Below are 72089 nucleotides of genomic sequence, written 5' to 3' on the forward strand. Positions count from 1 at the left end.
CAAAGTATTTCGGATTCACTTACGGTTTGGCCGAGGGCTTGTCCCCTTGTTGGAGCTATTCAACAGCGCCGCTTTCCAAACCCAAGCCGCTCAACGGTGGCATCTTGCCCCTTTTGGGGGATCGCCCCTCCCAACCTTCGGAGGCGGCCCTTTTCCTCCTATTCGGAGAAGGGACGTTGGCTCCTCTTTCGCCTCTATCTTCAGGCGAGGAAAGGTCGATTTCTCCGGACTCAGTATTCGACTTACTTCCGGAACAAAGGTCATCCCGGGTCTTTTCGCTCTCCTCTTTGCCCTCCCTTGCCGGCGCCTGATATGGTGCCGAGGCCAGCATCCTCGTTAGCACAGGATTAGCTGAGTCTTCGGGGAGGGGAGCCGGACACCTAATCCGTTCCATCTTCTTTATCCAGCCCTGAAAAAGGATGATTCGGTCAGTATCTTGCCACTTGGTATCTGATTATGAGGTATTCGGCAAACGGGAACTTACCCGGGTATCCAGATGATTACAGTCTAGGCCGACATCTTCGATGGTGTCCGGCCATTGCCTTCGTTTCCCAAAGAATAATCTCCACATTCCTTCGTGCGTAGTGCCGAAGAAGTGCTGAAGAGTCCGCGACCCTTCTGGATTGAACTCCCACAGGAGGAGAGGCCGTCGCTGGCATGGCAGGGTCCGACGAACTAGCATTACTTGAACAACGTTGACGATATTGATGTTCCTCTCAATGAGGCTTCGAATGCGACTTTGCAGAGTTCACACCTCGTCCGTTGATCCCCAGTCCAACCCCTTATTAATCCACGATGCAAGCTGAATTGGAGGGCTGGATCAAAATGCGGGCGTAGCTGCCCACTTGGAGCCGCGGGGCTAGGTGATATAGAACCACCCTTGCTGCCGTAAATCGGAAGATTTAGCTAAGGATCCTTTCAGCCAAACAACGCTACCAAGCTTGCTCACTGTAGCACCACCGCACTTAGCTTGCTCCCCCTCTATCACTTGCGGCTTCACATCGAAGGTCTTGAGCCACAAGCCGAAGTGTCGAGGAGTTCGGAGGAAGGCTTCGCACGTGACGATAAATGCCGAAATAAGAAGAATAGAGTCCGGGGCTAGATCGTGAAAATCTAGCCCGTAATAGAACATGAGCCCTCGAACGAAGGGGTTAAGTGCAAACCCTAACCCGCGGAGGAAGTGGGACACGAACACGACCCTCTCGCCGGATCTGGGGGTGGGAATAACCTGCCCCTCGATAGGAAGCCGATGATGGATTTTTGCGGTCAGATACCTCGCCGCGCGAAGCTTTGCAATATCTCCCTCCGTGACAGAAGAAGCTACCCACTGGACTTGACGGCTGGATCCGGACATGATTGGGGCTTGTGGTAACTGAAACCCGGGTGTTGGAACTCGGGGTAGCAAGGGTTGAGGAAGAAGCAAGCGTGAAAGAAAAAGACGGGTCTGTACCCCTATATATGAAGGCTGCGAATATCAAACGTCTCCTCCTGGGCCTCAAAACTTGCCTATTCCCAAGGAGTTGTACCTGAGCGACGGTTGGGTTACCCACGTCCGAGTTGGCAAGAATCCCCTAAAAAAGGGGAGCCACGATCTCCGCTTGGATAAGACATGCCAATAAAACCGCTTCTCGAGACATGGGACGACGGGCCAGCTAACGGTTCGAAGATAATGGCCGAGCAGGCGTGATGTCATATTACCAAAAGGTTGTCAGCGGATTGAACTCGTGAAATATCATATCCTCTGCAGTTGTGTATACAGGGACGGATACAATCATTACATCTGAAGACTATCTTGGAGTTCGGAAGGGAGAACCCGCCTTGCAATGCCGAAGACAATCTGCGCGCCGGACTCCTTGTCATTGAAGCCAGGTTCAGGGGCAACTGAGGGAGTCCTGGACTAAGGGGTCCTCGGGCGTCCGACCTGTTATCCATGGGCCGTACTGATGGGCTGTGAAGACACGAAGGCTGAAGACTGCACCCGTGTCCGAATTGGACTCTCCTTGGCATGGAAGGCAAGCTTGGCGACCAACAATGAAGATTCCTTCTTATGTAACCGACTCTATGTAACCCTAGATCCCTCCGGTGTCTATATAAACCGGAGGGCGTAGTCCGGATAGGACACTCATGACCATAGTCATACAGGCTAGACTTCTAGGGTTTAGCCATTACGATCTCATGGTAGATCAACTCTTGTAATACTCATATTCATCAAGATCAATCAAGCAGGAAGTAGGGTATTACCTCCATATAGAGGGCCCGAACCTGGGTAAACATCGTGTCCCCTGTCTCCTGCAACCATCGACCTTAGACGCACAGTTTGGGACCCCCTATCCGAGATCCGCCGGTTTTGACACCGACACTCGGGCCCTAGTGACAAGCATTAAGCATAGCAAAGTCATAGAAACATCAATCTCAGAACATAGTGGATACTAGGGATCAAACCCTAACAAAACTAACTCGATTACATGATAAATCTCATCCTACCCATCACCGTCCAGCAAGCCTATGATGGAATTACTCACGCGCGGCGGTGAGCATCATGAAATTGGTGATGGAGGAAGGTTGATGATGACAACGGCGACGGATTCACCTCTCTGGAGCCCCGAACGGAGTCCAGATCAGCCCTCCCGAGAGAGTTTAGGGCTTGGCGGCGGCTCCGTATAGTAAAACGCGATGAATCCTTCTCTCTGATTTTTTTCTCCCTGAACATGAATATATGGAGTTGGAGTTGAGGTCGGTGGAGCACAAGGGGGCCCACGAGGCAGGGGGCACGCCCAGGGGGGTAGGCGCGCCCCCACCCTCGTGGACAGGGTGTGGGCCCCCTGGCCTTGATTCTTTCGCCAGTATTTTTTATTAATTCCAAAAAAATTCTCCGTGAAGGTTCAGGTCGTTCCGAGAACTTTTATTTCTGCACAAAAATAACACCATGGCAATTCTGCTGAAAACAACGTCAGTCCGGGTTAGTTCCATTCAAATCATGCAAATTAGAGTCGTATCTACTTTTCCAAACTCTTTTGCCCTTGTTTTGGACACTAATTTGCATGATTTGAATGGAACTAACCCGGACCGACGCTGTTTTCAGCAGAATTACCATGGTGTTATTTTTGTGCAGAAATAAAAGTTCTCAGATTGACCTGAAAATTCACGGAGAATATTTTTGGAATGTATAAAAAATATTGGCGAAAGAATCAACCGGAGGGGACGCACCGGCTGTCCACAAGGGTGGAGGGTGCGCCCCCCTAGGGCGCGCTCCCCTGCCTTGTGGGTCCCCTGGACCTCCACCGACCTCAACTCAAACTCCATATATTCACGTTCGGGGAGGGAAAAAATCAGAGAGAAGAGTTCGGCCAGATCTGGAGTCTGTTTTGGGCTCCGGAGAGGGGAAATCGACTCCGCCTTCTTCATGAACCATCCTCCATCACCAATTTCATGATGCTCACTGCTGTGCATGAGCAATTCCATCGTACACTTGTTGGACGGTGATGGGTTGGATGAGAATTATCATGTAATCGAGTTAGTTTTGTTAGGGTTTGATCCCTAGTATCCATTATGTTCTGAGATCGATGTTGCTATGACTTTGCTATGCTTAATGCTTGTCACTAGGGCCCGAGTGCCATGAACTCAGATCTGAACCTATTATGTTTTCATGAATATATTTGTGTTCTTGATCCGATCTTGCAAGTTGTAGACACCTATTACGAGTTATGATCCGCATACCCCAAGGTGACAATAATTGGGATTCTTTCTGGTGATTACTGTAGTTTGAGGAGTTCATGTATTCACTAAGTGCTAATGCTTTGTTCCGGTTCTTTATTAAAAGGAGGCCTCAATATCCCTTAGTTTCCATTAGGACCCCGCTGCCATGGGAGGGTAGGACAAAAGATGTCATGCAAGTTCTTTTCCATAAGCACGTATGACTATATTCGGAATACATGCCTACATTATATTGATGAATTGGAGCTAGTTCTGTGGCACCCTAGGATATAACTGTTGCATGATGAATGCCATCCGACATAATTATCCATCATCGATCCATTGCCTACGAGCATTTCACATATTGATCTTTGCTACGTTACTTTGCCGTTGCCACTGTTACAATTGCTACAAAACTGCTACTGTTACTTTTGCCACCGTTACCATTGCTTCCATACTACTTTGCTGCAGATATTAAGTCTTTCAGGTGTGGTTGAATTGACAACCCAGCTGCTAATACTTGAGAATATTCTTTGGCTCCCCTTGTGTCAAATCAATAAATTTGGATTGAATACTCTAATCTCGAAAACTGTTGCGATCCCCTATACTTGTGGGTTATCAAGACCTTTTTCTGGTGCTGTTGCCGAGGAGCATAGCTCTATTCTGTGAGTCACTTGGGATTTATATCTCTTGATCACTATGAAGAATCTGAAAGATCAGAGAACCAAGATCTATCCCTCTACTACGAGGGGAAGTAAGGAACTGCCATCTAGCTCTGTGACGATGACATGCACCTAGGGTAGGGTCGTGGGCCTGACCTATATGCCCTACCCTATGACAATGCACAAGAAGCCAAGACCTACGAAGATAGAAAGAAGATACCGACTAGAATCATCACAGAGTGCAACTCACTCGACAGAAGATCCACTCGGATACCCCAATTCCACTCGACCGTCATCATTCACTCGGAGTACAAGAATCCACTCAAAGGACATAAGACCTAGAGTCACCTCTGAATGGCAACGGTCAGACATTCACTCCGTAGCCTTAAAGATCATTAAACACGGGCGTTACCAGTAACGTTCCTAACATCATTCTCTCATTAAACCCTTGCGTAACTGAGGACTGCGAGGGGTCGGCGCACTCTATATAAGTCACCCCTTTCCTCTGGCTCAAGGGTTCGCACCCCCTGTAACTCAACACTCCAATCAACAGAGCCTCGGCGGCGCCGACACGTAGGGCTATTACCTCCTCCGAGAGGGGCCTGAACTCGTAAATCCGAGTGTACAACCTCGCCGTAGCTAGGCACTGCCTCCTCTTACGTACCCCCCATCTGTACTATCAGATCCGTTCCCACGACAGCTAGCGCCCACCGTGGGGCAGGCGTCTAAGTGACTTGTGACGAGGTTGCAATCTTCGATCTCCTTCGATATGGTTTCTGGCGGTGGCTTGTCTTTTGGCCACGAGATCCATCTCGGCGCGCTCACCTTCATCGCCGACGAGTTGGCCTGGCTCGAGGAGGCCCCCCTCGACGTCGAGACGCACCCCATTCGCGGGGCGGCGCAATTCCACGCGAGTGCCTGCGGCGTCCTCTTGCGGCAGTCGTCGACTCTGTATCATTCGGCTTCGGGAGCGTCTTCCCTCCCCATTGCTCGCTGTCGCAAGCGATCTAGTCGCTCGAGGCTTCAGCGGTGGGTGAAGCACGCGGTGGCTCGCCAGTCATCCTCACCTCAGATCGTTGCCATCGAGCCCGACGAGTCGCTTTATGGCTTGTTCAACCTGTCGACTGGCCATCCAGATATGCTTTCCGAGTGCGAAAGCAATGATCCTCCGGTGGAAGTCCTCATGGTCGGCTCCCAGCGGAGCTCGCCAGGATTTCCCCCATGATGGACGCGAAGACGGCGGTCCGTCACATGACAACGACAAGTATTACCCGCAGGCCCTCACTGCGTTGCAAAGAGAAGAGTTGCAGCGTCCGAACGAGCAACTCCTCCAGACCCCCATCACAGGGGAGACTGCCGAGGCTCAGGCCTTGGAAGCCGCATGCGTAGCCAATTTGCAGAGCGTGCGCGTTTGCAAGATCTTTGGAGATCACTCGTCGACCGTGCTCACCGGCAGGCTCCGAATCCCAATCGACGTCAACGTCAACTATTTCCGACTGGTTCCACTCGGGATGAGTTCCGAGTATTCCGCACTCCGATCCAGAATGTTGCAGCAGTAGCACGAATTGCAGATTCGATTCAGCCGTCCCGTTTCGAGGCTGGTAGAGGTCTAGAGCAGATTCAGACATTGCTTAGGGCAGCTGGAGAGCAGAATTCGACTGTATCTCAGTCGTGCAACAAGATTCACAGTAGGTCTGTTAGGGCATACACAGTTCAGTCTGCACACAGCCCAAGATCGCTTCCGCGGCGTGATGATCGTGGTTATCGCCAGGACTAGTACCTGGATCGTGGCCACGGATAGTTTGATCCTCGATATCACCGCGACGACCGCCATCGAGTGCCTACACCCCCTCCGAGGGGTGATTCGTACGAGCCCCAGCGGTATGATGCTAGGCGCCAGTTTGGTGATGAGCGGAGGATTCCAGTCGACCCCCAAGAGCCTGGGTTTGATGCAAGATCAGTCCTCGTGCAAGGCCTGGTTGACAGAGGCAGGGCTAACCGAGAAGGTTTGAACAGATATCAACCGAGTGGAAGCAGTGCGTTCGTCTCCGGGCCCGAATGTTTCAGCAGAGCCATTCGAGTTGCTGATGTCTACTACACAACTTTATTCTTGTAGACTCGTGTTGGGCCTCCAAGCGCAGAGTTTTCTAGGACAGTAGCAATTTTCCCTCAAGTGGATGACCTAAGGTTTATCAATCCTTGGGAGGCGTAGGATGAAGATAGTCTCTCTCAAACAACCCTGCAACCAGATAACAAAAAGTCTCTTGTGTCCCCAACACACCCAATACAATGGAAAATTGTATAGGTGCACTAGTTCGGCGAAGAGATGGTGATAAAAGTGTAATATGTATAGTAGATATTGGTTTTTGTAATAAGAACAATAAAAAAATAGCAAGGTAGCAAGTAACAAAAGTGAGCACAAACGGTATTGCAATGCTTGAAAATGAGGCCTAGGGTTCGTACTTTCGCTAGTGCCATCTCTCAACAATGCTAATCTAATTGGATCACATAACCATCCCTCAACGTGCGACGAAGAATCACTCCAAAGTTCTTATCTAGCGGAGAACATAAGAAGAAATTGTTTGTAGGCTACGAAACCACCTCAAAGTTATTCTTTCCGTTCGACCTATTCAAGAGTTCACACTAAAATAACACAAAGTTATTCTTTCCGTTCGATCTATCAAGAGTTCGTACTAAAATAACACCAAAGAAAATTCAGATTCGTAATACTCAATCCAACACAAAGAACCTCAAGGAGTGCCCCAAGATTTCTACCGGAGAAACAAAGACGAGAACGTGCATCAACCCCTATGCATAGATTACCCCAATGTCACCTCGGGAATCCGCGAGTTGAGTGCCAAAACACATATCAAGTGAATCAATATAATACCCCATTGTCACCACGGGTATTCATAGCAAGACATACATCAAGTGCTCTCTAATCCATAAAATTATTCAATCCGATAAAACAAAATCTCAAATGGAAACTCAATTCATCACAACAAGATAGAGAGGGGAAAACATCATATGATCCAACTATATTAACAAAGCCCGCGATACATCAAGATCGTGCCATCTCAGGAACACGAGAGAGAGAGAGAGAGATTAAACACATAGCTACTGGTACAAACCCTCAGCCCCGAGGGTGGACTACTCCCTCCTCATCACGGTGATCGCCAGGATGATGAAGATGGCCACCAGTGATGATTTCCCCCTACGGCAGGGTGCCGGAACGGGGTCGAGATTGGTTTTCATGGCTACAGAAGCTTGCGCCGGCGGAACTTCTAATCTAGGGTTATCTTCGGGGGTTTTGGAATATTTGGGAATTTATAGGGCGAGGAGGCGGTGCGGGAGGCCACCGAGGTAGGCACAACCCACCAGGGCGCGCCTGGGCCCCCAGGCACGCCCAGGTGGGTTGTGCCCCCTCAGGGCACCCCTCTGGTACTTCTTTGGCCCACTGGATGTCTTCTAGTCCAAAACAAATCTCCAAAAAGTATTGCTGCGTTTGGACTCCGTTTGATATTGATTTTCTGCGAAGTAAAAAAACAAGCAAAAAACAGCAACTAGCACTGGGCACTATATCAATAGGTTAGTCCCAAAAAATGATATAAAGTTGCTATAAAATGATTGTAAAACATCCAAGGATGATAATATAACAACATGGAACAATAAAAAATTATCGATACGTTGGAGACGTATCAGCATCCCCAAGCTTAATTCCTGCTCGTCCTTGAGTAGGTAAATGATAAGAACAAATTTTTTGATGTGGAATGCTGACTAACATGTTCGTCACACATTCTTTTCTTTGTAGCATGGACATTTGGAATTTTATATGGTTCAAAGCAATAGTCTAGTTTTGACATGAGGACTTTAATACTCAAGCATATCAACAAGCAACCATGTCTTTCAAAATATCATTGATCCATTCATGAAACACACTCGCATATTAGCTACTCCCAATGCTCAAGTACGATCATAGTGCCCCTTAGTTGGTGTTTTATAAGAGAATATGGAGACTCAAGTAAAATAAAATTTGCATAAAGTAAATAGAAGGCGCTTCGCGGAGGGAAGTAGGGATTTGTAGAGGTGCCAGAGCTCAAAGCGAAAAAATAGAGATAAAACATTTCGGGTGGCATGCTTTTTCCTGTCAACGAAAACGATCGAGTAGTTCCCAATACTTTCCAGGCTAGATATATCATAGGCGGTTCCCAAACAGAAAATAAAGTTTATTCCCTTTTCCACCATACTTTCACTTTCTATGGCTAACCGTATCCACGGGTGCCTTCCATACCAACACTTTCCAAGGAATTTATTATTTGACAACATAAAGTAAATTCATTTTTCATTTCAGGACTGGGCATCCCTAATACCTTTGCCGTACTCTCGTGGAATGACAAGTGAATAAACACTCATCTTGAGAATAACACATCTAGCCTGGAAATATATTAGCCACCCCCTACTGTTTCATGAGCGGTAAGAGCACACAAAAGAGAAATTTATTTTGAAAATTAGAGATGGCACATACAAATTTGCTTAGAACGGCAAAAGAATACCGCATATAGGTAGGTATAGTGGACTCATGTGGACAAAACTGGATTAAAGGATTTTGGATGCACAAGTAGTGATCATACTTAGTGCAAATGAAGGTTAGCAAAAGATTGAGAAGCATCCAACCAAGAAATGAAAAATCTCATAAGTGAGCATTAATCATAACTAACACCAAATAATGCACCACAAGTAGGATGTGATTTCATTGCATAACTATTGACTTTCGTGCTTGCATAGGGAATCACAAACCTTAACACCAATATTCTTACTAAAGCATAATTACTCATCAACATGACTCACATATCACTATCATCATATCTCAAAACTATTACAAAGAATCAAGTTTAATTTGTCCAATGATCTTCATGAAAGTTTTTATTATGTCCCTCATGAATATCTATCACTTTGGTACTAATTTCACATGTTGCTTTTGATTACCTCAAACAAATTTAAGTGATGAACATGAGCATAAAATTTTTCGTCTCTCAAAATAATATAAGTGAAGCATGAGAGAATTTCTTCAAAAATTTACTAACTCTCAAATAAATCTAAGTGAAGCATGAGAGCATTTCTTCAAAATTATTAAAGCACACCATGCTCACACCATGCTCAAAAAGATATAAGTGAAGCACTAGAGCAATTCCATAGAAAAGAGCTTCGTTGACGGGATGTGAGTGCCGCTTACCTAGCCTCTCTGGCAACTATTTGAGGACTCGATAATTGTGGAAGAAGAAAGGTGGGATGCGTGCGTCGCCTGATAGTCTACGGTGACTCGGATTTGGTGGTCAATCAGGTGATGAAGGAGTGGGACGTCAGAAACCCTGGCATGACTGGATACTGCAATGCGGTAAGGAAGGTTGAGAAAAAGTTCGAGGGTTTGGAGCTTCACCACATTCCCGGAATCAAAAATCAAGCAGCTGATGACCTGGCAAATATCGGTTCCACTCGGAAGCCTATTTTGAGCAATGAGTTTCTTGAGCATCTCCATTCCCCGTAGGTGCAAGAAGATCCTTTCACTGAAGAACCTCGCCAAGCGATAAGTCCTACTGATCCGACTGAAATCGAGGTCCCAGCAGTCATTGACCTAGTGATGGAGATTTTAGTAATCACCCCCGACCGAACAGTGCCGTACATTGCATATTTTCTCAGGCAGGAACTTCCAGAAGATGAAGTTGAAGCGCGACAGATTGTCCGCAGATCCAAAGCTTTCACAGTGATAAATGGACAGCTTTATAGAGAGAGTGTTACTGGTGTTGCTCAACGATGCATCTCCACAGAAGAGGGTCGACTAATTTTGAATGAGATCCACTCGGGGACCTGTGGTCACCATGCGTCCTCTCGGACAATCGTGGCCAAAGCATACCAAGATGGATTTTACTAGCCGCAGGCCAATGAAGCTACAAAGGAGATCGTTCAGTGATGTGAAGGATGTCAGTTTTATGCGAACATGTCCCACAAACCTGGATCTGCCCTGAAGACCATCCCACTCGTCTGGCCATTTGCTGTGTGGGGTTTGGACTTGATTGGGCCACTCAGAAGTGGCTTCACTCACCTGCTGGTGGCAGTTGAAAAATTCACAAAGTGGATCGAAGCCAAGCCTATTAAGAAGCTAGATTCGAAGACATCCATCAGGTTCGTAAAAGAGTTGGTATTCAGATACGGAGTCCCACACAACATTATCACGGACAATGGCTCGAACTTCGGTTCAGAAGAGTTCAGAAACTTTTGCGCCTCCCAAGGCACGCGGGTTGACTACGCATGTGTTGCGCACCCGAAGTTGAATGGTCAAGCTGAGAGGGCGAATTGCCTTATCCTCCAAGGATTGAAGCCCCGACTCGTGCGCAACCTTGAGCATGCAGCTGGAGCTTGGGTAACTGAACTGCCATATGTTCTATGGGGTTTAAGGACGACCCTGAACCGGTCTACTGACCGCACTCCTTTCTTCATGGTGTACGGAGCTGAAGCAGTGTTGCCTAGTGATATCTTCCATAACGCGCCTCGAGTGGAACTCTACCCAGTGGCTGACGCAGAACAAGCACGGTAGGGAGCTGTTGATTTTTTGGAAGAAGAACGCGAGATGGCCCTGATGTGGTTGACTGTTTATCAGCAGGATCTTCATTGATTCCATGCCAGGAATGTCAAAGGTCAAGTGTTTCAAGAAGGAGATCTTGTGCTCCGAGTGGACCAGCAGCGACCTCACAAGCTTGCCCCCGCGTGGGAAGGCCCCTTCATCGTCACCAAGGTGTTGCACAACGGGGCCTACCACCTATACAACCTTGCGAAGAAGATCGACGAGCCACACGCTTGGAATGCAGATCTTCTCTTTTGATTTTATACCTAACACTCGGGATGATGTAATAAGAATACCATTTTGTTTGTCAAGACATGACTCCCGCAGTCTCTTAATGATTGATTCTTGCACAAGCATGTGTTCAAATCCCCCAGTGGGTGACTTAGCTGCGGAACCTTTCTGCCTAAGTTAAAAATCCACTCCGAGTGAGAGCATCCCTCCCACTCGGAGGCTTAGCCGCTAGGCTATCCTCGCATAAGTTAAAAACTACTCCGAGTGGAGAGCAACTCTCCCACTCGGGGGCTTAGCCGCGAACCAGTTTTGCCTAGGTTAAAAATCTACTCCGAGTGAGAGCATCCCTCCCACTCGGGGACTTAGACGCGAGCCCATTCTCACCTAAGTTAAAAACTACTCCGAGTGGGGAGCAACCCTCCCACTCGGGGGCTTAGCCACGAACCAGTTTCGCCTAAGTTAAAAATCTACACCGAGTGGTGAGCAACCCTCCCACTCGGGGCTTAGCCGCGATCCAAATTTGCCTAAGTTAAAGTCCTAATCCGAGTGAGAGCATCCCTCCCACTCGGGGGCTTAGATGCGAGCCCGTCCTCGCCTAAGTTAAAATCTACTCCGAGTGAGAGCATCGCTCCCACTAGGGGGCTTAGACGTGATCCCGTCCTCGCCTAAGTTAAAACTACCCCAAGTGGGGAGCAACCCTCCCACTCGGGGGATTAGCCGTGAACCAGTTTCGCCTAAGTTAAAATCTACTCTGAGTGAGAGCATCCCTCCCACTCGGGGGCTTAACGCGAGCTTGTCCTCACCTAAGTTAAGAACTACTCCGAGTGGAGAGCAACCCTCCCACTCGGGGGTTTAGCCACGAGCCCGTCCTCGCCGAAGTTGAAAACTACTCCGAGTGGAGAGCAACACTCCCACTCGGGGGCTTAGCCGCGAACCAGTTTCGCCTAAGTTAAAAATCTACTCCGAGTGAGAGCATCCCTCCCACTCGGGGGCTTATCCGCGAGCCCGTCATTGCCTAAGTTTAAATCTACTCCGAATGGGGAGCATCCCTCCCACTCGGGGGCATAGCCGCGAACCAGTTTCACCTAGGTTAAAAATCCACGCCTAGTGAGAGCACCCCTCCCACTCGGGGGCTTAGACGCGAGCCCGTCCTCACCTAAGTTAAAAACTACTCCAAGTGGGGAGCAACCCTCCCACTCGGGGGCTTAGCCGCGAACCAGTTTCGCCTAAGTTAAAAATCTACTCCGAGTAAGAGTATCCCTCCCACTCGGGGGCTTAGACGCGAGCCCGTCCTCGTATAAGTTAAAAACTACTCTGAGTGGGGTGCAACCCTCCCACTCGGGGGCTTAGCCGCGAATCAGTTTCGCCTAAGTTACAAATCTACTCTGAGTGAGAGCATCCTTCCCACCGGGCGGCTTAGACGCGAGCCCGTCCTCACCTAAGTTAAAATCTACTCCGAGTGAGAGCATCCCTACCACTCGGGGCTTAGACGCGAGCCCGTCCTTGCCAAAGTTAAAAACTACTCTGAGTGGGGAGCAACCCTCCCACTCGGGGGCTTAGCGGCGAACCAGTTTTGCCTAAGTTAAAAATCTACTCCGAGTGAGAGCATCCCTCCCACTCGGGGGCTTAGACGCGAGCTCGTCCTCGCCTAAGTTAGAAACTACTCCGAGTGGAGAGCAACCCTCCCACTCAGGGGTTTAGCCGCGAGCCCGTCGTTGCCTAAGTTAGAAACTCCTCCAAGTGGAGAGCAACCCTCCCACTCGGGGGCTTAGCCGCAAACAAGTTTTGCCTAAGTTAAAAATCTACTCCGAGTGAGAGCATCCCTCCCACTCGGGGGCTTACCCGCGAGCCCACCATTGCCTAAGTTGAAATCTACTCCGAATGGGGAGCATCCCTCCCACTCGGGGACTTGGCGGCGAACCAGTTTATCCTAAGTTAAAAAAAGAATCCATTCGCTCGAAGCATGCGATAAACAGGAAAGCAAATATTCGGATAAATCCAGGTTCAGAAAGGCAAGCAAAAGTACTCAGGCGTCAAGCCGGAATGAGTTTAACGGTAACAAGATCACTCGGCATTCCGAGGCAAATAAATTCAAATCATAAAGTTTTTTCTTCACTCGGAAGGAGGAGGACTCGCTGGCTCGACAAAGGTGTACACGTCAATGCCGTCGGCTATGCGAGTGGCTGCCTCCATAAAAGTCTGCATGAAGGATTCAAACTGGAGCTTCTTCGTGTTTGCCACCCGTAGGGCCAGTTTTTCTTCTTTGGCATATTTGCAATGGACTCAGATGAGTAAGAGAGCCACGTTAGCTCCACAGTGAGTAGCTAGTTGATTTCTTCCACGCTTGCACTTGACTAGGGATTTCATTGAGCCGAGTCATCAGTGACTTGAGGTCGTTCTAAAGTACATCCTTCGGCCACAGCTCCTTTTCTATCCATGTCAGTGCGACCTTAAGTCGAGCAATGTACCCCAAGACGCTATCAAGACGAGCTTCAAGTCGCAGTACATTCATTGCAGCTTCGTCTTTGACGAGTGACTTTGTCGGGTCCAGGCCTGGCTCAATTCGTTCAGTTTACTGCTCAAAGTTCTGACATAACTCTGTGCAAATAGGAATAGTATGAGTCAGCAATAATGTTATGTTGGAGTTTTTTGGATTCACTCGGATGAAGAAGGATACCTTCAAGCATGATGTACATCTTCTTTGCAAGGCCCCCCAAGTATACTTCCAGCTCGTCCCTCTTCCGAGTGAGTTGGTCCACCTTGTCAGTCAAGAAAACTTTCTCCTCCCTCAGTTGAGCTACTTTCTTCTTCCCCTCATCAATAGCAGTGTTCAGGATCGCACTCTCCTCTTCAAGTTTACCGACTGAAGCTAGCTTCTTCTCACCTGCCTCAATTTTCTCTCGAGCCACCTTCTGTGCCCCCGCGAGTTCATTGTCTTTCTTCTCCAGCGCTTGCTTCATAGTGTCTAAATAAATAACATTCTTCAGTCATTCTTGGAGTTGGCGGTTTTTGCTACGCACATCTGTTTGAGTGGAGTCATTCGGTTTAAAGGACGAAAAAGGAAGAAATGAAAAAGCGCACAGTCAGCAAAGTGTTACCTCCCATGGTCTTCACTTCAGCCTGAGCATCCTTCAATTTCTTCTTGGCAACTTCTGGATCCAGTTGGAGTTGGATCTTCTCCTTCTCGAGGGCAACGTATTGAGTCCCAAGTTCACAAGATTTCTGAGGTCAACAAAAAGATAATTCAGTCAACGAAGAGAAGGACTCTCAAAAGTGTTTCCTCTACTTCCGAGTGGAGAAGGGCAAATCCAGATGTTATTATCAAAAGTATTCTAAGACCACTGCGGAATCGAACATTCGACGACGGTCTCGGGGACTACACCTAGTGGGTGACTCAACGTTCCCCCACTGGATCAATTTCCCACTTGGTACGACCTGCCCGGCCCGAGTGGAAGAGACAAAAAAAGAGAGAAAGCAACTTGATCTCAGACCCCCGCCGAATCAAACATTCGACGGCGGTCTCGGGGACTACACCCAGTGGGTGCACTCAGCGTGCCCCCACTGGATCAATTTTATGGTCTGACCGATTCGAGTGAAGAGCATCAAGCAAAAGAAATATTCTAAGACCCCCGCCGAATCAAACATTTGACAGTGGTCTCGGGGACTACACCAAGTGGATGCACTCAGCATGCCCCCACTGGATCGATTCCCCACTCGGTGCGGCCTGACCGTTTGGAGTGGATGGAATGCAGAACGAAAAAGAAAACACCCAGTGGGTGTACAATTTCAACACTACAAGAAATATGTCAACTTGTGACCTTCTGTCAGTGACCCTGGAAGAATTGGTCGTAAATCTATGACCATTTGAGACCAATTGGTCAAAAGCCGTTCGGGGGGCTCCAAACCCTAAACTATATCGACCATTTTGGTCAGAAAGGTCGTAATTTTCTTACACGAAATGGTCATAAAGCAGACAGCACTGGTCCGCTGCCTTATTTCTAGCTGATGACAACCAATATAGATGGTCATGACCTTGTAAATTGTGGTGGATTGCTATGACTAGGCGCCACCTCATCAGTTTTGCCTATGTGTCAATTTTTGCCCTAGGTTGTGAAGCAACCTATATTTCTGTCATTCCCAAAATTCCCCAAAAAATCTCATAAATTCTTTGGGTCATATCTTCACCAAATATGTAAAAATCCTTCCTTGCCTAGTTTAAAAATAATTGAACAATACTCATTTTCCTATTATGTTCACAACAACACTTTGTGAAGGAAGTGCTATTTATATATTCTTGATTGCCCTCAAAAATTTTGGGCACTCTTTCCTATCCAAAACATTGCCTCATGACAAATTTTTTAGCTCCATTTGCCCAGTAAATCTTACTCGGCAAATTTCCAAAGTTTTTGTCCACCTAGAAGCATTGTGAAGGAAGTACCATTTTTATATATCCAAATGACATGAAATTTATACAGTTCCTTCATATGCCCAAATTATCACCCTCCTCCAAATTGCAGCTCAGTCAAATCATCTATGTGAGCCCAGGTTCAATTTATTTTTATGGCCAGATTGGCACATTGCAAAGCAAGTGTTATCCAGATCCCTCCTATTGCCCTCAAACTTTTTGGGCACTCTTCCATACCCAAATCATTGCCACATGATAATATTCTGCTCCATTCTCCTGGTAAATCTTTCTTAGGAAATTTCCGAAGTTTCTATCTTGAGAGAAGCTTTGTGAAGTAAGTACTAGCTAGGCTTACCCAAATGATGTGAAAATTTACCAGGGCATGACCATACCTATGTAACTTACCTACACCAAATTTGAGCTCATTTCATTTATCCAATTTCTCTTGCTAATTTTCCCAAGTTTCTGTCCAGGGAATAGCATTGTGAAGGAAGTACCACTTTGGCATGTCCAAATTGTATCAATTTTCTACAGTGCTTTCCTATGCCCAAATAACCATCCCCCACCAAATTTCAGCTCAATCCTTTCATTATTTTGAGCCCAGCTTCAACATTCATATTTCTGTCCAGTGTTGTACTTTGCAAAGCAAGTACCACCTAGGCTCCTCCTTTTGAGCTGAAAAATTGTGAAGACAGTCTTCTTAGTAGATGATCATCCTCAGCCAAAACTCACGCCCATTGGCCACGTGCATTTCCCGTACCGCTAATCAAACACTTGGCTGCTAATTCATGTTTGAGCATAGTTCAGTCTCCTCGTGAGAATCTTATGTTGTAATTTTCTTCCTAGCACCTACCTGGGGAGTACCCAACCCCCTAGACATGCCTAGACCGCCCAGAACACATGGCAACGCCACGGTCATGCGGTGACCACGCGGCGGGCATGTGAGTTTACGCGCTCTGGAGTTGGGGCCCTCGTCCACCATCCAAACCTCGATGTATCGGCACCAAACCATGTATTTCTGATTAAATAGATACTTATATACCTAGAAATGACTTTTGTAAAAAATAAAGAGCAAACTATAAGGCAGATGTAGTTCAAAATTGACCCGCTTCCTACTGAATCGACAGAAATTTGTCTTTTTCACAAGAGGTGGATCAAAACTTTTGACACCCAACCATTTTGTCAATTGTGCATTAAATATGTCCTAATATTTTAGAAAAATTATTTGGTCCAATTTTGCAACAAATATATGGTAGCTCCTTCACAAAAAAAAACTCATTTTGGGCATTCAAAAAATGGAAAATGAATTTTTCATCCAAAGAAAATGAAAACTTCCTTAGCCAACATTGTTTTTCATTCCAAGATGCACCTTCGTACACAATATGAGATCATTGAACAAACTATGCCATGAATGTGGTTATAAGATTGACCATTTGGCTTGAAAGCCATGAATCTTCACACATGATAGCTAATTTCTCGGAACACTTTTTTAAAATAATCACCGTATTAAAAGTTTATTATTTTTTATGGTAAGTTGGTCACATGTAATGACACAATGCGAAGGTTTTCCATTTTTTTGATTTTTTTTGAATTTTTTATGCCTGTTTCAAAATGCGGTCAAAACGGCAGGCATGACCGTTCCTAGCTAGTGCTTGAATCTTTGAAAACTTTTGGTGTTTCTCTGATTAAATAGATACTTTCGTACCTAAAGATGATTTTTTGGAAAAATAAAGAGCAAACTATGAGGCAGCTGCAGTTCAAATTTGACCTGCTTCCAACTAAATCGACAGAAATTTGTCTTTTTCACGAGAGGTGGATCAGAACTCGTGACACCCAACCATTTGGTCAATTGTGAATTAAATATGGCCTAGTGTTTTAGAAAATTTATTTGGTCCAATTTTGCAACAATTATTTGGTAGGTCCTTCACAAAAAAACTCATTTTGGGCACTCAGAAAATGGAAAATGATTTTTTCGTCCAAAGAAAATGAAAACTTCCTTAGGCAACATTGTTTGCCATTCTAATATGCACCCTTGTGCACAATATGAGATCATTTGAACAAACTATGCCATGAATGTGGCCATAAGATTGATCATTTGGCTTGAAAGCCATTGATCTCCACAAATGATAGCTCGTTTCTGAGAACACTTTTTTAAAATAATTATCGTATTACAAGTTTATTTTTTTCTGGTAACTTGGTCACATGTAATGACACAATGCGAAGGTTTTCCATTTTTTTGATTTTTTTGAATTTTTATGCTCGTTTCAAAATGCGGTCAAAACGGCGGGCTTGACCGTTCCTAGCTAGTGATTGAATCTTGGATTTTTTTTTGTGTTTCTATGATTAAATAGATACTTATGTACCTATAAATTATTTTTAGAAAAAATAAAGAGCAAACTATGAGGCAGCTGCAGTTCAAAATTAACCCGCTTCCACCTGAATCGGTGGAAATTTGTCTTTTTCATGAGAGGTGGATCAAAAAATTTCATACTCAACCATTTGGTCAATTGTATATTAAATATGGCCTAGTATTTTATAAAATTGATTTCGTCCAATTTTGTAACAAATATATGGTAGGTCCTTCACAAAAAAACCCTTATTTCAAGCACTCAAAAAATGGAAAATGAATTTTCCGTGCAAAGAAAATGAAAACTCCCTTAGGCAACATTGTTTGGAATTCCAAGATGCACCCTTGTGCACAATATGAGATCATTTGAACAAGCTATGGCATGAACGTGGCCATAAGATTGATCATTTGGCTTGAAAGCCATGAATCTTCATGCATGATAGCTCATTTCCGAGAACACTTTTTTAAAATAATTGCTGTATTGCAAGTTTATTATTTCTCCTGGAAACTTGGTCACATATGATGACACAATGCTAAGGTTTTCCAATTTTTTTGATTTTTTATGCCCGTTTCAAAATGCGGTCAATACGGCGGGCTTGACCGTTCCTAGCTAGTGGTTGAATCTTGGAAAACTTGTGATGTTTCTCTGATTAAATAGATACTTAAGTACCTAGAAATGATTTAAAGAGCAAACTATGAGTCAGCTGCAGTTCAAATTTGACCCGCTTCCTACTGAATCGGCGGGAATTTGTCTTTTTCACCAAAGGTGGATCAAATCTTTTGACACCCAACCATTTGCTCAATTGTGCATTAAATATGGCCTAGTATTTTAGAAAGTTGATTTGATCCAATTTTTCAACTAATATATGGTAGGTCCTTCACAAAAAAACTTATTTTGGGCACTCAAAAAAATGGAAAATTGATTTTTTGTGCAAAAGAAAATAAAAAATCCCTTTGTCGATATTGTTTACCAATCCAAGATGTAAGCCTTTGGAAAGTATGATATCATTTGAACAAATATTTGGTAGGTCTTTTACAAAAAAAGAGTCATTTTGAGCACTGAAAAATGGAAAATGATTTTTGACCTATTTAGATGATCATAAAGTCTTCAAATTGTTTGTTGCGTTCTGATTGGTTCATAGACATAACACGCGGATCATGCATCAGACACCGTCGGATGCTCCCGGATCCAACTGCGGACCTCATCCCCTCACCCTCTCACCCACGTAGCCCTCTCACCCCCTCACCCCTCACCCACGCAGACCCCACGCCCCCACTCCCCACCGTTCCAATCCCTTCTCTCCCGCACCCGCACCCGCTCGCCAAACCCTAGCCGCCGCCCCCGCCCCCGGCCCCGCACCATGGCCATCGACGGCGAGGAGCCCGAATCACCACGCCTCCCTGTCCCCCGCCACGGCCACAGCGGGCCTTCCGGATCCGCGCCATCGACGAGCTGGATCCGCGCCTGCTCGCGCCGCCGCCGTCTCCCCGATCCAAATCGACGCCACCACCCTCTCATCCTCATGCGCCGAGCGCCGCCACCACCCTCTTGTTGCCGCCACCTCCTCCTTCCTCCAGCACCACCTCTCCAACCCCAGCAACGAGTTCGTGCTCATCTCCGACCCCGCCACCGGCCTCCATTGCTTTCACTCGAAGGAGGTCGTCGGAACCACGACGACCGGCCGGCCCGTGTGTGAGGAGACGAGTGCAACACATGATCCCACCGGAACAAGGCCAGATCGCCAGCGCCTCCCCGCTCGATCCCCTGGCCCCTCCCCTCCGGACACGCCAGCGCCCGGTCGCCGGCCCCGGCCATGGATCCCTACAAGGTACGTACCCCCTTCTTCCCCCTGACCCGGCTCCGCCAGCGTCTGTCTCTATCGCCCCATGGTCCAGCGATCTGATGCTCTGTTTTCTTGATTTCTTGTGTTGTTTGCAGGACCGGCCGACGAGCGAGGCAAACTCTGGCTACTGGACCACCAACTCCGGTGCGCCCGTCTGGAACAACAACAACGCCCTCACCGTCGGACAGTGAGGTCGGTCAGCCACCCCATCCCACCCACCCCACCTGCCCGATCTGCTCTACTTGCTGCTCCCGTCCATTTTGAGGCTGTACCTATGCCCTATGCTTAGCTTAGATTGCTTCTCCCGTGGTGAAAACAATTGAAATTTGGGGGCATAGGTTGGTTTTCCTTTCAGCTGCATAAATAGAATTGAAAGCATAGGCTCGTTTTTCATTCAGCCACGAATCAATCAGTTCAGAGATAGATACAGGTGCTAGTCCACCATTACAGACATTGTTGATTTGTTATTTGCATTACTAGCTTTTTTGGGGACAGGATTTGTATTATTAGCTGTTCATAGTCCAGTAAACTGCAATAATTCTTAATTAAAATCAACTTTTAAGCATCTGTACAGTTAACCATATGCTAGAGGATTTGAGCTGCTACAACATATGCATTTGAAGTCCCAGTCCAATGGGTGCCATCCATGACTTCAACCTGAACCAAGCATGTGCATTTTTAACTCCTCATCCATAATTATCTGATGTGCTGACACTCTCCCAGGTCGGTCTCCATTGTCTATACCATGATTGGGGACGTCTGCCTGTACATTGTTGGCAATGATGAATATGGTGAGCTTGCTCGTGAGTGATATTGAGATTCAGACATTGCTCTTGTTAAGCGTATTCTCTGTCAAACCTTCACTATCTCACCTCACTTTCACCTTATGCTTGGCACTACTAATACACTGGCTGTGCATTTGTAGGGTCAGAAGGGCAGAGCGATTGAGCAGATAGGGAGGCAGCCGTGCTGCGATAAGGTGGGGCTGAAGAAGGGGCCGTGGACAGAGGAGGAGGACCAGAAGCTCGTCGTCTTCCTCCTCACCCTGTTGATCCTGCTATGTGTATGGATGTGTTTATGTGGATTTGGTCTAATCTGTCTCCTCCTGTTGATCTACTGGTCCATGCTCTAGTTCTAATTCATGCCTATGAACTGGTTACTATGGATTTGGTGCTGCTCTAGATTCTTTCTGCACTTATAGTTATGCTATTGCACTGTATACATGTGTAGTCAGTAATTAGTGCTACTGCTTGAACTCAAAATTTCTTTTACAAAGAATAAAAATGATGAGCATTTCTCCAGCCAATGTCTGCAGTAGTTGCTGTTGTGTAGTCATCGGCTGGACCTATGCATTTCATCAAAAATTGCAATGATGTTTGTTGCCTAAGAAACTAGCGAATTATAGAGGCCTGAGATTCTTCTTTTGTTGTACTTGTACATGTACCAGTGTTCTTGGCACTGTGACCTGAAGCAATTAGTTGGCCAATTGGAGTCTTGGCATGCTCTGTTGCTCTCCTAGTTGTTAACCTATGTGCAGTAGTACGTAGGAATAGAGGTATGCTAAATCTAGCATTTTCAAGTATGTTGTGTTGCTGTGACTGCCCTCAGTTTAATAAGTCTGGCATAAGATGTATTTATTTAGACGAAGTATCCGCTTTCCCTGACATAATATGTTCATGTTCACGACAGGCTACCTGCAAAATTGCTGGACGCAACATCAATGTAGCTCTGATCCAGAACCTGGTTCTTGGATGCAACATGCATTGTCCTGGACAGGTATAGCCCCGGTCATACCATAATATGTTAGTGTTCAGTCATGTATACATCTCCATGTTGCAAGCCTACCGTACTTGATAGGATCAGTACTTATTAACTACTCATATGTGCTTGTAGAGAAGAATACAATTATTATGTAACTAGTCCAGATTTTTAACATTTGATGTGCTTCCAAGGGACACTCGTCTCTACTCTTCTATAGAATCCACACTTTGTTCTGGAAGCAAGTCAGTTGTACCATGCTGTTACATCACAACAAGGTGTCATTTTATGTACTGTTGTTGATGCTCCCTAAAGTCTAGATGTAGATGTACTGCTGTTGTTGATGCTCTAGCTGTAGCCTGTACAACTGATGTTTTGCTAATGTAGTGTTACTTTCGCTGCTGCTAGCTGTTGGCTGCTACTAGTTAGTACTTAGTAGTTACTGCTAGCAGTGCTAGTAGCTGCTGCTGCTTCTATTGCTTGTGCAATTGTGCTAGTAGCCAGTAGATGTTCATTGCATGACCTGCACTAGTAGCTAGTAGATGTGCTCGTACACGTACGCTAGTATTGTTGGTGTGTTGAATGTCTTAGTAGAACATCATCAGGTTGATGTGTTGTAGTCAAGTTTTGGAAGTTTTCCCATGCCATGCTTAGTGTTTACTGAACTGAAGTATTTGGGCATTTATGTGCACTGTTCAAGAACTCGGCCGAGTTACCATTTAAATGCCCATTTAATCGCTACTCAGTGCCTAACTGAGGCGAATAGCACATACTCGGTTCATTAAATGGTCAAGCTGATTAACTGGTATTTAATCGGTTGTCAGACGATTAACTGGTTGTCAAACCGATTAATCGGTGATGGGTCAAGTAACTGAAGCGGCATCCATAAAAAAGGGGGTAACCGAAGCGGCAATCCAAGCGACCAGGCCATTATTTGGCCCCGTAACCTCCGGCGCTGCATCCTCCCTCTCCCACATCGCAGCTCTCCTTCCTCTCCTTCCTCTCCTGACTCCTCATGAGTCACGACCATGGCTTCTCCTCGCCGACCCTAGCCACCGCCGGCGATCGCCCTGCTCCCGTTGTCGGCCCTAGCCTCCTTCTCTGACCCCCATCCCCTCCCATCCTCTTCTCCCTGTCTCTCCTCCAGCCCCTACCTGCAGGCAGCAGCAGCGGTGAGCCGGCGACATAGGACAGGCAGCAGCAGCGACCTAGGCCAGGCAGCAGTGCCGGTGACCTAGGCCAAGCAGCAGCGCCGTCAACCCCTCGAACCAGGTCCCCATGGCTTCACCAACCAACAAGGTACATGTCTGCTAAGATTCATCTCAAGGTTTTTAATCTCTGCTATGATCTCCATCTAGTTTGGCAACAAAATTTGCAGGGGTCTATGGTAGGTTCCACCGCTGCAAGTTCTCAAACTCTCAAGACAAATTCAGATAACATGGGTTGGGAGTTCGCAACCTTGATTTATCCTCTAGATTTATCGCGAGTGAAGTGCAAGTTGTGTGGAAAAGAGATGTTTGGAGGGATCAATAGGATGAAGCAACATATTGCTCAGATTAGGGGGCAAGTCACACCCTGCACGGTGGCCAACGCGGATCAGCAAAAGAGGTGTAGGGAAGCTTCTGAGGCATCATGACCAAACCGTCCAGGTAACAATTCTACCTCTTGTCCATGCTTTTTATATGCCTACGAGCTACGGCATTATATGTTAGTATAAATGTATAATACGTAGCTGTGAGCATTGGATTATGTGGGGTACAATATGTGAAAGACTAGTTACATGTTGCCAATATATTCTCATGTGCAGCCGATTAATGATCGACCGATTAATTCAGTTAAACGGCCGATTAACCGATTAATCGCTAATCAGTAATCGACCGAGCAGTTACCAGTTACCGGATTCCCGAACAATGTTTATGTGTAATTTTTATTCTCTAGAATGGATATTTTTTTATTGGCAATCATTTAACTTCCACTATATCTACTAATAATTTATGCAGATCAGTATCTAACGTTGTTGAGGTGGCTGCTGCTGTGACCGAAGATCAGAAGAAGCCTGGAGATGTGCACAATAGTTTTAGTTGATGTTGCCACCATGTTTTGGTGCATGTGTATTTCTTTTTGATTGTTTGCACCCTTGATGGATCGTGCAAACGTGTATGTGCTGTTGTGAGTTTCATTGAGTGATTTCTGGATTTGATCATTTAATTGAGAGAATTATTGATTGTTAGCTGTCGAAATGTGTAAAAGAAATATGTGAATGAAAAGGCTGAATGTTCTATTGGATCGAATAATATTTGGGCTCTAAAAAGGCTATGGCCCAAACAATAGTGGACTGGAATATTGCACATTTATGAAAAAGGGTATAAAAAGGCTTAATTAAATGGACTATGAAATGGATGAGGCCTAGAAATAAAAAGGTCGAATTGTTGAGCTTGGCCCATGAAGCCGATAAAAAATTGATAGAAAAAATATAATAAAAAGGCTGAATTAGTGGGCTCGGCCCATGTAAAGCGTCGAATTGGACCGGGCTGAATCTTATCAATGACCTTTTCAATTGGTCGCAATTTTGCCATGTCAGATTGCCACGTCGGATCCGACGTGGCCTGGGCAGACAGCTAGCGACCAAAACAGAAGGTCATAGAATCAATGACCTTTTGTTTTGGTCGTTGCCTTCCATGACCTTCTCAAAGAGAAGGTCGTCAATTTCAGTTTACGACCACAGCTTTTGACCATCTGTTTTTGGTCACAAAAAGGTCACCAACGAAAAACAATGACCTTTCAGTGACCAATAGTGATGGTCACAAGTTGACATATTTATTGTAGTGCAACAAAATCAAGATAGAGAAAATCCAATCGGAAATCAACTTACTATCGCACTTACTCGGACATTGGCTTGAAGAGTTGTGCTGGCGTCAAAAGCTAGCTTGCTGGAGTCATACACCTCCTTCAGTCGCTCCATCATCAGGCCAGCTTGGATCATAGCCTCCTTGGCTGCTCCTGTTTGGTCCTCCGGGACATGATGCAGAGTGAACACACTTGACGCAAGAGTTGGTGGTGCAGCTGGAGGGATCAGCACTTACGGTTGCTCGGTTGGACCCGAAGCTTGAACAGTCGACACGTGAAGCCGACCAGTCGACAGTGGTACGGAGGAGGAAACACTAGTTCCAGACAAACCACCCGTCCCTTGAGGATCATATTCAGGCACCATATGAGGCGCCTGACTTGAAGGCACTTTCTTGGTGAGGCTTCGTGAAGTGGTAGAAGTCCTGCCCCATCCTCCAGAGCTTCTTGGAGGCTCCTCTTCATCGTCGTCTGGAAGTTGGATGACATCTCTTGGTACTACAGTCACTCGACAGTAAGATTTCAGTCGACCGCCAGAACAATCAGCAAGGCGAGAGTTGATCATACGTGCCCGACAAGTGGCTGCGTCCGTAGTCTCCGTGTCAGCCTGTTCGTCGTCGATCTCCATGTGCGATGTTCCGGAAGTAGCAGCCCTGTAGTTCAGAATTCCACTCGGTCAAACAAAATATCAAGGTCTGCAATAGCAATAAAGGAGGAAAAGCAGAAGCCTTCATGTTGAAGCAATAGGCACGGTGACCTTTATCCTGGGTAGGGCCTTCCGCGGCTTGGGCAGGGCAACCTTGGCCTGCTTGGCAGTTTTCTCCGACGGGTCGGGAGTTGGCGTCTGAGTGCGTTTCTGGGTCCTAGCACTCGACATCACAGCCTTGCCCTGGCCAGCTGCTAGGTCTTGGGTCTGCTTCGATCGGCGCTCAGAACGTGGAGGCGACTCGACTTCCTCGCTATCTTCAGAGTCGGTGCTGTCATCTTCACTATTGTCGGCATAATCGAAGTCAGTACTCCCGCCCTCACTCTCCGCTCCTCCAGCAAAGTGTTCCCCGTTCGGCACGGGCGAGTACATCTTCGTGAATACCTGCAAGACACAGATTATAAAGATCAGTCGGATTCCAATACAATTGCATATTAAAAAGTAAAAGATAAAACACTCGACAAGTTACGTCTCACCTCTCCTGGAGGGTGCTTAGCGTCGAATGGCAAGATCCGTTTTGCTCCACGCGGATTGTCCTTGTTTCCAGTGATGCTCTGAAGCCCCTGTGCCACTGTCTCTTCTTTGACATCCTCCAGGTGGGTCCGAGAGGTGTCATCTGCGCCTGAGTACAGCCACATGGAGTGGTTGCGACCTTGCAAGGGCTGGATGCGTCGACTGAGGAATGACTCCAACAAGTCCATGCCTGTCACTCCGCCTTGGACCAGTGCAACGAAGGCATCAACCAAGATCGCAACATCACCCTTCTCCGCCTCTTCTATGGTCAATGAAAGAGTGGCGTGAATTCTCTCCAGAGAGAAAGGGGGAAGACCACTCGACGCCCCCGGAGTCGGGACGTCTTTGCAATAAAACCAGGTCGACTGCCACCCTCTAACTGACTCAGGAAAAGTCATGGGAGGGAAAGAACCCCTACCCCTCATTTGGACACCCAAACCCCCACACATCTGGATCACGTGGGTCCTCTCATCAGTTGGATTGGCTTTCTTAACTGGCTGAGATCGACATGTAAAGCTGTGCTTGAACAGGCCCCAATGAGGATGGCACCCGAGGAAGTTTTCGCACATTGAAACAAATGCAGCAAGGTATGAGATGGTGTTTGGAGGAAAGTGATGAATCTAAGCACCAAAGAAATTCAAGAATCCGCGAAAGAATGGATGCGGAGGCAGGGATAAAGCTCTTTCCACGTGAGTCGTGAGGAGGAGCCGCTCGTCGTCGCGCGGCGCAGGCTTGGTCTCCCCTTCCGGTAGCTTCCTGGATCCAGGCGCTATCACGTCGTCGACAGCGAGCCCCTCCAGATCCTCCTCCGAGACCGACAAGGGGATCCAATCCCCTTGGATCTAGCCCGGCGACAGAGCGGACCGCGAGGTCGACCCCTTAGCCGTCTTCTTGCCCTTGGTCGTCGTCTTCTTCGTGCGTTCCAGAGCCTTCGTCTAGTCGTTCGCCATCCCTGTGGTGGTCAACAAGGAAGAGCGGAGCGGTGCTACAATGGAAGGGGCGAGACAAAGAGGTGGAGGAGAAAGGGGACAATGGTGGGCATTGTTGCACGCATCGGCCGCGTCGCCCTATATACCTGCGCGTCCGAGTTACTGACTCCTGGGCCCGTGCAATCTCAGCACATCCCGCAACTCGCGCCAGGCGGATACGTGGCGAAAAAGGTGGTGCAAGGATCGAGGAGTCCCTCCCCACTGGCCCCGCTTACCACGCTGCGCCCGGCCCGCGCGCTTCTCCAAAATTCGAATCCCGTGAAATCCGGGCGCAGCAGATCAGTCGATCACGTCAAAGATATCCAAATCCAACCTGCTCGATACTATGTTACATATTTCATTCGGGAATTCTAGAAGCCAGAATCGATCGAGGCGACTGACGAAGGGTTAAACTACCAACAACTGTCAAACCTCCATGAAGGTGTCTCAGGGACATTGAGTTAGCTCGAAGTCAATTTCAAACCTTCCTCACTCGGTCCTCAATCCATTCGGGGGCTAATGAGGATGACATGTACCTATGGTAGGGTCGTGGGCTTGACCTATATGCCCTACCCAAGGACACTACATAAGAAGCCAAGGCCTACGAAGATAGAAAGAAGATACCGACTGGAATCATCAAAGAGTGCAACTCACTCGACAGAAGATCCAGTCGGATACCCGAATTCCACTCGACCGTCATCATTCACTCAGAGTACAAGAATCCACTCGAAGGACATAAGACCTAGAGTCACCTGTGAATGGCAACGGTCAGACATTCACTCTGTAGCCTTAAAGATCATTAAACACGGGCGTTACCAGTAACGTTCGTAACATCATTCTCTCATTAAACCCTTGCGTAACCGAGGACTGCGAGGGGTCGGCGCGCTCTATATAAGCCACCCCTCCCCTCTGGCACAAGGGTTCACACCCCCTGTAACTCAACACTCCAATCAACAGAGCCTCCGCGGCCCCGAGACGTAGGGCTATTACCTCCTTCGAGAGGGGCCTGAACTCGTAAATCCGAGTGTATAACCTCGCCGTAGCTAGGCACTGCCTCCTCTTACGTACCCCGCATCTCTACTGTCAGATCCGTTCCCATGACACTCTGCACTGGATTCACCTTCTGTTTTGAGTAAGCTTGCGACACCTATACCTGCAATTGATTCTGATATGTCGCATGTTATTGATGATGCTACTTCTACTATGAATGATGCTTATGATGCTACTACTTTGCTTTGATAAAAATGTGCCACTGGGTGAATTACTTGATGAACATCTTGCTTGAGTTAGAACTATTGATTATGCTGAAGATGATGGTATTTCTGAAACTGATGAAATTATTGAAACTGAAAACTTTGAAACACCTATTAGACCTAGCTCTCCTAGATATGAACTTCCTGTTATGCCTGAGGGTTATGTTATGGAAGGAGAGGTAGCTCGGGACTTTTTTGCTTATAAGGATAGCGACGATCTTAAGAAATTATTATGCAAGTGGAAAGAAAAATCTTTGAATGCTAGAATGCAATATGATCCTAAGTTTTCTACTTCACCTATCTTTGTTATTGATAAGGATTATGAATTCTCTGTCGATCCAGAGTTAATTACTTTGGTTGAATCTGATCCTTTCTATGGTTATGAATCTGAAACTGTTGTGGCACATGTTACTAAATTGAATGATATAGCCACCCTATTTGCTCATGAGGAAAAAATTCGCTACTATTATATTCTTAAATTGTTTCCTTTCTCATTAAAGGGTGATGCTAAGTTATGGTTTAATTCTCTTGCTCCTGGTTGTGTGCGTAGTCCCAAGGATATGATATATTACTTCTCTGAAAAATATTTTCCTGCTCATAAGAAACAAGTTGCCTTATAGGAAATATTTAATTTTGTGCAATCTGAAGAAGAGAGTCTCCCACAAGCTTGGGGAGGCTTCTCCAATTACTTAATGCTTTGCCTAATCATCCTCTCAAGAAAAATGAAATACTTGATATCTTTTTATAATGGACTAACCGATGCTTCTACGGACCACCTAGATAGTTGTGCTGGTTGTGTTTTCAGGGAACGAACTGTTGAGCAAGCTGAATTGCTATTGAATAATATACTGAGTAATGATAATGATTGGACACTTCCTGAACCAACTCCTAAGCCAAGTCCGAAGAAAAGAGGTCTTCTATTTCCCAGTCCTGAAGATATCCAAGAGGCAAAGAAATCTATGAAAGAAAATGGTATTAAAACTGAAGATGTTAAGAATTTACCACCTATTGAAGAAATGCATGGTCTTGATATCCCGACACAGGTAGTAGAGGTGAATTCTCTCTATAGATTTGACAAAGGTGATATTTCTCATAATAAGTCTGCTAGTCAATGCTTGGATGAGTTTGATAATTTTATTGTTAAACAAGAAAATTGCAATGCTTACGTTAGTAGACAATTGAAACGTAATGCTTACATGCTTAACTGCTTGGTGATACGTCTCCAATGTATCTATAATTTTTGATTGTTCCATGCTATTATATTATCTGTTTTGGATGTTTTATATGCATTAATATGCTATTTTATATTATTTTTGTGACTAACCTATTAACCTAGAGCCCAGTGCCAGCTCCTATTTTTTCCTTGCTTTTGATTTTCGCAGAAAAGGAATACCAAACGGAAGAAAACCTTTGCAATGATTTTTCTTGGACCAGAAGACACCCAGGGGACTTGGAGTGCAAGTTAGAAGAGCCACGAGGCGACCATAAGGACAGAGCGCGCGCCCCCCACCCTTGTGGGCCCCCCGTGACCCTCCTGACCTAATTCTTTCGCCTATATGTACCCATATATCCCCAAACCACCAAAAGCATCCACGAAAAGACTTTTCCACAGCCGCAACCTTCTGTACCCTTGAGATCCCATCTAGGGACCTTTTTGGACGCCCTGTCGGAGGGGGATTTGATCACAGAGGGCTTCTACATCAACTCTATTGCCCTTCCGATGAAGCGTGAGTAGTTTACCACAGACCTATGGGTCCATAGCTAGTAGCTAGATAGCTTCTTCTCTCTCTTTGATTCTCATTACCATGTTCTCCTCGATGTTCTTGGAGATCTACTCGATGTAATACTTTTTTGCCGTGTGTTTGCTGAGATCCGATGAATTGTGGATTTATGAGCTTATCTATGAATATTATTTGAATCTTCTCTGAATTCTTATATTTATGATTTGATATCTTTGTAATTCTCTTTGAACTATCGGTTTGGTTTGGTTTGGCCAACTAGATTGGTTTTTCTTGCAATGGGAGAAGTGCTTAGCTTTGGGTTCAATCTTGCGGTGTCCTTTCCCAGTGATAGTAGGGGCAGCAAGGCACGTATTGTATTGTTGCCATCGATGATAAAAATATGGGGTTTTGATCATATTACTTGAGTTAATTTCTCTACATCATGTCACCTTACTTAATGCGTTACTCCGTTCTTCATGAACTTAATACTCTAGATGCAGGCGGGAGTCGGTCGATGTGTGGAGTAATAGTAGTAGGTGCAGAATCGTTTCGGTCTACTTGACACGGACGTGATGCCTATATTCATGATCATTGCCTTAGATATCGTCATAATTATGCGCTCTTCTATCAATTGCTCGGCAGTAATTTGTTCACCCACCGTATTATTTGCTATCTTGAGAGAAGCCTCTAGTGAAACCTATGGCCCCCGGGTCTATTTTCCATCATATAAGTTTCAATTTTCCTTTATATTAGTTTCCGATCTACTATTTCGCAATCTTTTACTTTCCGTTCTATAAACAAAAAATACCGAAAATATTTACTTTATCGTCTATCTATCTCTATCAGATCTCACTTTTGCAAGAAACCGTGAAGGGATTGACAACCCCTTTATCACGTTGGGTGCAAGTTGTTTGATTGTTTGTGCATGTATTCGGTGATTTGTGCGTGGTCTCCTATTGGATTGATACCTTGGTTCTCAAACTGAGGGAAATACTTAACTCTACTTTGTTGCATCACCCTTTCCTCTTTAATGGAAAAACCAACGCAAGCTCAAGAAGTAGCAGGAAGAATTTCTCGCACCGTTGCCGGGGAGATCTACGCTAAGTCAAGACATACCAAGTACCCATCATAAACTCTCATCTCTTGCATTTCATTATTCGCCATTTTCCTCTCATTTTCCTCTCCCCCACTTCTAAAACGATTTTCGAAAAGATTTGCCTTTTTCTTTCGCCCTTCTTTTTGCATGCCTTTTTGCTTGTTTTCTATGTTTGCTTGGGTTGCCATGTGCCTTCTATTTGCTTGCTAAAAATCTATTGATATGGATCCACTTAAAGTTTTCTTCTTGGATCACCGTCGATCCATATGTGCTCGTGCTGAAACCCCAACTAGTTTAGTTGAGGGAAAATCTTTAAATGAGCATGCTCATTTTGTGCGTCATCGTTTGTCTGAAAACGGGAGACTCTTGTGGAATCAAATAAATTGTTTGCTATGTTACGGTTGGAATCTTTGTGAACTTTGTGATTTTACTTGTTGCTCTAAGAACCCTAAAAAAATACCTTCCCTACCTATGTGAGTTTAATGATAATGAAATCTTATCTTCTTATGAAAAGGGTGTTTATAGTTACTATGATATCGAGCAAATTGAAGAATTTGTTGCTTTTAAGGGTGCTTATGAAGTTGCTTCTTTGATTGAAAAGTATGATATTACTCTCTACAAATCTGAAAATTCTGACATACTTAAATATTGCTATGAAAACTATGCTCATAATGCCTATGTTAAGGAGTTTATCGAGAGAATGACCATTACTTTGGAAGAAAATAATGATATGCATGAATCTGTAGATAATTATGATTCCGATGATTTGATTGAAATATCCCTTGATGAACATGATGCTTTCTATTCTTGGGGCCATGATGCCAATACTTATGGAGATGAATTTGCTATAGTTCCTTATTTTAAACATGAGATTATTTCTATCGCACCCATAATTGATAGTTCCTTGAATCAAAAGCATGATTGCAATGATGTAATTACAAATTCTATTAATATAAATTGTGCTAATAATATGCAAAACCCTAAGCTCGGGGATGCTAATTTTGCTATGTACACTACTTGTTGCAATGATCATGATTGGGGTGATTTTTCTTATGATCTTGAAAGTTTATTTAAGCCTCATGATGAATATGTTTGCAATAATATTGAAAGTGGGTTTGGAAGAGTGTCAACTCTAGCTAATAATGATCCCACTACTTTGGAGTATGATCAATCTTATGAGTTTTTTGATAAAAGTGGGTTTGGTGAGATTATGACTTTAGTTAATGTTAATCCCACTAGTTTGGAAGAGTGTCAACTCCGCATGCATGTGGATCGTGTTGAGAATATGTTATGTGATAGCTATATTGTTGAATTTGCTTATGATCCTACATGTAATTATTATGAGAGAGTAAAATATGGTTATAGAAATTTTCATGTTACTAAATTACCTCTCTTCATGTTGAGATTGCTATCGTCTCTTTCTTCTTCCTTGCATATGCTAGTTTTTGCTTGCCTTGATAATTTGTCTGCTTATAAAATGCCTATGCATAGGAAGTATGTTAGACTTAGATGTGTTTGTCACGTGTTTTATGATGCTCTCTTTGTGCTTCAATTCTTCTCTTTTATGTGAGCATCATTGAAATCTCAATGCCTAGCTAGGGGCGCTAAACAATAGCGCATGTTGGGAGGCAACCAAATTTTATTTGGCGAAACTTTGTTTTTGCCACTCTAGCTTTTGCCAACTTTGCTTATGCCACTCTAGAATTTCACATACCACTTTTGCCATTCTCAGCTTTTGACAATTATCACAATTGCCATTCCATGGCAAAAGCAATAACTTTTTATTTCACTTTTTCCACCCTTAGATCTTGACAATGTATCATAATTGTCACTCTGAAATTTTTTCTTTTGCCATGGAATGGCAATTGTGATAATTGTCAAAAGCTGAGAGTGGCGAAAGTGATATGTCAAATTCTAGAGTGGCATAAGCAAAATGCGCAAAAACTAGAGTGGCAAAAACAAAGTTTTCCCATTTATTTTTGTGTTTTTTGTTTTGCTACCATTCTTGAATAAATTACACATTATTACCTCTGTAGTAATTGTGTTTTGCTGTTTCACTTAGTGTTTGTACCAAGTAAGACTTTTGGGATGGCTTACGGTGATAGTTGATTTGATCTTGCTGAAAAATATAAACTTTTGCGCTCAGTCCCAGAATTATTAAAAATCATAGAAGCACAATAAAATACTAATTCTTTTTGAAGAAGATTAATATGCAAATTTCTTAGTCTTTCCTAATGTTTCATATTTTTGGAGTTACAGAAGTATTCGAGAGTTACACATTACTACAGACTGTTCTGTTTTTGACAAATTCTGTTTTCTATGTGTTGTTTGCTTATTTTAATGAATCTATGGGTAGTATCGGCGGGTATGAACCATGGAAAAGTCGGAATAAATAGATATTACACCAATATAACTAAATAATGAGTTCACAACAGTACCAAAAGTGGTGATTTATTTTCTTATACTAACGGAGCTTAAGAGATTTTCTGTTGAGTTTTGTGTTGTGAAGTTTTCAAGTTTTGGGTAAGGATTTGATGGACTATGGAATAAGGAGTGGCAAGATCCTAATCTAGGGTGTGCCCAAGGCACCCCAAGGTAATATTCAAGGACAACCAAGAGCCTAAGCTTGGGGATGCCCTGGAAGGCATCCCCTCTTTCGTCTTCGTCTATCGGTTACTTTACTTGAGGCTATATTTTTAGTCACCAAATGATATGTGTTTTGCTTGGAGCGTCTTGTATGATATGAGTCTTTGCTTTTTAGTTTGCCACAATCATCCTTGCTGTACACACCTTTTGAGAGGGACACGCATGAATCGTGATTTATTTCAATACTCTATGTGCTTCACTTATATCTTTTGAGCTAGGCAATTTCGCTCTAGTGCTTCACTTATATCTTTTTAGAGCACGGCGGTGGTTTTATTTTATAGAAATTATTGAACTCTCATGCTTCACTTATATTATTTTGAGAGTCTCTTAGACATCATGGTAATTTTCTTTGGTTATAAAATTAGTCCTAATATGACAGGCATCCAAGAGGGATATAATAAAAACTTTCATATAAAGTGCATTGAATACTATGAGAAGTTTGATTCCTTATGATTGTTTTGAGATATAAAGATGGTGATATTAGAGTCATGCTAGTGAGTAATTTTTAATTTGAGAAATACTTGTGTTAAAGTTTGTGATTCCCGTAGCACGCACGTATGGTGAACCGTTATGTGATGAAGTCGGAGCATGATTTATTTATTGATTTGTCTTCCTTATGAGTGGCGGTCGGGGACGAACGATGGTCTTTTCCTACCAATCTATCCCCCAGTAGCATCCGCGTAGTACTTCGTTTTTGATAACTAATAGAGTTTTGCAATAAGTATGTGAGTTCTTTATGACTAATGTTGAGTCCATGGATTATACGCACTCTCACCCTTCCACCATTGATATCCTCTCTAGTGCCGCGCAACTTTCGCCGGTACCATTAACCCACCATATACCCTCCTCGAAATAGCCACCGTACCTACCTATTATGGCATTTCCATAGCCATTCCGAGATATATTTCCATGCAACTTTCCACCATTCCATTTACTATGACACGCATCATCATTGTCATATTGCTTTGCATGATCATGTAGTTGACATTGTATTTTTGGCAAAGTCACCGTACATAATTGTTTCATACATGTCACTCTTGATTCATTGCACATCCCGGTACACCGCCGGAGGCATTCATATATAGTCATATTTTGTTCTAAGTATTGAGTTGTAAGTAAATAAAGGTGTGATGATCTTCATTATTAGAGCATCGTCCCATGTGAGGAAAGGATGATGGAGACTATGATTCCCCCACAAGTCGGGATGATACTCCGGACGAAACAAAAGAGGCCAAAAAATGGAGAAGGCCCAAATAAAGAAATGAGAGAAAAGGGAGAAGGGGCAATGTTACTATCCTTTTACCACACTTGTGCTTCAAAGTAGCACCATGATCTTCATGATAGAGAGTCTCCTAAGTTGTCACTTTCTTATACTAGTGGGTATTTTTCGTTATAGAACTTGGCTTGTATATTCCAATGATGGGCTTCCTCAAAATTGCCCTAGGTCTTCGTGAGCAAGCGAGTTGGATGCACACCCACTTAGTTTCTTTTTGAGCTTTCATAAACTTATAGCTCTAGTGCATCCCTTGCATAGCAATCCCTACTCACTCACATTGATATCTATTGATGGGCATCTCCATAGCCCGTTGATATGCCTACTTGATGTGAGACTATCTCCATCTTTTTGTCTACTCCCCAACCACCATATTCTATTCCACCTATAGTGCTATGTCCATGGCTCATGCTCATGTACTGCGTGAAAGTTGAAAAAGTTTGAGAACATCAAAAGTGTGAAACAATTGTTTGGCTTGTCATCGGGGTTGTGCATGATTTGAATATTTTGTGTGGTGAATATGGAGCATAGCCAGACTATATGATTTTTTAGGGACAAGCTTTCTTTGGCCATGTTATTTTGAGAGGACATAATTGCCTTGTAAGTATGCTTGAAGTATTATTTTTTTATGTCAATATTAAACTTTTGTTTTGAATCTTATGGATATGAACATTCATGCCACAATAAGGAAAATTACACGAATAAATATGTTGGGTAGCATTCCACATCAAAAATTCCGTTTTTATCATTTACCTACTCGAGGACGAGCAGGAATTAAGCTTGGGGATGCTTGATACATCTCCAACGTATCTATAATTTTTGATTGTTCCATGCTATTATATTATCTGTTTTGGATGTTTTATATGCATTAATATGCTATTTTGTATAATTTTTGGGACTGAACTATTAACCTAGAGCCTAGTGCCAGTTCCTGCTTTTTCCTTGTTTTTGAGTTTCGCAGAAAAGGAATACCAAACGGAGTCCAAACGGAATAAAACCTTCGCGATGATTTTTCTTGGACCAGAAGACACCCTGGCGACTTGGAGTGCAAGTTAGAAGGGCCACAAGGATGGAGGGCGCGCCCTGGGGGATAGGGCGCGCCCCCACCCTTGTGGGCCCTTTGTGACCCTCCGGGCGTAATTCTTTCGCTTATATATACCCTTATATCCGCAAACCACCAGAAGCATTCACGAAAAGACTTTTCCACCGCCGCAACCTTCTGTACCCGTGAGATCCCATCTAGGGACCTTTTCCGGCGCTCTGCCGGAGGGGATTCGATCACGGAGGGCTTCTACATCAACTCTATTGCCCTTCCGATGAAGCGTGAGTAGTTTACCATAGATCTACGGGTCCATAGCTAGTAGCTAGATGGCTTCTTCTCTCTCTTTGATTCTCAATACCATGTTCCCCTCGATGTTCTTGGAGATCTATTCGATGTAATACTTTTTCGCGGTGTGTTTGCCGAGATCCGATGAATTGTGGATTTATGATCAGCTTATCTACGAATATTATTTGAATCTTCTCTGAATTCTTACATGCATGATTTGATATCTTTGTAATTCTCTTCGAACTATCGGCTTGGTTTGGCCAACTAGATTGGTTTTTCTTGCAATGGTAGAAGTGCTTAGCTTTGGGTTCAATCTTGCGATGTCTTTTCCCAGTGACAGTAGGGGCAGCAAGGCACATATTGTATGGTTGCCATCGAGGATAAAAAGATGGGGTTTTCATCATATTGCTTGAGTTAATTCCTCTACATCATGTCATCTTACTTAATGCGTTACTCCGTTGTTCATGAACTTAATACTCTAGATGCAGGCAGGAGTTGGTCGATGTGTGGAGTAATAGTAGTAGATGCAGAATTGTTTTGGTCTACTTGACACGGGCGTGATGCCTATATTCATGATCATTGCCTTAGATATCGTCATAATTATGCACTCTTCTATCAATTGCTCGGCAGTAATTCGTTCACCCACCGTATTATGTGCTATCTTGAGAGAAGCCTCTAGTGAAACCTATGGCCCTCGGGTCTATTTTCCATCAAATAAGTTTATATTTTCCTTTATATTAGTTTTCGATCTACTATTTTGCAATCTTTTACTTTTCGTTCTATAAACCGAAAATACCAAAAATATTTACTTTATCATTTATCTATCTCTATCAGATCTCACTTTTGCAAGTAATCGTGAAAGGATTGACAACCCCTTTATCGCGTTGGGTGCAAGTTGTTTGATTGTTTGTGCAGGTGTTCGGTGATTTGTGCGTAATCTCATACTAGATTGATACCTTGGTTCTCAAACTGAGGGAAGTACTTATCTCTACTTTGCCGCATCACCCTTTCCTCTTCAAGGGAAAAACCAACGCAAGCTCAAGAAGTAGCAGGAAGAATTTCTGGCGCCGTTGCCCGGGAGATCTATGCCAAGTCAAGACATACCAAGTACCCATCATAAACTCTCATCTCTTGCATTACACTATTCGCCATTTGCCTCCCGTTTTCCTCTCCCCCACTTCTAAAACGGTTTTCGTAAAGATTTCCCTTTTACTTTCGCCGTTCTTTCCGCATGCCTTTTTGCTTGTTTGCTATCTTTGCTTGGGTTGCCATGTGCCTTTTATTTGCTTGCTAAAAATATATTTATATGTATCCACTTAAAGTTTTATTCTTGGATCATCTTCGATCCATATGTGCTTGTGCTGAAACCCCAACCAGTTTAGTTGAGGGAAAATCTTTAGATGGGCATGCTCATTTTGTGCGTCATTGTTTGTCTGAAAAGGGGAGACTTTTATGGAATCAAATAAATTGCTCTTTTATGCTTGGAATCTTTGTGAACTTTGTGATTTTACTTCTTGCTCTAAGAACCCTAAAGAACACCTTTCCCTACCTATGTGGGTTTAATGATAATGAAATCTTATCTTCTTATGAAAAGGGTGTTTATAGTTACTATGATATCGAGCAAATTGGAGATTTTTTTTGCTTTTAAGGGTGCTTATGAAGTTGCTTCTTTGATTGAAAAGTATGATATTACTCTCTACAAATCTAACTTAAATATTGCTATGAAAACTATGCTCATCATGCCTATGTTAATGATTTTATTGAGAGAATGACTGTTGCTTTGGAAGAAAATAATGATATGCATGAATCTATAGATAATTATGATTCCGATGATTTGATTGAAATATCCCTTGATGAACATGATGCTTTATATTCTTGGGGCCATTATGCCAATATTTATGAGATGAATTTTCTATAGTTCCTTATGTTAAACATGAGATTATTGCTATTGCACCCATACTTGATAGTTTCTTGAATCAAAATCATGATTGCAATGATGTTATTACAAATTCATTAATATCAATTGTGCTAATAATATGCAAAACCCTAAGCTTGGGGATGCTAATTTTGCTATGTCCACTAATTGTTGCAATGATCATGATTGGGGTGCTTTTCTTATGATCTTGAAAATTTATTTAAGCCTCATGATGAATATGTTTGCAATAATATTGAAAGTGGGTTTGGAAGAGTGTTAACTCTAGGTAATAATGATCCCACTACTTTGGAGTATGATCAATCTTAAGATTTTTTTATATAAAAGTTGGTTTGGAGAGGCCGTGACTTTAGTTAATGTTAATCCCACTATTTTGGAAGAGTGTTAACTCCGCATGCATGTGGATCGTGTTGAGAATATGTTATGTGATAGCTATATTGCTGATTTTGCTTATGATCCTACATGTAATTATTATGAGAGAATAAAATATGGTTATATAAATTTTTATGTTACTAAATTACCTCTCTTCATGTTGAGATTGCTATCGTCTCTCGCTTCTTCCTTGCATATGCTAGCTTTTGCTTGCCTTGATAATTTGTTTGCTTATAAAATGCCTATGCATAGGAAGTATGTTAGACTTAGATGTGTTTGTCATGTGTTTTATGATGCTCTATTTGTGCTTTAATTCTTCTCTTTTATGTGAGCATCATTGAAATCTCAATGCCTAGTTAGGGGCGTTAAACAATAGCGCTTGTTGGGAGGCAACCCAATTTTTTTTGTGTTTTTTGTTTTGCTAATGTTCTTGAATAAATTACACATTATTACCTCTGTAGTAATCGTGTTTTGGTGTTTTAATCAGTGTTTGTGCCAAGTAAGACCCTTGGGATGGCTTACGGTGATAGTTGATTTGATCTTGCTGAAAATAGAAACCTTTACGGTCAGTCCCAGAATTATTAAAAATCACAGAAGCGCGATAAAATACTGATTCTTTTTGCAGAATATTAATATAGAAATTTCTTAGGCTGTCCCAATGTTTCAGAATTTTTGGAGTTATAGAAGTATTCGAGAGTTATAGATTACTACAGACTGTTCTGTTTTTGACAGATTCTGTTTTCTATGTGTTGTTTGCTTATTTTGACGAATGTATGGGTAGTATCGGGGGGTATGAACAATGGAAAAGTTGGAATACAGTAGATATTAGACCAATATAAATAAAGAATGAGTTCACAATAGTACCAAAAGTGGTGATTTATTTTCTTATACTAACATAGCTTATGAGATTTTCTGTTGAGTTTTGTGTTGTGAAGTTTTCAAGTTTTGGGTAAGGATTTGATGGACTATAGAACAAGGAGTGGCAAGAGCCTAAGCTTGGGTATTCCCAAGGCACCCCAAGGTAATATTCAAGGACAACCAAGAGCCTAAGCTTGGGGATGCCCTGGAAGGCATCCCCTCTTTCGTCTTCGTCTATCGGTAACTTTACTTGAGGCTATATTTTTATTCACCACATGATATGTGTTTTGCTTGGAGTGTCTTGTATGATATGAGTCTTTGCTTTTTAGTTTGCCACAATCATCCTTGCTGTACACACCTTTTGAGAGGGACACACATGAATCATGATTTATTAGAATACTCTATGTGCTTCACTTATATCTTTTGAGCTAGGCAATTTCGCTCTAGTGCTTCTCTTATATCTTTTTAGAGCACGGCGGTGGTTTTATTTTATAGAAATTACTTAACTCTCATGCTTCACTTATATTATTTTGAGAGTCTCTTAGAACATCATCGTAATTTGCTTTGGTTATAAATTTAGTCCTAATATGATAGGCATACAAGAGCGATATAATAAAAACTTTCATATAAAGTGCATTGAATACTATGAGAAGTTTGATTCCTTATGATTGTTTTGAGATATAAAGATGGTGATATTAGAGTCATGATAGTGAGTAATTTTGAATTTGAGAAATACTTGTGTTAAAGTTTGTGATTCCCGTAGCATGCACGTATGGTGAACCGTTATGTGATGAAGCCGGAGCATGATTTATTTATTGATTGTCTTCCTTATGAGTGGCGGTCAGGGACGAGCGATGGTCTTTTCCTACCAATCTATCCCCCCAAGAGCATGCGAATAGTACTTCTTTTTGATAACTAATAGATTTTTGCAATAAGTATGTGAGTTCTTTATGACTAATGTTGAGTCCATGGATTATACGCACTCTCACCCTTCCACCATTGCTATCCTCTCTAGTGCCGCGCAACTTTCACCGGTACCATAAACCACCATATACCCTCCTCGAAATAGCCACCGTACCTACCTATTATGGCATTTCCATAGCCATTCCGAGATATATTTCCATGCAACTTTCCACCATTCCATTTACTATGACACGCATCATCATTGTCATATTGCTTTGCATCAGCATGTAGTTGACATCATATTTGTGGCAAAGCTACCGTTCATAATTGTTTCATACATGTCACTCTTGATTCATTGCACATCCCAATACACCGACGGAGGCATTCATATAGAGTCATATTTTGTTCTAAGTATCGAGTTGTAATTCTTGAGTTGTAAGTAAATAAAGGTGTGATGATCTTCATTATTAGAGCATCGTCCCATGTGAGGAAAGGATGATGGAGACTATGATTCCCCCACAAGTCGGGATGAGACTCCGGATGAAAAAAAAGAGAGGCCAAAAATGGAGAAGGCCCAAATAAAGAAATGAGATAAAAGAGAGAAGGGGCAATGTTACTATCCTTTTACCACACTTGTGCTTCAAAGTAGCACCATGATCTTCATGATAGAGAGTCTCCTATGTTGTCACTTTCATATACTAGTCGGAATTTTTCATTATAGAACATGGCTTGTATATTCCAATGATGGGCTTCCTCAAAATTGCCCTAGGTCTTCGTGAGTAAGCGAGTTGGATGCACACCCATTTAGTTTCTTTTTGAGCTTTCATAAACTTATAGCTCTAGTGCATCCCTTGCATGGCAATCCCTACTCACACACATTGATATCTATTAATGGGCATCTCCATAGCCTGTTGATACGCCTGGTTGATGTGAGACTATCTCCTTCTTTTTGTCTTCTCCACAACCACCATATTCTATTCCACCTATAGTGCTATGTCCATGGCTCACGCTCATGTACTGCGTGAAAGTTGAAAAAGTTTGAGAACATCAAAAGTATGAAACAATTGTTTGGCTTGTCATCGGGGTTATGCATGATTTTAATATTTTGTGTGGTGAAGATGGAGCATAGCCAGACTATATGATTTTGTAGGGATAAGCTTTCTTTGGCCATGTTGGCTTGTCATCGGGGTTATGCATGATTTTAATATTTTGTGTGGTGAAGATGGAGCATAGCCAGACTATATGATTTTGTAGGGATAAGCTTTCTTTGGCCATGTTATTTTGAGAGGACATAATTGCCTTGTTAGTATGCTTGAAATATTATTGTTTTTATGTCAATATTAAACTTTTGTTTTGAATCTTATGGATACGAACATTCATGCCACAATAAATAAAATTACACGAATAAATATGTTGGGTAGCATTCCACATCAAAAATTCTATTTTTATCATTTACCTACTCGAGGACGAGCAGGAATTTAGCTTGGGGATGCTTGATACATCTCCAACGTATTTATAATTTTGGATTGTTCCATGCTATTATATTATCTGTTTTGGATGTTTTATATGCATTAATACGCTATTTTATATAATTTTTGGGACTAACCTATTAACCTAGAGCTAGTGCCAGTTCCTGCTTTTTCCTTGTTTTTGAGTTTCGCAGAAAAGGAATACCAAACGGAGTACAAATGGAATAAAACCTTCGCGATGATTTTTCTTGGACCAGAAGACACCCAGGGGACTTGGAGTGCAAGTTAGAAGGGCCACAACGATGGAGGGCGCACCCCCCACCCTTGTGGGCTCCCCGTGACCCTTCGGACCTAATTCTTTTGCCTATATATACCCATATATCCCCAAACCACCAGAAGCATCCATGAAAAGACTTTTCCGCCACCGCAACCTTCTGTACCCGTGAGATCCCATCTAGGGGACTTTTCTGGCGCCCTGCCGGAGGGGGATTCGATCACGGAGGGCTTCTACATCAACTCTATTGCCCTTCCGATGAAGCGTGAGTAGTTTATCACAGAGCTACGGGTCCATAGCTAGTAGCTAGATTGCTTATTCTCTCTCTCTGATTCTCAATACCATGTTCTCCTCGATGTTCTTGGTGATCTATTCGATGTAATACTTTTTTGCGGTGTGTTTGCCGAGATCCGATGAATTGTGGATTTATCATCAGCTTATCTATGAATATTATTTGAATCTTCTCTGAATTCTTATATGCATGATTTCATATCTTTGTAATTCTCTTCGAACTATCGGTTTGGTTTGGCCAACTAGATTTGTTTTTCTTCCAATGGGAGAAGTGCTTAGCTTTGGGTTCAATCTTGCGGTGTCCTTTCCCAGTGACAGTAGGGGCAGCAAGGCACGTATTGTATTGTTTCCATCGAGGATAAAAATATGGGTTTTTCATCATATTGCTTGAGTTAATTCCTCTACATCATGTCATCTTACTTAATGTGTTACTCCGTTCTTCATGAACTTAATACTCTAGATGCAGGCAGGAATCGGTCGATGTGTGGAGTAATAGTAGTAGATGCAGAATCGTTTCGGTTTACTTGACACGGACATGATGCCTATAATCACGATCAATGCCTTAGATATCGTCTTAATTATGCACTCTTCTATCAATTGCTCGGCAGTAATTTGTTCACCCACGGTATTATTTGCTATCTTGAGAGAAGCCTCTAGTGAAACCTATGGCTCCCGGGTGTATTTTCCATCATATAAGTTTATATTTTCCTTTATATTACTTTCTAATCTACTATTTTGCAATCTTTTACTTTCCGTTCTATAAACCAAAAATACCAAAAATATTTACTTTATCGTTTATCTATCTCTATCAGATCTCACTTTTGCAAGTAACCGTGGAGGGATTAACAACCCCTTTATCGCGTTGGGTGCAAGTTGTTTGATTGTTTGTGCAGGTATTCGGTGATTTGTGCGTTGTCTCCTACTGGATTGATACCTTGGTTGTCAAACTGAGGGAAATACTTATCTCTACTTTACTGCATCACCCTTTCCTCTTCAAGGGAAAAACCAACGCAAGCTCAAGAAGTAGCACTTGGGTGATTATATGAGTATAACTGTTAGTGATCTTAAGATTATTAGTAAGCATGCTTCCATGGTTAGAACTCAAGTAGAACAAGTACTTAAGGCACATGATGATTTGTTTTGAGTTGAATAGTAAGAACAATGATAATGATGTTAGGGTTATGACTAGAGGTGGTAAAATGACCCAGGAACCTCGGTATCCCGAGGGTCATCCTAAGAGAGTTGAGAACGATTCTCAGAGAATTAATACTGATGCACCGAGTCCTAGTAATAAAAAGAAGAAGAAAACTGATAGGACTCTGCATGCTTCTAGTGAACCTGTTATAGATACACCTGAGAATCCCAATGATATTTCTATTTCTGATGCTGAGACACAATCTGGTGATGAACATGAACCTAGTGATAATGTTCATGATGATGTTCATGTTGATTCTCAACCTAGTAATGATAATGATGTGGATATTGAACCTGCTGTTGATCTTGATAACCCACAATCAAAGAATCAACGTTATGATAAGAGAGACTTCATTGCTAGGAAACATGGTAAAGAAAGAGAACCATGGGTTCAGAAACCCATGCCCTTTCCTCCTAGACCATCCAAGAAAAAGGATGATGAGGACTTTGAGCGCTTTGCTGAAATGCTTAGACCTGTCTTTTTGCGTATGCGTTTTACTGATATCTTGAAAATGTCTCCTTATGCTAAGTATATGAAAGATATTGTGACTAATAAAAGAAAGATACCGGAAGCTGAAATTCCACCGTGCTTGCTAATTATTCCTTTAAGGGTGGAATACCAAAGAAACAAGGAGATCCAGGAATACCAACTATACCATGCTCCATTAAAAGAAACTATGTTAAAACTTCTTTATGTGATCTTGGAGCCGGTGTTAGTGTTATGCCTTTCTCTTTATATCATAGACTTGATTTGAATAAGTTGACACCTACTAAAATCTCTTTGCAAATGGCTGATAAATCAACTGCCATACCCATCAGTATTTGTGAGGATGTGCATGTTGTCGTTGCAAACGTTACTATCTTAACGGACTTTGTTCTTCTTGATAATCCCGAGGAGGACAATATGTCAATCATCCTTGGTAGACCCTTTTTGAATACTGTAGGTGAGGAAGTCCTGGATTAAGGGGTCCTCGGGTGGCCGGGCTATGTGACATGGGCCGGACTGATGGGCCGTGAAGATACAAGATAGAAGGCCTTCCCCCGTGTCCGGATGGGACTCTCCTTTGTGTGGATAGCAAGCTTGGCAGCCAGATGTTTAGTTTCCTTTCTTTGTAAACCGATTCTGTACAACCCTAGCCCCCTCGAGTGTCTATATAAACCAGAGGGGTTAGTCCGTAGAGGCTATCGCAAATCATACAGGCTAGACATCTAGGGTTAGCCATTACGATCTCGGGGTAGATCAACTCTTGTAACCCATATACTCATCAAAGTCAATCAAGCAGGAAGTAGGGTATTACCTCCATTCAGAGGGCCCGAACCTAGGTAAACATCGTGTCCCCTGTCTCCTCTTACCTTTGATCCTTAAACGCACAGTTCGGGACCCCTACCCGAGATCGGCCAATTTTGAAATTGACATTGGTGCTTTCATTGAGAGCTCCTCTGTGCCATCGATAGAAGGATCGATGGCTCGCCTGGTCGTCAACGACAAAATCACCTCTGGAAGGGCCCTAGCTCCTGGGCAGATCCTCCAGCTCGGCAGTTTTACCATGGGCGCCCACTCGGCCATTAAGCCAAAGTCGGTCCCCCAAACTACCAAAAATCATCTCCGCATTAGCCTCGAACACTCCGATAAGATGGATCCGGCAGATATCTCGTCTTTGAACGAACTGCTAGATCGCATCGCCACCCTGGAGGTCGCAACAGACTATGATTGGATTGGGCTTAAACCCGATCAGAGAGAAATCAGGTCCCCGCCGATCACCCATCTGGTTGCGGTTGTGGAGGAGCAAGCCAAGGACATCTCTCCCCCTATGTTGGGAACAAGCTATGTTCGGATTTCCGAGCCGTGCGAGCCGGATACCCATCTTCGAGAAGAGACTCCCTGTCCTCCGAACATAGAACCAGGCGTTAAGCCTGAAAACTCCCAGGATACTCCGGATCCTAGGCCAGTGACCTCAGAAGTTCTTAAAACTCCGGGTCTCACAGTGGGCCAGGGCTCGGATTTAAGCCCGCCCACCCACCACAAGCAATATTCCCCAAGCAATTCCGGTCCTCCGGACATATGCGACCTAATGTATGTGCGGTAGCAACCTGAGGAAACAGTCCATCACTTTTGGGCCAGATTCCTCCTTTTTTAAAACAAGATCAAAGATTACTGCGACAACAATGCGGTTTCAGTATTTTGCCGCAACTGTACGGACGAGGGGATCCTCAATGCCCTCAACTGACGCCGCATACTGCACTTTGCAAATTTGGCACACATAGTATAGAAGTATTGCACAATGGAACGCGCCTGGAAATCCCAGACAGCCCGGTGGGAACTGCCACCTTTAAGCCACCCACCGGACGGGCAAAAAGGATGCACCCTCACGGGGCACCTGATCATCATCCCACAGACAAGAAAATTAAACCCTTAACGGGACACAGAACTGTCCTTGATGAATGGCTCGACAAGCCCTACCAGATACACAGGACACCGAATTCCGAACCAACACATAGCCTTCGGGCATGTTGGGTACTCCAGCAGGTGGCTAAGAGCGGGGAGGCCATCCTCACCAACACTACCCCAGAGAAGTACTCTACGGGGGATAACGATCTCAATGTATTTACGATCTTCGAGACCTTTTCTTCAAATAATCGGTGCAAAAGGGCGCTCCGCGACCTCGCCAAAGTCAACCAAGTAGCCGCAATAAATCCTTGGAACGATACGGCGATAACTTTCAACGCCGATGACGAACCAAGGGCCCGATCAGTCCGAGCACCTGCCGCTTTGGTCCTAAACCCAATAGTGGACAACTTTCGGCTCACTAAAGTGCTCATGGACGGCGGCAGTGGCCTGAACCTCATCTACGAGGACACGCTCAACAAAATGCAAATGGACAAGAGCCGCATTGAGCAGAGCAGTACAACCTTTTGAGGCATTTTCCCCAGTCGAGAAGCGCGATGTTTCGGGAAAATTAAACTCGATGTGGTATTCGGCACGCCGGAGAACTACAGGTCCGAAGAGTTAATCTTCCACGTGGCACCTTTCAATAGTGGATATCACACCTTGTTGGGGCGAGACGCATTCACACGCTTACATGAAGCTAAATGAAGCTAAATGCCCGGGCCAAACGGAGTTATCACTATCACCAGTGATCTGGACATAGCACTATCACCATTACGGCTACATGAAGCTAAATGCCCGGGCCAAACGGAGTTATCACTATCACCAGTGATCTGGACATAGCACTCCACGCCAAAAACAAAACCGCATCCCTGGCCCTCGAAGCATTATCCGAGGCCCTTGCGGCCGAGGAGCTCACCGCTCTGCGTTCCACAGTGGACAGGGACGATGTAATCATTGATAAGAGGTCTAAGTCCACTTCTTTCAAGCCAGCAGACGAAATAGTCAGATTTCAAGTTCACCCGATGGATCCAAATAAAATAGCAGTCATTGGAACACAGCTGGTTCCGACGGTCGACGCCGTTCTAAGAGCATTCCTATGTGAGAATTGGGACATCTTTGCTTGGCATCCTTCGGATATTACGGGAATCCCACGCAGACTGGCCAAACACAGCCTCAACATCATAAAGGGGTTCAAGCCAGTCAAGCAGACGCTGCGACAATTTCCCGAACCCAAGCAATAAGCTATGGGGGAGGAGCTAGCCAAACTACTTGAGGCCGGGTTCATCAGGGAGATCAAACACCCGGACTGGCTAGCAAACCGGGTCATGGTGCCAAAGAAGGACAAATCCTGGCACCTTTGTGTCGATTTCAAAGACCTCAACAAAGCCTGCCCTAAGGACCCCTTCCCACTGCACCGCATTGATCAAATCATTGATGCAACTGCAGGACACGATTCACTGTGCTTCCTCGATGCATACTCCGGATACCACCAGATTAAGATGAAGGAATCCGATTAGGCCGCAACGGCATTTATTACTCAGTATGGGCCTTTTTTCTTCAATACAATGCCTTTCGGACTAAAAAACGCCGGTGCCACTTACCAACGCATGATTCAAACATTCCTGGAAAAGCAAATTGGCAAGATGGTGGAGACATTCCTGGACTAAGGGGTCCTCGGGTGTCCGGCCTGTTAGCCATGGGCCGGACTGATGGGCTATGAAGATACGAAGACCGAAGACTGCACCCGTGTCTGGATGGGACTCTCCTTGGTGTGGAAGGCAAGCTTGGCGATCAAATATGTAGATTCCTTTCTTTGTAACCAACCTTGTGTAACCCTAGATCCTCCTGGTGTCTATATAAACCAGAGGACTTAGTCCGGAGGAGGGGATATTCATCACCATAGTCATACAGGCTAGACTTCTTGGGTTTAGCCATTACGATCTCGTGGTAGATCAACTCTTGTAATACTCATATTCATCAAGATCAATCAAGTAGGAAGTAGGGTATTACCTCCATAGAGAGGGCCGAAACTTGGGTAAACATCATGTCCCCCGTCTCCTGTTACCATCGACCTTAGACGCACAGTTCGGGACCCCCTACCCGAGATCCGCCAGTTTTGACACCGACAATATGTAGATGATGTAGTCATCAAAACTAAACATGTCAAATCAATTGTGGACGACTTGCGCCTTACATTCGACAACCTCCGAACATATGACATATGGCTCAATCCGGAAAAATGCGTTTTCGGCGTTCCGGCCGGAAAGCTGCTCGGGTTCATTGTTTCCAATAGAGGAATCGAAGCAAATCCGGCCAAAATCTGAGCCCTGTCACAGTTGGCAACACCAACAGACCTAAAGCAGGTCCAAAAACTAGCTGGGTGCATGGCAGCCTTGAGCCGCTTTATCTCCAGATTGGGAGAGAAGGCGCTGCCGCTCTATCGCCTGCTCCGACGTACCAACCACTTTGAGTGGACGGACGCGACAACAGCCGGGTTGGAAGAAATAAAAACTATGTTAGCAAACAACCCAATCCTTGCCGCACCTAACATCGGCGAACCTATGCTCCTGTACATATCTGCAACTCACCAGGTGGTGAGCGCTGTACTCGTCATCGAACGAGAGGAAGAGGGGCATAAATTCCCACTCCATAAACCAGTATACTATGTATCGGCGGTTCTCACACCATGCAAATCCCGATACCCGCACTATCAAAAGATAGCGTATGCGGTTTTCATGGCATCTCGGAAACTGCAACACTACTTTCAAGAGTGCTCGATCACAGTGGCCTCCGAGGTACCACTAGATGACCATAAACAATCGAGACACCACCAGCCGCATTGCAAAATGGGTTATCAAGCTCTTACCATTTTCAATAACATACAAGCCACGCCGAGCTATTAAATCTCAGGTGTTGGCCGACTTTATCGCCGAATGGACAGAAGCCGAACTCCCTAAAGAGTACAGCACATACTCCAACAGGGTGATGTACTTCGACGGCTCCAAAATGTTAACCGGATTGGGGACCGGTGTCATCCTAACATCCCCTACAGGGGACACAGTCCGTTATGTATTACAAATTATGTATACAGACTCCAATAACGCAGCTGAATATGAGGCACTACTGTATGGTCTGTGGATGGCTTTTTCTATGGGCATACAACGCCTCGAGGTGCACGGGGATTCGAACCTCGCAATATCCCAAATTAACAGCGAATTCGATGAAAAATATCCAAAGATGGCAGCTTACCGCAACGCCGTACTCAAAATATCAGCTCGGTTTGAGGGGCTCGAATTTCATCATGTGGCCCGAGACAGTAATCAAGCAACAGACATCCTTGCTCGAATGGCGCTAAATGCGGCCCCGTCCCGCCTAACACCTTCGTGGAAAGACTTTTTAAGCCATCCGTAGTATGGCAGGACGAGAGCGGAAATACCAGTCCAGCACCGATCACACCCCCGGATGCCGAACACGATTCAGATATCGTCGGGGGCTCGGGCACCGAACCAACACCTTCCGCCCATGTAATCATGGCAGTAATCGTTCCATGGACCTAACCTTTCCTGGCCTACCTTAATAGGTGCGAGCTCCCTGATGACCAGAATGAGGCTCGTTGTATCGTTCGACGCTCGAAAGCCTACAAAGTTCATGAAGGAGAGCTCTACAAGAAAAGTACTACTGGAGTTCTTCAAAGATGTATCTCCGCAGAGGAGGGGCCCAGCTCTTGGCCAAAATACATGCTGGCCTCGGCGGCCATCACGCCGCAGCCCGGGCCCTCGTAAGCAAGGCCTTCCGTACAAGTTTTTTTGTCCCACGGCCCGAGCAGATGCACAGGACCTTGTACAGCGCTGTGTCGGGTGCCAGCTCTTCGCCAATCAAAGCCATATACCGCCCACAGCCTTAAGAACAATCCCCATTACCTGGCCTTTCGTGGTCTGGGGGTTAGATATGGTCAGACCCCTTAAAGGGGGAAGCCATAAGAAGAAATATTTACTGGTTATGGTGGATAAATTCACTAAGTGGATAGAGGCCAAACCAGTAAAAACGGCTGAAGCCGGACCGGTGATAGATTTTATCTCCGGTGTTGTACACCGTTATGGTGTCCCACATAGCATTATTACTGACAACGGCTCTAACTTTACATCCGATGAGGTGAAAATTTGGTGTGCTAATCTAGGTATCAAACTCGATTACGCCTCTGTATATCACCCTCAAACAAACGGTCAGGTCGAATGGGCCAATGGCCTGATAATGAGTAGCATCAAACCCAAACTAGTGCGCTCCCTAAAGGAGTCGGATAAACACTGGGTCAAGGAGCTTGACTCCGTACTCTGGGGGCTGCGGACCACGCCTAACCGCACGACCGGATACACACTGTTCTTCATTGTGTACGGCGCAGAGGCTGTCTTGCCTTGCGACATTATTTATGACTCACCTCGAGTGCGCATGTATGAGGAGGGAGAGGCCGAGCTCGATCGGCAGGATGACTTAGATGGCCTGGAGGAGGAGCGCGATGTCACAAAAGCCCGTTTCACATTTTACCAACAACATGCTCGAAGATACCAAAGCAGAGAAGTGCGGGCGAAGACATACAATGTCGGCGAACCCGTTCTACACCTACCAGAGAAGAAAAAGGACAAGCTCAAGCCCAAATGGGAGGGTCCGCTCATTATAGATGAAGTTCTCACTGGAGGAGCCTAGCGCCTTCGCAATGCATCGGATAATCTCTTAGAGCCGAACCCATGGAACGCTGCTCGGCTCCGAAGATTCTACGCCTAAGTCCGGACATACACCTTTCTGCGTTCCTTTCTCTCCTTTTTCAATTTTTTCTTTTTCTCGTTTTTATACGATTTCTAGCGTGTATTCGGGTAAGCCGCGCACTTGAGGGGTATACATCCTTAAATGTACACACTCCACCATAACTGGGGGCTTCTCTCAATAGAAGCTTAATTATTATTTTGGGCATAGAGCTCATCATATATATGTGTCGTTCGCTCATATACGTCCTTTCTTCGCCATTATATGCACCTCTATGACTTAAGTTTTTGCCAAGCTGGGTTGCTTGGCTCCTGTGCTTATGCCCTACGTTCCCGCTTGTTCGGCTAGGGCATAAAGGGAGCACCTCTGCGATTGTTACAACTGGGTCATCCGGACGTGTACCTTAGATGGGTGAAGCCGAAAGCTAGCATTCTTAAGAGAATAGTTGGTCGGCGGACAAATGACGAACAGCCTTCGTGGCGATATATAAAGTCTCAAAACATAAAGCCTGTTGTGATTTTTAGCATCACAGTATTGGCATGCATAAATAACACATGCTTACCCAGGGAGAGGAACCCTTAATGGAACTATTCTCTTTGGAAGATGTTTCTTATGATTAAAAAGTAATATAACATAACTCCCCGAACACAGTTTGTCTATTCAAGCACTATGACCGGATTGCCTGGTTTCCCCACATACTTGGTGTTTACCACAGGTATAGTATTCGCAAACACTCCAACCCTTGGGTTTCGGAGGTCGAAGCGGAAGGTCTGCCATGGCAATCTTTTACAATTCGGTCGGAGATAAGTTTGATGATAAAGTGTATTGTTACATGGAATCACACGCCTATTCTTTATCTATGCCATCTATCAGGCTGTCTAGTTTACAGTCCTGTTGTGAAAATTTGCCGGTTGTCTTCACTTGGTCGTACACCAAGCTAACCGGAATTTCTTGTCCGTCTGGTCCCCGAGGTCTAACCCGGGCCATATGATAAGGATCAAGTCCGGTATGCCGCGTTTTCACCATGGCCCAGGCTTCTCGTGCACCTTCTCGACATGCTGATGCCTTCCATAGCTCAAAACGAAGACGAGCTCCCTTGAATAAATTCACAAGCTCCTCCATCATTCCTAGAGGGGAATCGGATGGCCATAAAGCCTTAGCCATGTTCCTCATTTCTTTCCGATCTCGCTTGTGCACTTTGCACAGCTCCTGCAGCAAGTCGCCTTGAAATCCAGACACTTCTCCCTCGGGACACCCAGTTAACACACCTACAGGAACAATCTCGTAGAACTTTCCATCAGGGGACCATAGGAAAGTAAGGTTCAAGGACATACTAAATATGCCGCCTTTGAGCTTTCTGTTCTCCTTCAAGGCATCCGACAGTTGGGCTCTGACGTCCTTCAGCTTTTCGGCTTGCTTGATGTTTGCATCCTGTAGCTTGTTCTTCTCATTAATGGCCCGTGTTAATACACGTTGACCAGCGGCTTCTTGCCCTTCGGCATGTTGTTTGTCCGCCTGAGCAGCCTTCAGCATCTCCTCCAACTGCTCTGCCGATCCTGCAGCTGTAAACAACACAATGTATATTTAAAAAATCATTGTTGGCACATAATCATATTTTCCGGACACTGTTGTGCTTACCATCAGGCGCCTTCTTAGATTTTTTCAAATTTTCCAGTTCGGCGGTGACAACAGTTAGCTTGGTCCGACATTCTTCAAGCTCCTTGGACAACGTGTTATTTTTCGCCGTGAGTACCTGATGATATAAACGACCCTTAAATAAGTTGGGCCAACTGCTTCAAGTCTCAGGGGCTACTGGCACATGATTATTGAATCTACACAAAGTTTTTACCCGCATATCCTTTGAAAGCTGGTGAGTAGCTCTGGCAAGTCCATCCCGAGCAGCTCGGATATATGCATCCGCGGAGCTGAGGGCATTAAACGCCTCTTCGGTGAAACTTGGGTCGCGCATGGCCTCTTTCTGCCGCCGATGGTTCATCGCGCTCTCCACTTCGGAATTGGGGACGGATACATATCTGAATCCTCTTGGAGATTACAATCCAGCATTGTGCTCGTCTCAACACTAGTCCTTGTGGCAGGGTCCAGGGCCGGATTGGTCGATGCACGGCCAACGAGGTCCCCGGATACAGTCCGGCGACTGCTCTTCCTAAAAAATGGCCCAGCGAAAAACGTCACAATTCGGTCTATCCGCCGAGTACATGTTAAAAACTATACCTGTTTGGTGAAGGCGGGGGCCCGGCAGTATCACCGTTTGCCCTTCTTTTCTAAGACTCACCCTGCGCTGGCGTCGCCCTCTTAGAGGACGCCTTTGATACAGCTCGGTGAGACGAGCGCCGCCCCTTTGGAGCATGAGACAGTGCGGTGGGTGAGGCGCAATGGGAAAACTCTTTTGGGGGAGACGTCTCCTGGGTACTTACATGGGAGGAGGGGAGAAGGCCGGGGTAATCTCCTATAATGGCCACTTCCGTGCCGTCGTAGCTCGCCTGATAAAAGACTCCCTCCTTAAGTTCTATAAATATGTCCGGATGTTCTTCATATCCGAGATCCAGGTCTCGAATCTGGTCCTCTGGCTGCGGAGCGGGGCTGTAGACCCCCTCGACGACCTTTCTCCACTCCTGCTAAAAGTAGCCGGATTAAATCCGACTAGCATAATTCTGGAAAAAGATTGAGTGAGGCCAATAATCAAAAAACTCACCCAGTCGATGGGGTTATACATGGAAAAACCTTCCCGACAGTTCAAGCGAGTGAAGTCTTCCTTCTCCCCTTTGTAAAGGTCAGCTAAGATGGTGGCCAGGGCATCAAAATTGTCTGGACCCTTGCATAGACAACGGAATGCATCGTCCTCCCCATTGTAATTCCACATAGGAAAACCTCTAGATTGGAGCGGCTGAACGCATCGCGTTATTGAAATCGCCATTACCTCGATTATAGACAGCCCGGAGTTGGAAAGTACTCTGATCTTGCTTCCCAACCTCGTAACCTCCGCACTGTCTTCTTCTTCGAGGCTTCGGGGACGCCAGCTGGCGCGCTTCTTTAAAGGAGCACTGGAGAATTCGGGAAGACCACGCCGGATTGGGTCCAGAAGAATGACATCTTCAATATAAAACCATTCCGAGGGCCCCTCTTCGGAGGCCTTCTTTGGAGTGCCGGACAGGTATCCTGTCCCGGCTATGCGCCATACTTCGACGCCGCCCACCTCGAATATAGATCCCTTTTGGGAGCGGGGGACGAGGCAGAAAAATTTCCGCCATAGCTCGAAATGAGCCTCACAGCCCATAAATATCTCGCAAAGAGCAACAAAGCCTGCGATGTGCAGGATGGAGCCTAGCGTCAGATTGTGCAGTTGGAGGCCGTAATACTCTAGGAGACCTCTGAGGAAAGGGTGGATAGGAAACCCTACGCCTCTCAAAAGGAAGGAAACGAAGCACACCCGCTCCTCTTTAGAGGGATTGGGAAAATTCTCCGCTAGAGCTTCGCCGTTGATGGAGGTTAATCCAGCCCGAACGGAGACCAGATCTGCGGGAGGAAGATATCCCTGCGTCTGAAGTTTATTTAGATGGGCGAGGGACACCGAGCATCTTTCCTAGTCGCCTTTTTGAGGGCCATGGGGATGTGAGGAAGAGCTAGGAGCGTCGGCCATGTTTGGACGATTTCCTATGGCGAGCTCTAAGGATTTCTGCATGGTGTGGAATGGCATCTGAGATCTAATCTCCTTAAATAGATGCCTTTCCTGCATGGTCGAGCCGAACTATCGTCAATCCGAAGCCGAGGCCGTTCACATTCGTTTGACATGTGGAAGCCGAGGTGACGGCAGCAAAGAATTAATAGAATATGGTATTCAGTGTGGAGCCGAACTATCGTCAATCCGAAGTGTAATGGAGAACCCGCCTTGCAAAGCCGAAGACATAAAGCCGGATACTACATCATCATTGAAGGCAAGTTCGGGGGCTACTGAGGGAGTCCTGGATTAAGGGGTCCTCGGGTGGCCGGGCTATGTGACATGGGCCAGACTGATGGGCCGTGAAGATACAAGATAGAAGGCCTCCCCCCGTGTCCGGATGGGACTCTCCTTTGCGTGGATAGCAAGCTTGGCAGCCATATGTTTAGTTTCCTTTCTTTGTAAACCGACTCTGTACAACCCTAGCCTCCTCCGGTGTCTATATAAACCAGAGGGGTTAGTCCGTAGAGGCTATCGCAAGTCATACATGCTAGACATCTAGGGTTAGCCATTACGATCTCGAGGTAGATCAACTCTTGTAACCCATATACTCATCAAAGTCAATCAAGCAGGAAGTAGGGTATTACCTCCATTAAGAGGGCCTGAACCTGGGTAAACATCGTGTCCCCTGTCTCCTGTTACCTTCGATCCTGAGACGCAGAGTTCGGGACCCCCTACCCGAGATCGGACAGTTTTGACACCGACAGTAGGGGCTGTTATTGACTGCAACAAAGGCAATGCCACTTTTCATGTTAATGGTAATGAGCATACGGTACCCTTTTCGAAGAAACAACCTCAAGTTCATAGTATCAATTCTATTGGAATTTTTTAACTATTAGTATTGGAGGTTTTGAATTTCCTCTCCCTACTATCAAGAAGAAATATGATATTCTTATTGTTGCGGAAATACATATCCCGTTGAGGTAACCTAGTGTTATTCGAGAATTCTCCGGTTTCATGTCAGTTGGAAGAAGTTTGTTAACAAGACTTGATCAACCTTGTTAATGGATTCCTTTTGATGAGCATGAGATGGATAAATGTACAAGGCACAACTTTCTGTACCTACTTTTTACTTTCTGTTATTTAGAATAAATAAAGCAAAAATAGTATTATCTGTCAGTTTTCTGAATTATCCGTGCAATAAAAAAATGACCAGAAAATAAAAGTTCTCCAAATGCCTTAAAAATTTAGTATGATTTTTTATAGAATATTTTAGAATTTTTGGCACTAAGAACACACCAGGGGGCTGCACGAGTGGACCACAAGGGTGGAGGGCGCGCCCCCTGCCTTGTGGGTCCCACATGGGTCCCCCTCACTTATTGCAGCACCGATCCACTTCCTCTTCCTCCAGAACATATCATCCCATTGCTCAAACCCATGTCCTCGTTCATCTTGCTGCCATTTTTTATCTCCTTGTGCAAACCTCCATTTGCAAAACTATTTTAGGGGATTGTTCTTCGGTATGTGACTCCTCCAATGGTCCAATTAGTTTTTGTTCTAGTGCTTTATATATTGCAAATTTTTGTTGCTGTGGTGACCTTGTTCTTGAGCTTGCATGTCAAATTTATATGGTCCAAAGTAGTTTTGATGCATGATATAGCCTCTAGACACTTGTAGGGGTAGTTGCTATCAATCTTGTTGAGTTTGGTTCACTTTTATTTTGAGTCACTAAAAATTTCAGAAATTTTTTAGAGGAAGAAAAATGTTTAGGAAAATATACCAAGGTGGTTCCTCGAGGAAGCAAGCCCCAAGGCTCGCGATACGAGAGCCGGACCTTGATCCACCAAGGGAAGCTCAAGTGCGGCCTTGTGAATGGTCGTTGGATGAATTCATGATTCATGCAGGTTTCAAAGATGAATTTGATGCATACGTACAAAATGCTGGCCTTCAGAACTTCGTGTCATATAAGTGCCGGCAATACTATCACCTCACTGATTCATTTGTGCGATGATTTAAATTTACATCTCAGCGCAACACTCATTCTATCCTGTTTGATCTTTATGATAAATCATATACCATGGACTTAGAAGATTTAAATGATGCATGCATAGTCCCATAATGGGGCATTCTTAGTGAGCCTCGCAAAACCGAGTACAATGATTTCCTTGCTAGCATCAATGTGGGAAAGACTAGAAATCTTACACAAGCCTCCATGGGGAGCATTCATTTTCCTGCCATACATTATTTAACTCTCTTCATAGGTAGATGCATTATTAAACATGATCATAACCACCTTTGTGCATCGGATCTTAATGTCCTCAAGTATGCGGTGCTGGGTGATAAGCGATATAACTTGGTTGCTATTATTGCAAGGAGGTTACATCTTAATGCTAAAGATGGAGATTTCTTTGGTGGGATTTATGCCACTCGTCTAGCTAATTATCTTGGGGTACCCATAAGAGGGAACGACATTGAATTACCCACTGCTTTTCTTGAATATAATGCTATGGTACGCTACCAGTTTCTTGAGAGGAACGACCAATCCCTCATATAACGACTAATCTTTGACCGGCAGCGTGCTGTCCATATTACCCTTCCTGCTCCTGCCTTCTTTAACTTTCAGGTAAGAGGGAGATATTTCATAACTAGAGAGGAGACAAACGAGTATGAGAGGGAGGTGGATGCTGCTCACCTCCACGCTGCAGCCCTTCAGGCAATAGCTGCCGCATCCAAGTACAACCCCGACTACAACTTTGGATATCCGCCAGCTGATACGTCCATTTTGCATCATGCTTTTATATCGATATTTATTGCATTATGGGCTGTTATTATATGTTATGTCACAATACTTATGCCTATTATCTCTTATTTTACAAGGTTTACATGAAGAGGGAGAATGTCGGCAGCTGGAATTCTGGGCTGGAAAAGGAGCAAATATTAGAGACCTATTCCGCACTGCTCCAAAAGTCCTGAAACTTCACAGAGACAGTTTTTGGAATTAACAAAAAATACTGGCGAAAGAATCAACCAGAGGGGGGCCACCCACCATCCATAAGGGTGGGGGCGTGCCCTATCCCCCTGGGTGCGCCCCCTGCCTCGTGGGCCCCTGGCAGGCCTCGGGTGCCCATCTTCTACTATATGAAGTCTTTCACCTTGGAAAAAATCAGAAGGAAGCTTTCGGGACGAAACACCGCCGCCACGAGGCGAAACCTTGGCGGAACCAATCTAGGGCTCCGGCGGAGCTGTTCTGCCGGGGAAACATCCCTCCGGGAGGGGGAAATCATCACCATCGATCCTCTCAGCGGGAGGGGGTCAATCTCCATCAACATCTTCACCAGCACCATCTCCTCTAAAACCCTAGTTCATCTCTTGTATCCAATCTTTGTCCCAAAGCCTCAGATTGGTACTTGTGGGTTGCTAGTAGTGTTGATTACTCCTTGTAGTTGATGCTAGTTGGTTTATTTAGTGGAAGATCATATGTTCAGATCCTTTATGCATATTAATACCCCTCTGATTATGAACATGAATATGATTTGTGAGTAGTAACGTTTGTTCCTGAGGACATGGGAGAAGTCTTGCTATAAGTACTCATGTGAATTTGGTATTCGTTTGATATTTTGATGAGATGTATGTTGTCTTTCCTCTAGTGGTGTTATGTGAACGTCGACTACATGACACTTCACCATTATTTGGACCTAGAGGAAGGCATTGGGAACTAATAAGTAGGTGATGCGTTGCTAGAGTGACAGAAGCTTAAACCCAAGTTTATGCGTTGCTTCGTAAGGGGCTTATTTGGATCCATATGTTTCATTATATGGTTAGGTTTACCTCAAGCAATAGGGGTTAATCATAAGTGGGATGCTTGTCCAAGGAAGGGCAGCACCCAAGCACCGGTCCACCCACATATCAAATTATCAAAGTAATGAACGCGAATCATGTGAGTGTGATGAAAACTAGCTTGACGATAATTCCCATGTGTCCTCGGGAGCGCTTTCCTTCATATAAGAGTTTGTCCAGGCTTGTCCTTTGCTACAAAAAGGATTGGGCCATCTTGCTGCACCTTATTTACTTTAATTACTTGTTACCCGTCACAAATTACCTTATCACAAAACTATCTGTTACCGATAATTTCAGTGCTTGCAGAGAATACCTTACTGAAAACTGCTTGTCATTTCCTTCTGCTCCTCATTGGGTTCGACACTCTTACTTATCGAAAGTACTATGATAGATCCCCTACACTTGTGGGTCATCAAGACTCTTTTCTGGCGTCGTTGGCAGGGAGTGAAGAGCCTTTGGTAAGGAAAATTTATATAGTCTGCTGAAATTTACTGTCACTTGTTACTATGGAAAGTAATCCTTTGAGGGGCTTGTTCGGGGTATCTCCACCCCGACCAGTAGAGCAAAGAGTTGCTCCTCAACCTACTGAAACTACTGAAATTTTGTACTTTGAAATTCCTTCGGGTATGATAGAGAAACTGTTAGCTAATCCTTTCACAGGTGATGGAACATTACATCCCGATTTGCACCTAATCTATGTGGATGAAGTTTGTGGATTATTTAAGCTTGCAGGTATGCCCGAGGATATTATCAAGAAGAAGGTCTTCAATTTATCTTTGAAGGGAAATGCATTGACATGGTTTAGGCTATGTGATGATATGGGATCATGGGACTACAACCGATTGAAATTGGAATTTCATCAGAAGTTTTACCCTATGCATCTTGTTCATCGTGATCGTATTTATATATATATATATTATTTTTGGCCTCGCAAAGGAGAAAGCATCGCTCAAGCTTGGGGAGGCTTAAGTCAACGTTATATTTATGCCCCAATCATGAGCTCTCAAGAGAAATTATTACTCAAATTTTTTATGCTCGGCTTTCTCTCAATAATCGCTCCATGCTCGATACTTCTTGTACTCGCTCTTTTATGATGACGACTATTGAATTCAAATGGGATTTATTAGAAAGAATTAAACGCAACTCTGAAGATTGGGATCTCGATGAAGGTAAGGAGTCAGGTATAACACCTAAATTTGATTGTGTTAAATCTTTTATGGATAACGATGTTTTCCGTGAATTTAGCACTAAATATGGACTTGACTCTAAGATAGTAGCTTCTTTCTGTGAATCCTTTGCTACTCATGTTGATCTCCCTAAAGAGAAGTGGTTTAAATATAATCCTCCCATTGAAGTAAAATTAGTTGCACCTATTAAAGTTGAAGAAAAGACTATCACTTATAACGTTGATCCGGTTGTTCCTACTGCTTATATTGAGAAACCACCTTTCCGTGTTAGAATAAAGGATCATGCTAAAGCTTCAACTGTGGTTTGTAAGAGTAACACTAGAACACCTACACCCCCTGAGCAAATTAAAGTTGAACCTAGTATTGCTATGGTTAAAGATATCTTGGCCGATAATATTGATGGGCATGTTATTTACTTCTGTGATGAAGCTGCTAGAATTGCTAGACCTGATACTAAAAATAAACATAGGCCTGTTGTAGGCATGCCTGTTATTTCTGTTAAAATAGGAGATCATTGTTATCATGGATTGTGTGATATGGGTGCTAGTGCAAGTGCAATACCTCATTCCTTATACAAAGAAATTATGCATGATATTGCACCTGCTAAGATAGAAGAAATTGATGTTACAATTAAGCTTGCCAATAGAGGCACTATTTCACCAGTTGGGATTGTTAGAGATGTTGAAGTCTTGTGTGGGAAAGTTAAATATCCTGCTGATTTTCTTGTTCTTGGTTCCCCACAAGATAACTTTTGTTCCCTTATATTTGGTAGACCATTCTTGAATAGTGTTAATGCTAGGATAGAGTGCAAAAAGGATGTTGTTACTATTGGTTTGGGGGATATGTCTCATGAGTTTATTTTTGCTAAATTTCGTAGAAAACCCCATGATAAAGAATTGCCTAGTAAAGATGAAATTATTGGTCTTGCTTCTATTGCCGTGCCTCCTAATGATCCTTTAGAACAATATTTGCTCGACCATGAAAATGATATGTTTATGAATGAAAGAAGGGAAATAGATGAAGTATTCTTTAAACAGGGACCTATTTTGAAACACAACTTGCCTGTTGAAATCCTAGGGGATCCTCCTCCACCCAAGGGTGATCCCGTGTTTGAGCTTAAACCATTACCTGATACTCTTAAATATGCTTATCTTGATGAGAAAAAGGTAGATCCTGTTATTATTAGTGCTAACCTTTCAGAGCATGAAGAAAAGAGATTATTGAAAACTCTGAAGAAGCACCATGCTGCTATTGGATATACTCTTGATGATCTTAAGGGCATTAGTCCCACTCTATGCCAGCACAAAATAAAATTGGAGAAAGGCGCTAAACCGGTTGTTGATCACCAATGACGGTTAAATCCTAAGATGAAAGAAGTGGTAAGAAAAGAAATACTAAAGCTTCTAGAGGCAGGTATAATTTATCCCATTGCTGATAGTCAGTGGGTAAGTCCTGTCCATTGTGTTCCTAAGAAGGGAGGTATTACTATTGTTCCTAATGATAAAGATGAATTGATCCCACAAAGAATTGTTACATGTTATAGAATGGTAATTGATTTCCGTAAATTAAATAAAGCTACTAAAAAGTATCATTACCCTTTACCTTTTATTGATCAAATGTTAGAAAGATCATCCAAACATACACATTTTTGCTTTCTGAATGGTTATTCTGGTTTCTCTCAAATACCTGTGTCAAAAGAGGATCAAGAAAAGACCACTTTTACTTGTCCTTTCGGTACCTTTGCTTATAGACGTATGCCTTTTGGTTTATACAATGCACCTCCTACCTTTCAAAGATGCATGATGGCTATATTCTCTGATTTTTGTGAAAAGATTGTTGAGGTTTTTATGGATGATTTCTCCATATATGGAACTTCTTTTGATGATTGCTTGAGCAACCTTGATCGAGTTTTGCAGAGATGTGAAGAAAGTAATCTTGTCTTGAATTGGGAAAAGTGCCACTTTATGGTTAATGAAGGTATTGTCTTGGGGCATAAAATTTCTGAAAGAGGTATTGAAGTTGATAAAGCTAAAGTTGATGCTATTGAAAAGATGTCGTGTCCCAAGGACATTAAAGGTATAAGAAGTTTCCTGGGTCATGCCGGTTTTTATAGGAGGTTAATTAAGAACTTCTCTAAAATTTCTAGGCCTCTGACTAAGCTCTTACAAAAAGATGTTCCTTTTGTCTTTGATGATGATTGTGTAGAAGCATTTCAAATACTTCAGAAAGCCTTGATTTCTGCACCTATTGTTCAGCCACCTGATTGGAATTTACCCTTTGAAATTATGTGTGATGCTAGTGATTATGCTATAGGTGTTGTTCTAGGACAAAGAGTCGATAAGAAATAAAATGTTATTCAATATACCAGTAAAACTCTAGACAGTGCCCAGAGAAATTATGCTACTACTGAAAAAGAATTTTTAGTAGTTGTATTTGCTTGTGATAAGTTCCGACCTTATATTGTTGATTCCAAAGTAACTATTCACACTGATCATGCTGCTATTAAATATCTTATGGAACAGAAATATGCTAAGCCTAGACTTATTAGATGGGTTCTCTTGCTACAAGAATTTGATTTGCATATTATTGATAGAAAGGGAGCTGAGAACCCCGTTGCAGACAACTTGTCTAGGTTAGAGAATGTTCTTGATGACCCACTACCTATTGATGATAGCTTTCCTGATGAACAATTAGCTGTCATAAATGCTTCTCGTACTGCTCCATGGTATGCTGATTTCATCGTTGCTAAATTTATACCACCTAGTTTCACATACCTGCAAAAGAAAAAGTTTTTCTATGATTTAAGACATTACTTCTGGGATGACCCACACCTTTATAAAGAAGGTGTAGATGGTGTTATTAGACGTTGTGTACCTGAGCATGAACAGGAACAGATCCTACATAAGTGTCACTCTGAAGCTTATGGAGGACACCACGCTGGAGATAGAACTGCACATAATCCGGTTTTTATTGGCCTACTCTTTTCAAAGATGCCCGTAAGTTTGACTTGTCTTGTGATGATTGTCAAAGAATTGGTAATATTAGTAGACGTCAAGAAATGCCTATGAACTATTCACTTGTTATTGAACCATTTGATGTTTGGGGCTTTGACTATATGGGGCCGTTTCCTTCCTCTAATGGGTATACACATATTTTACTTGCTGTTGATTACGTTACTAAGTGGGTAGAAGCTATTCCAACTAGTAGTGCTGATCATAACACCTCTATTAAGATGCTTAAAGAAGTTATTTTTCCGAGGTTTGGAGTCCCTAGATACTTAATGACTGATGGTGGTTCACATTTTATTCATGGTGCTTTTCGTAAAATGCTTGCTAAGTATGACGTTAATCATAGAATTGCATCTCCATATCACCCACAGTCTAGTGGTCAAGTAGAACTGAGTAATAGAGAGCTCAAATTAATTTTGCAAAATATTGTTAATAGATCTAGAAAGAATTGGTCCAAGAAATTTGATGATGCTTCATGGGCCTATAGAACTGCATATAAAAATCCTATGGGTATGTCTCCGTATAAAATGGTTTATGGAAAAGCATGTCACTTACCTCTCGAATTAGAACATAAGGCATATTGGGCCATTGAAGAGCTCAATTATGATTTCAAACTTGCCGGTGAGAAGAGGCTATATGACATTAGCTCACTTGATGAATGGAGAACCCAGGCCTATGAGAATGCCAAACTGTTTAAAGAAAAAGTTAAAAGATGGCACGACAAAAGGATACAAAAGCGTGAGTTTAATGTAGGTGATTATATTTTGCTATACAACTCCCGTTTAAGATTTTTTGCAGGAAAACTCCTCTCGAAATGGGAAGGTCTTTACGTTATCGAGGAGGTCTATCGTTCCGGTGCCATAAAAATCAACAACTTCGAAGGCACAAATCCGAAGGTGGTGAACGGTCAAAGAATCAAACATTATATCTCAGGTAATCCTATAAATGTTGAAACTAATGTTATTGAAACTGTAACCCCGAAGGAATACATAAGGGACACCTTCCAGAATGTTTCAGACTCCGAAAAGGAATAGGTATGTGGTACGGTAAGTAAACCGACTCCAAAACCGTTCTAATGGCAATTTTTCTCCATTGTGGAATATTTAAGAAAATAGGAAAATAAGAAGTAGTCCGAAAGGGACACGAGGCATCCACGAGGGTGGAGGGCGTGCCCCCTACCTCGTGGGCACCTCGTGTGCCCTCCGGACTCCGTTTTCTTGCAGGATACTTCTTTTGGTCGGTAAAAATTCATTATATAATCTCCCGAAGGTTTTGACCACCGTACCATGCAAATATCCTCTGTTTTTGTTTCGAGCTGTTTTCTACCAGAGTTATCAAGGCCATGCATCATGTCGTCCCCCTCCTCCAACAATGAGGGCAACGATGCTTGGTTAATGAAGATAGAGCTGAAGAAAGAAGAACCCAGGGAGATCAACAGGGATGATGGGATCAAGAAGGCCATGGAGGATCAAGCTTCGGCAGCAGAAGACGAAGACTTCCTCCAACCTCATTACAATCTTCTTACCCCAACCGAGATTGAATCTTTTAAGATGATTGAGTTAGCTCGCATACAAAATAAGTATCTCACACGTGAAAATATTTTGTTGAAGGAGCATATCACCGCACTCAAGGGCATTATCCGCAGATTCGAGGATCTCCTATGCTCGATGTGTGACTATCCATCATCACCACCAGCTTCTTCACCAGCAAAGGAAAACTAAGTATCGGGTATGGGCACTCCCCTTGGCAACTGCCAAGCTTGGCGGAGGTGCCCCAGTATCGTATCACCATCACACTCCTATCTTTACTATTTTTCTTAGCGCGATACTTTTGGTAATATCTTGATCTAGTAGAATAAAGTTTTAGTATGATCAAGTTTGAGTTTTGCTTTAAGATCCTTCTATGTAATCGAGTCCGTGAGCTATATATAATAAAGATTAGTTTTGAATCAAGGGCTTGATTATCTTACTATGATCTTGAGGGAATAAAAGAAGGAATAAAAAGAAGTAAAGAGATCATATTGATCTTATGGAGAGTAATGACTTCAGATATAAAGAGTATGATGAATAAAACTTGTTGAGAGTTGACAAACATAGTTTTGGTCATCGTTGCAATTAATAGATAGTAATAAAGAAAGAGAGGTTTTCACATATAAATATACTATCTTGGACATCTTTTATGATTGTGAGCACTCATTAAAATATAACATGCTAAAGAGTTGATGTTGGACAAGGAAGACAACGTAATGGGTTATGTTTTCTTATATTTTAAATAAATTATATTGTCATGGATCATCCAACATGTTGAGCTTGCCTTTCCCTCTCATGCTAGCCAAATTCTTTGCGCCAAGTAGAGATACTACTTGTGCTTCTGAATAACCTTAAACCAGTTTTGCCATGAGAGTCCACCATATCTACCTATGGATTGAGTAAGATCCTTCAAGTAAGTTGTCATTGTTGCATGCAATAAAAATTGATCTCTAAATATGTATGATTTATTAGTGTGGAGAAAATAAGCTTTATACGATCTTGTGATGTGGAAGAAATAAAAGCGACGGACTGCATATAATAAAGGTCCATATCACAAGTGGCAATATAAAGTGACGTTCTTTCGCATCAAGATTTTGTGCATCCAACTATAAAAGCACATGACAACCTCTGCTTCCCTCTGCGAAGGGCCTATCTTTATTCTTGTCTTATACCCTATACAAGAGTCATGGTAATCTTCACCTTTCCTTTTTACACTTTATCCTTTGGCAAGCACAGTGTGTTGGAAAGATCCTGATATATATATACGCAATTGGATGTAAGTTATCATGAACTATTATTGTTGACATTACCCATGAGGTAAAAGGTTGGGAGGCAACACTATAAGCCCCTATCTTTCTCTGTGTCCGATTAAAACTCCATACCCATAAGTATTGCGTGAGTGTTAGCAATTGTGAAAGACTAAATGATAGTTGAGTATGTGGACTTGCTGAAAAGCTCTTATAACGACTCTTTCCGATGTTATGATAAATTGGAATTGCATCAATGACCGAGATTATAGTTTGTTGGTTTTCAATGAAGTTTTTGATTCATACTTGACATTGTGAATAGATTATTACTTGAGCATAAGAAATCATATGACAATATTTATATATGTTGTTGTTATAAGAATGATCATGATGCCCTCATGTCAGTATTTTATTTTATCGACACCTCTATCTATAAACATGTGGACATATTTTTTGTTATCGGTTTCCGCTTGAGGACAAGCGAGGTCTAAGCTTGGGGGAGTTGATACGTCCATTTTGCATCATGCTTTTATATCGATATTTATTGCATTATGGGTTGTTATTATATGTTATGTCACAATACTTATGCCTATTCTCTCTTATTTTACAAGGTTTACATGAAGAGGGAGAATGCCGGCAGATGGAATTCTGGGCTGGAAAAGGAGCAAATATTAGAGACCTATTCTGCACAGCTCCAAAAGTCCTGAAACTTCACAGAGGCAGTTTTTGGAATTAATAAAATATACCAGCGAAAGAATCAACCAGAGGGGGGCCACCCACCATCCACGAGGGTGGGGGCGCCCCCTACCCCCTGGGCGCGCCCCTGCCTCATGGGCCCCCTGGCAGGCCTCCGGTGCCCATCTTCTGCTATATGAAGTCTTTCACCCTGGAAAGAATCAGAAGGAAGCTTTCGGGACGAAACACCGCCGCCACGAGGCGGAACCTTGGAGGAACCAATCTAGGGCTCCAGCGGAGCTGTTCTGCCGGGGAAACATCCCTCCGGGAGGGGGAAATCATCACAAAACTATCTTGCTGCACCTTATTTACTTTCATTACATATTACCCGTTACAAATTACCTTATCACAAAACTATCTGTTGCCGATAATTTCAGTGCATGTAGAGAATACCTTACTGAAAACTGCTTGTCATTTCCTTCTGCACCTCGTTGGGTTCGACACTCTTACTTATCAAAAGGACTACGGTAGATCCCCTACACTTGTGGGTCATCAGCAGCCTAGCCTTGGCCATAGACCAACTTAGGCCAAAAGCCTAAGCTTGGGGGAGTACGTATTTATCACCGACATTACATTCATGTTCACACACTCATTTCAGTTGTCGGTGTTCATACTTTTTCATTGTATCATCCATGTTAGTTTATTTCTTTTTCTCGCTTTCTTCTTGTGTGTTTGGAAATATTTGAGAAAAACAAAAAAATGTTGTAGCTTCTTTTTAGTTTTCTTATCCTTGTTCAGTAGTAGTATTAAAAAGAAAACGCAAAAAGATTTCTCGTTCTTCCTTTGCTTGTTGGGAGCTTTCCCGTGTAAATAGTTTTTCTCGTTCTTGTTTTACTTTCTTTAGAAAAACCAAAAACTCCAAAAACATTTGAGTGTGTTTCTTTGAAATTATTTTCTTTTCTTTGGGGCCGAGAGGAGAAGACCACGATGAAAATGTTGAGTGGCTCTCATATGCATTATTGTTGATCTAACAAAGAGCCCATATTACCTTGTCTTCTTGTTTGAATAAATGTTGGCAGATTCCAGCTTAGTCCAATGCACATGCACTATTATTCTTATCCACACCGTTCGGTCATGCAAGTGAAAGGCAATAATGAAGATATATGATGAAATGATTGAGATGAGGAAAAGCTGGTACGAATTCGACCTATTTTGTTTTTGTAAATATGATTAGTTCATTGTTCTTGTTTCAGCCCATTATGAATGAAACATGTTTGCAATGACAATTAGAGATTATAGTTACTCATGCCCTGCTTAATTAGCTAGGAGTTTATAATGGTTTACCTTGTGTGCCAACATGCTTTTAAAATGGTTGTGATGTTGTATGATAGGATGGTATCCTCCTTTGAATGATTCGAGTGGCTTGACTTGGCACATGTTCACGGATGTAGTTGAAACAAAATCAACATAGCCTCCACGATATTTATGTTCATGGTGATTTATATCCTACTCATGCTTGCATTCAATGTTGGTTAATCTCAATGGATGTTTATGACCGTTGTTGCTCTCTAGTTGGTCCCTCCTCAATCCCTTGCTAGCCTTCACTTGTACTAAGCGGGAATACTGCTTGTGCATCCATCTCCATAAACCCAAAGTTGTTCCATACGAGTCCACCATACCTACCTATATGCTGTATTTACCTGCCGTTCCGAGTAAATTTGCATGCGTCAAACTCTAAACCTTCAAATAATATTCTGTTTTGTATGCCCGAATCGCTCATGTAGTGACTCGGGGTTGTCAGTATCTTCCATGCTAGGTGGGTTATTCTCGCGATGAGTGGACTTCGCTGATCATTCATGAGAAACGGCTAGTAATCGGGATGCCCAGTTCCATGCCTAAATCAAGTCAAAATATAACTTCAAACAAAACTCCCTCGAGATTGTTGTTAGTTGGACGGTACCCGTTGTTTCGGACGAGCCATGGAGTGTGCTTGTTGGTGGAGGGGGAGTAAAAACTTTACCGTTCTGTTTGGGAACCGCCTATAATGTATCTAGTATGGAAGATACCGAGATCTCTTGGTTGTTATGTTGACAATGAAAGCATACCACTCAAAATTATATTCATCTCTGTTTTAAAGCTCGAGCTCTGGCCCCTCTGCAAATCCCTGCTTCCCTCTGCGAAGGGCATATCTATTTACTTTTATTGTTGAGTCATCATCCTCTTATAAAAAGCACTAGTTAGAGAGCACCACTGTCATTGGTATGCGTTGTTATTAGTTGATATTGAGTATGACTGGATCTCTTTTACCATGAATTACAATGTCTAGTCAGTCCTTGATCTTCAGGGGTGCTCTGCATTTATGTTTTGCAGTCTCTGAAAGGGCTAGCGAGATACCATCTTATTATATCATATCATGATTGTTTTGAAAAGTGTTGTCATCCGAGATTTATTATTATTGCTCGTTAGTTGATTACACCATTGATATGAGTAAATGTGAGACCTAAATATTATTGTGAATATGGTTAGTTCATAATCTTTGCTGAAAACCCAAACGCTGATTATACATATTTGCAACAACAAGATCAAACAGAATTTGTAAAAGTTTTTTCTTTATCACTTTCAGTTTACCAGCTGAATTGCTTGAGGACAAGCAATGGGTTAAGCTTGGGGGAGTTGATACGTCTCCATCATATCTACTTTTCCAAACTCTTTTGCCCTTGTTTCGGACTCTAATTTTCATGATTTGAATGGAACTAACCCGGACTAACGCTGTTTTGAGCAGAGTTGCCATGGTGTTATTTTTGTGCAGAAATAAAAGTTCTCGGATTGACCTAAAAATTCACAGAGAATATTTTTGGAATATATAAAAAATATTGGCAAAATAATCAACCAGAGGGGACCCACGGGTGTCCACAAGGGTAGAGGGCGGACCCTCCCCCCTAGGGCGCGCTCCCCTGCCTTGTGGGTCCCCTGGACCTCCACCAACCTCAACTCCAACTCCATATATTCACGTTCGGGGAGAAAAAATCAGAGAGAAGAGTTCATCGCGTTTCACGATACGGAGCTGCCGCCACCTCCTGTTCTTCCTCGGGAGGGCAGATCTGGAGTCTGTTTTGGGCTCTGGAGAGGGAAAATCGACGTCATCGTCTTCATCAACCATCCTCCATCACCAATTTCATGATGCTCACCGCCATGCATGAGTAATTCCATCGTAGGCTTGCTGGACGGTGATGGGTTGGATGAGATTTATCATGTAATCGAGTTAGTTTTGTTAGGGTTTGATCCCAAGTATCCACTATGTTCTGAGATTGATGTTGCTATGACTTTGCTATGCTTAATGCTCGTCACTAGGGCCCGAGTGCCATGAATTTAGATCTGAACCTATTATGTTTTCATGAATATATTTGTGTTCTTGATCCGATCTTGCAAGTTGTAGACACGTATTACCCCAAGGTGACAATAATTGGGATTCTTTCCGGTGATTACCTTAGTTTGAGGAGTTCGTGTATTCTCTAAGTGCTAATGCTTTGTTCCGGTTATCTATTAAAAGGAGGCCTTAATATCCCTTAGTTTCCATTAGGACCCCGCTGCCAAGGGAGGGTAGGACAAAAGATGTCATGCAAGTTCTTTTCCATAACCACGTATGACTATATACGGAATACATGCCCACATTATATTGATGAATTGGAGCTAGTTCTGTGTCACCCTAGGTTATAACTGTTGCATGATCAATGGCATCCGACATAATTATCCATCACTGATCCATTGCCTACGAGCTTTTCACATATTGATCTTTGCTACGATACTTTGTCGTTGCCACTGTTACAACTGCTACAAAACTGCTACTGTTACTTTTGCCATCGTTACCATTACTTCCATACTACTTTGCTACTAAATACTTTGCTGCAGATATTAAGTCTTTCAGTTGTGGTTGAATTGACAACTCAGCTGCTAATACTTGAGAATATTCTTTGGCTCCCCTTGTGTCGAATCAATAAATTTGGGTTAAATACTCTACCCTCAAAAATTATTGCGATCCTCTATACTTGTGGGTTATCACGCACACTCGATTTTGAATATCGTGAGTTCTGCGGGGAATCAATCCGATTGATTGCCCACCGTCCCTTTCCTAAAGGGCATTCGTCAGTTCAACTGACCACCCTCCGCATGGGACCCGTGCACTCGGACACGCAAAACGCCCTATGAAGTGACCTTTCGGATTACTATGGGACGAGCTTGACGCCCCTCCGCAGGTTGACTTGGCCCTTTTACTCAACTCCAAGGCACATGACTTGTTAACTTGGACTCGGAGATGTCCTGCATTGGCGTTCATGTGGGATATGGAGTGGCATCTGATACATCTCCAACGTATCTATAATTTTTTATTGTTCCATGCTATTATGTTATCATTCTTGGATGTTTTACAATCATTTTATAGCAACTTTATATCATTTTTTGGGACTAACTATTGGCATAGTGCCCAGTGCTAGTTGGTATTTTTGCTTGTTTTTTACTTCGCAGAATATCAGTACCAAACGGAGTCCAAACGCAACAAAACTTTTTGGAGAATTTTTATGGAGCAGAAGGAACAAGTTGGGCCAACGAAGTACAAGAGGGGTTCCCCGAGGGGGGCACAACCCACATGGGCGCGCCTGGGGGCCTAGGCGCACCCTGGAGGGCTGTGCCCACCTTAGTGGCCTCCCGCACCGCCTCTTCGCCCTATAAATACCCAAATATTCCAGCATCCGCAAGTTCCAGAACCACGAGATCCAATCTAGACACCAACACGGAGGGGTTCCTCATCCTCATTGGTGCCTCTCCGATGATGCGTGTGTAGTTCATTGTAGACCTATGGGTCCGTAGGCAGTAGCTAGATGGCTTCTTCTCTCTTTTGATTCTCAATACAATGGTCTCTCAGTGATCTATTTGATGTAACTCTTTTTGCGGTGTGTTTGTTGGGATCCGATGAACTTTGAGTTTATGATCATATCTATTTTATCCATGAAAGTTATTTGAGTTTTTTTTGATCTCTTATATGCATGATTACTTATAGCCCCATATTTCTTCTTCGAATCTTTGGTTTAGTTAGGCCAACTAGATCGTTTTTTCTTACCATGGGAAGAGGTGCTTTGTGATGGGTTCGGTCATGCGGTGTTCTTTCCCAGTGACAGAAGGGGCAGCAAGACATGTATTGATCGTTGCCATTAAGGATAACAAGATGGGGTCTATTCCTACATGAATAGATCTTGTCTACATCATGTCATCATTCTTATTGCATTACTCCGTTTCTCCATGAACTTAATACACTAGATGCACGCGGGATAGCGGTCGATGTGTGGAGTAATATTAGTAGATGCAGGCGGGAGTCGGTCTACTAATCTTGGACGTGATGCCTATATAATGATCATTGCCTGGATATCGTCATAATTATTTGAAGTTCTATCAAATTCCCAACAATAATTTGTGTACCCACCGTATGCTATTTTCTCGAGAGAAGCCACTAGTGAAATCTACGGCCCCGGGGTCTATTTTCTCATCTTATATCTTCAGGTCTATATTGCTATTTGCCTTTTTATTTATTTGCATCTTTTATTTTCAGATCTATATTATCAAAAACCCAAAAATACCTCGCTGAATTTTATTTACCGTTATTTTAGTTGCATCTACCAAATTATATCTTTACCAATCCTTTACTCGGGAGGGATTGACAACCCCTCTTACGCATCGGGTGGCAAGTGTTTGTTCTTTATGTGCACGCACCGTTTACATAGTGTTTCTTGGTTCGCCTACTGGTTCGATAACCTTGGTTTCATCATGGAGGGAAATACCTACTGTTGCTATGCTACATCATCCCTTCTCTTCGGGGAAAAACTAACGTGGACACGAGCCATCAAGAAAGGATTTCTGGCACCGTTGCCGAGGAGACATCATCAACATCTATCAGGTTCCTAATCACAGATCTCATCTCCTTACAATTTACACTATTTTCCATTTGCCTCTCGTTTTCATCTCCCCTAGTTCGCAAAAAATGCCGTTTTATTCGCCCTCTTTTCCGTTCACTGTTTTCTCGTCAGATCTGTTTTTGTGTGCAATCTTGTTTGCGTAGTCATTATGACTCAAGAAAACACCAAGTTGTATGATTTTTCCAATACCAATAATAATGACTTTATTAGCACTCCAATTGCTCCTCCCGCCAACAGTGCGGAATCTTGTGATATTAATGCCGCTTTGTCGAATCTTGTTATGAAATATCAATTTTCCGGTACTCCTAATGAGGATGCCGCGTCCCATCTAAACACATTCATAGAATTATGTGATATGCAAAAGAAAAAAAGATGTGGACAATGATATTGTGAAGTTGAAACTATTTCCTTTTTCTTTGCGAGATCGTCAAAAAATTTCGTTTTCTTCTTTGCCTCGCAATAGTATCGATTCTTGGGATAAGTGCAAAGATGCTTTTATTACTAAGTATTTTCCGCCCGTGAAAATTATTTACCTTAGAAATCAAATCATCAATTTTATGCAACTTGAGCATGAACATGTTGCGCAATCTTGGGAAAGAATGAAATTGATGCTAAGAAAT

General features: G+C 43.5%; 1 protein-coding gene across 16 annotated transcripts; it reads left to right on the plus strand.

The window, feature by feature from the left end:
* The first annotated feature begins 19177 nt into the window (after positions 1–19177).
* On the plus strand, positions 19178–23853 carry LOC141041689 (uncharacterized). Of its 16 annotated transcripts, none has more exons than XR_012202755.1 (9): positions 19213–19786; positions 19897–19993; positions 20525–20604; positions 20727–20864; positions 21249–21356; positions 21491–21577; positions 22384–22858; positions 22938–23208; positions 23560–23853. XR_012202755.1 is itself a non-coding variant. In XM_073508598.1 (6 exons), the coding sequence occupies exons 3-6, from the start codon at positions 20581–20583 to the stop codon at positions 23569–23571; spliced, it is 249 nt and encodes an 82-aa protein (XP_073364699.1). In that variant the 5' UTR covers positions 19210–19786; positions 19897–19993; positions 20525–20580; the 3' UTR covers positions 23572–23853. The 16 variants fall into 16 exon arrangements, 2 of the variants coding, with proteins under 2 accessions (XP_073364699.1, XP_073364698.1); XR_012202763.1 differs by having other exon boundaries at positions 20525–20592; XR_012202760.1 differs by having other exon boundaries at positions 19178–19786; positions 20525–20592; positions 20727–21356.
* Positions 23854–72089: the final 48236 nt, after the last annotated feature.

Source organism: Aegilops tauschii, chromosome 2 (genome assembly GCF_002575655.3).
Source record: "Aegilops tauschii subsp. strangulata cultivar AL8/78 chromosome 2, Aet v6.0, whole genome shotgun sequence".
Classification (NCBI taxonomy): domain Eukaryota; kingdom Viridiplantae; phylum Streptophyta; class Magnoliopsida; order Poales; family Poaceae; genus Aegilops; species Aegilops tauschii.

Bases quoted from the DNA above. Each gene is read 5' to 3' on its own strand.
- LOC141041689 (XM_073508597.1), top strand. From the start codon at position 20,581: ATGATGAATATGGTGAGCTTGCTC. The intron at 20,605-20,726 runs GTGAGTGATATT...GTGCATTTGTAG, and splicing joins TGAATATGGTGAGCTTGCTC to GGTCAGAAGGGCAGAGCGAT. The intron at 20,865-21,490 runs GTATGGATGTGT...TGTTCACGACAG, and splicing joins CCCTGTTGATCCTGCTATGT to GCTACCTGCAAAATTGCTGG.